Source organism: Vidua chalybeata, chromosome 3 (genome assembly GCF_026979565.1).
Source record: "Vidua chalybeata isolate OUT-0048 chromosome 3, bVidCha1 merged haplotype, whole genome shotgun sequence".
Lineage (NCBI taxonomy): Eukaryota > Metazoa > Chordata > Aves > Passeriformes > Viduidae > Vidua > Vidua chalybeata.
This window is the reverse complement of record NC_071532.1, coordinates 78,896,500-78,968,588: the sequence shown is the minus strand read 5'-3', so window position 1 is coordinate 78,968,588 and position 72,089 is coordinate 78,896,500. Positions and strand designations below refer to the sequence as shown.

At 41.9% G+C, this 72,089-nt stretch overlaps 1 protein-coding gene across 1 annotated transcript; it reads right to left on the bottom strand.

The window, feature by feature from the left end:
- Positions 1-39,125: 39,125 nt before the first annotated feature.
- TBX18 (T-box transcription factor 18) lies at positions 39,126-60,158 on the bottom strand. The gene is made up of 8 exons (XM_053939758.1): positions 59,882-60,158; positions 58,956-59,139; positions 57,324-57,425; positions 54,171-54,342; positions 47,622-47,789; positions 46,368-46,432; positions 42,636-42,730; positions 39,126-40,117 (listed from the first exon to the last, which is right to left on the bottom strand). Exons 1-8 carry the CDS (start codon positions 60,156-60,158, stop codon positions 39,393-39,395), a joined length of 1,788 nt encoding a protein of 595 aa, XP_053795733.1. The 3' UTR covers positions 39,126-39,392.
- Between the last annotated feature and the right edge of the window lie 11,931 nt (positions 60,159-72,089).

The window sequence follows — 72,089 nt, the reverse complement described above, 5'->3', positions numbered from 1 at the left end:
AAGGGGATGCAAGACATCTCAATGAATCAAAATAATTATACATGTGCTCTTCAAATTTCATGCTGTTGTAGTCAGATTTGCAAATCAGCTTAAAAGAAAATAAATAGCCCATCTCATTTAGTGTATAAATACAAAGTTATAATGCTGCTGTAATAAACCTCTCTACCCAAAATGTGTATATCCATTTAGTTCTACAGATCAATAGCTTAGTCTCACATAGTTTTCAGAAGATTTAGTAGTGCTTTCTACTCAAAAACATGGTCCCTCCACACAGCTCAAGTGAACAAAGTGAGATATGGGCTACTCCATGGGATTTGCTGTTGAGCAAAACTTCTGGCATCTCCCAGATCAACCCTCCCCTTACACATTGCTTCATGCTGTTGTAAATAAAACCCATGCTGCAAACCACCCCAAAGAGATTTTGTATATTCTGATGTTCACGCAGCAGATCTGATTCATTTCTCACTCAGCAAGAGGTGCTAGAAACTTACATTCCCTCTGTATCAAAACAGTTGACTCCACATGGAAAAGAGACACTGCTCCACCCCCCTCAGCAACCTAAAGCCAGAAACAAACCACTGGTGAGAGGCAAAGCCTTAGCTGAAGCAAACTCATATTGTATTTTTTTGTTTGCTGCACAGATTAGAGGCACTCAAAGCATTAATAAGAACATAATTATGGAAAACTTGCCAAATTAATCATTCATCATACATTTTCAGACCAGGACAGGTCTGTCAGAAGATGTACTTATGCTTGAAACTTGTTAGGCAAAGTCATCCATTATGGTTATACACAGCTGGAGAAACTAGTGAGTTTGAGGAATTTTAACATAAGGTAATATCAAAATCTGTTACATCAACAAAACCTTACTTTTCAGCTAAAAGCAAAGCCCAGTCAAAACTGGTGCATAATTAAGCCAAATGAGTTATTTAAACACATCTAAATGAAGTAAAAACATTAAGTTCTGCATATATCTATATTGTATCGACATGCATGGTTGTTTTGGTAAGGACAACATAAATTGCTTGGTTAAACCAAGCTAATTTCACTGGTTTAGATTTTTTTGTTGTTAAACCCATGTTTGCCTGATTTATTACCACGAAAGAACATGATTCTGTATTTGGGAGAGGTCCTTACATAGTTCAGAGTTTTTTGGGAGTGTCATGCAAGTGATGCAAACTTCCACATCAGAGTTTATTAAAAGTCAAAAAGCCAATTGTTTAAATCAAAGCAACACAAAAACAATCCTATACAAAGGGGACTTGAAGCACACCTTGCTGAAACTTTGGAAACTATAGAGAAATAATTTAAAGCAGCTAAAATGAAAAGAAAACAGTGAAATTAACTATTAGGACTGTGATAAACTCTGGTTATTTCCCTTTGGCATTTTCGAGATCATGAATCTATCTATCTATGGCATGGAGGATGTCTGGGTTTAAAATATGCCTTGTTTTTCTGTGTCTAGTCCATGCTTTTTGCATGAAAAGTATGCATTGTCTTTGTAAGTGTGGGGCAGTGATGGAAAGACAAGTCAGAGGGAGGTAAAACGGCAAAAGAGAGTTATGGGAGGTTTTGTTGGTGGGGTTTTTTTTAAACTTACTGCTTGTTTTTCTACCAAGTCTCACTGACTTGTTAACTGCTTAGGTTGCCTCAAGGGTGTCATCAATTAATTGAACTCTGGCCTTCAGGAATTTGATTGATAGGCAGGTGATTGAAACACAGACCATCTCACTATTAATGACCTTTCCTAGAATGCTGGATATTACTCAGCACCCCAGAAAAACTGCAGTGGTGATAGAAGGGTGGGTTTGATGTCTGGAGGTGTCGGTGTCATGCTTGCACTATGCTCTGAAATCTTTATATTGAGGGCAGCAGTAGGAAACAGCAGTAAGGCACACAGAAAATTCTCTTCTTTGAAGAGAGCCTGTCTCTCCCTGCAAAGAGAGTAGCTGTATGGCTTGTAAAACTCTGAACTGCATATGATTCCTATCAGGACTTTAATATTCCCAACTAATTTTTGGCAAGGCTTAAAGCCCCTTAAAATTTTGGCTAGGCAATAATAAGTCAGTCACTGAATAATCCCAGTAGGTGGGATTATCATCTTCTCCTTGCTACCCCTTCACAGTAAAGATGTTTACCTTGTAAAGTCCATGGTCAGGCAGATGTATCATTGTTCATATTGCAACAACACTAAGGAGGCCACAGTGGTTCTGAATGAGACTGAAAAGTACAGATCCTCCAGAATCCACCTTTCTGCTCTCACCAAACCACCTGAAATTGTATTGTCAGATACCCTGTCACCTCTGGAGACGCACAAAAATAATACCATAAGTCAAATAGAAAAGTTTTTAAAGTGACAGTTGGACACCATTTTTTTTTCATCTCATATATGTCTTAAGAGTTTTAAAAGTCGTACAACAAAGATTGACTAGACAAGCAGAAAGAGTTGAAGGACGCTCTTTCTAGGTCATGATTTCTTTAGAAATTTAGTATCTACAATTTTAAGAGAGCCATATCCAGTAAGTATTTGTATTTTGAATTGTATCACTTTACCTCCAAATGCCAAGTGGCCTGTAGTGGAAGATCAACCTCTACACATCTCTGCAAACCCTGGGCAACCTGAGCAAGAAAACACTGTTCCACACACTTTTAAATCGCTGTTCCTGCTACTCTCTGTACACATCCCAGCTGTCTTACCTGTCCTGCACCTCAAAAAGGTTATGAAGATGCATATAAAAGAAATATTCCTTTTCTTCTGTGTGCACAGCAATCTCAACATCAGGGGTCATAAATTAAATATCATTTTATTAGCTACTAAAATAAACGCAATAGATTCACCAGTCTATATTTTAAATTGTTAGAATGGTCCCAGGCATGGTTTCAGCTAGTTCCCTGTAGCAGTGGGAGTCAGCATGAGGTAAAGATCATCCCCTGCAAGATGTCAGCAATGTGGCTGTGGGTGCTCTGTGACAGCTGACCTCACAGCCAGGGAATGATCCCTTATAATTCAATTGCTCATGTAGATACAGCCAGTGAGGGCAATCTTGACACAAGGCCAACCATGACCAGAGATGGGTGGGGTAGAATATACTACTCCAAAAGAATGTGTTTTTCTAAGCAAGAAATGCAGGAAAATTCCTATGTATAACCCCATCTAAATAAGCCCTTCACACCCCTATATGCTCCTGTGTATTAGCAAGCTCTACCATTCCTATGCTCCCTGTTCTAATGCTGAACAAACAGCAGATATCCAAAATTCTACGAAAATGAGAAAATCATGACACAGCACATTTATTTAAAAAGTAAATACTTCCATTACTTCTTATACGATTTCAAGCATTTATATTGTTACAAGTTTGAGACTAAAAAGATTGTAAGGTAGCATTGCTTCTTAACTTCCCACCTTATTTATATTATTCTTCAAGCCCAGTCAAGAATCTGTCATCCTGATTCATGCTGACACAGTGGGGATATTCTCACATTGTTGTTCTCAAATCTGGACTGGATGATGGTGAAGACACTGCAAAAGTAGCTTCTACTTTATATTTTTGTTTTTCATGCTCCAAGAAATAAAGCACTGTGTATGCTGAAACAGCAATGGCACAAATTGTAGCTTATAATCATTAATCCTGTGATTTTAATTATTTAAGCAACTGGACATGAGCCACAAGCAACCAGGAAGGATGTTTTTTCCCCTGAAAGAAAGTACTTTTATAACAGATAAACACTGCCTTGAGCTCAAATTTTCACACACAGAGCAGTAAATTGAATTACATTGTGCTAGAGAGCTGACTGGATTTCCTAATTATTTCCAGACTTGTTAACTTTGGGAAAAATGGGAGAATGAGAAGAGTGCATGGGGATGCAGTGGGGCAGGTCATTCCTGGAGAGCAGTGGAAGGGGCCCACACATATACATAACATTGCTGAATTTCCCAGGGAAACACTTTCTTCCTATTGCTACTGAAACAAGGAGTGGAAATCCCTGAGTTCCAGGGTCCCAAGACCTGTCCCCTTAAAAGGCAGAAAAGAAACTGCCCTTTTCCTTATCCCTGTGGAATGATTTGGAAAGAAACTTTTTTTTCCTTTTCCCTTTCTCCTTCACTAGCTTTTGTAGAAAGGGCTTTTTATGAAAATTATCAATCCCCAAATCCCCATAGCTGAAAAGGACTTTGACATGCAAACCCCTTATGTCTAGGACAGGAGCAATGCATTTCTCATCACAGATTCGCCACACAGGGAAATTTTTGTCTTACAAAAATTACTGATATGAACCTTTGATTTTATGGTTGAATGTTCTTGATGTGAATGAGAGGTCAGCAGTCTTCTCCCCCTCATTGTTTTTTCTGCATACAAGGACTTTCTGGAGGTTTATGATGTCACCTTTAACCCAAGTTATAAATACACAACACTGAGATCATAGGACACATTAATTTCCTGCTCTGACATTACGCAAATTTAAAAATCTGCGTGAGACATACACATATAAACAAAAATTCATTCCTAATTTAAGTCCATTTGCTTCTGAGTCCACACTATTATGTTGGCAAAGAGAGAACATTTATTATCAATTAACACAGCAAAACCAGAAGACAATGTTCATGTAAAATCCTTCTCTTAATATCCATGTGATTACTCAAAACAAGATGGACTCTAAATTCTCCAGATGGATTGAAACACACACATAAAGGCTGCAAATACTTGGCATTTTTTTTAGGTTGGAATAGCCCTGCTGCCTTCAAGTAAACTGCCTGTATATGCAAAGTTAGGCACAAGAACTGGGGAAAAAAATCTTCAGGGAACCCCAGAACACATGGTTTTGGTCATACCAAATCTATTTCCAGGTTTGAGTGGGGAATGTTTAACAGCTCTGTCTGCGAAAATATTTTTCCTAGTTTGATTTTTGTAGAAAATAAAGACATAATAATTTTTCTGACTGTATGCAATGTTTCCTATCATTTCCTTGCATGCACCTGAGATTTTCTTTGGTTTAAATGAAATATTTTAATCAATATAGTTTGGTTTTTTTTTTTTTCCCTTTGAGAAAAAAATACTAGATATTAGCAAGAATACAATTTCCCATTTGTTTACACAGCCTTAATCATTACATCCTAAGTGCTTGCCGGATTGGAGCCCACCTAAGCTAATTAAATGATCCAAGTGTCATTATGTCTTGACTTCTCACTTCCCAGTCAGGGTGCCCAGCAGGTCTGTGGGTCTCTTGATTGTTCATATGCTCTGAAACTGAGGGAGAGTACTGTTAGTCCAAATTTTATACTGATTATGGTTTCCTGATTACAGTTAAGAAGCTTTGTACTTTCTGAAAACCAGCCCTAAAAAAATGTTTGCTTTAAGAATACTCATATCTGCTCCAGATGCAAAGTTTAAGACATTCGGTTTTCTTTTTCTGCTCTCAGATTCTTCCTTGTTACAAAATAACTCTGCAAAATATGAAAGATATACAGTCACTGCTAAATACTGTTTGTTTTTAACTTCCCTTTTTTACAGTTTCCTCATCTTTGTTTAGAAGTATTCATTCACTTCTTGCGTGCTTTTCTAGTCGGTGCACATTTTTCTAATCTTGAGAGATCACTGAAGCTGATTTAAAACACAAAATAGAAATGGACTCTGATTTTTGTTAAGTGTTTGCTTCTTAGCCTGTCAGCAGATTCCTCTGACATAACAGCTTCCCATTGCATAAGTAACCATTTTATGTTCATGATGAACATCTTGTACTGGCCACAGAAAACCTGCAAGATACCAGGGGAGCAGATTGTCAAATATATTTAAAGGTAAGAAGTCATGTAAAGCAGTCCTAAGTTTAGTCTGTTTTGGAGATAATGTCTTACATTAGATTGATTACATACAGCCTGAAAAGTGTGCTCATGCATCTACTCTTGCTGTGTGTTGAAAGATAAAAATCCCATTTGCTGTATTTTATATTGGTGGTCTTTCACACTGGTAATGGAGATCTGTATGTTCCTTGTAAATCACATATATAATGACTGCCAGATAACAAACCCACTTAACTGCTGAATGAAGTGTTTCTTAGCTGGAAACTGAGCTGTGCCATGTTCGTGATCTAGCAGCTTACAGCACAAAGCACTGGGTGAGTCATTGGTTTGCATCCCCATTAAAACAGCACATGCAGAACTCTCTGTAGTATGATGCTGTAGTCGTGATCCAACAGCACTTGTTAGCCAAGCCTCTGCACTGTACTTCAGCTGAATTTGTTTGTTTGGTCATGTTCCTCTATCACCACCCTCAGCATGGTAACCACGTACTCTGTGTACATCCAAGGCAAGTTATAACACTTGCTTTGAGTTCAGAGAAAAGCACAAGATGCCTTCCCTCTCAGAGTTTCCTGTTCAGTAGGCAGGGTTGCCATCAAACCAAGAGTGTAGCCACTTCTGAGCCCACACTTGTTACTGCTCACTGTCCAAGGAGTAGTCATTAAATGGCAGTAATAGGACTCCCAGGGCTTCTCTGAAAAGTCTCCTCCTGCCAGCTTCCCTCTGGTCTCCTTCACAAACTTTTTTGGTACCTAAAGACTCTGACCTAGCAGGTGGTAAAACACTGGAACAGATAGAGTCCTCATCCACAGAAATATTCAGGGATAGGCTGGATAGGGCTCTCAGCAATCTGATCTAATTGAAGACATCCCTGATCATTCCAAAGGGATTGGATTAGGTGACCTTTAGAGGTCTCTTCCAATTTACACTGTTCCATAATTCTATGTGATTTTATGACTCTGTAAGACCTAGGTTTTAATATCAGGTATGTTTGGAAAATTAATGTGCTCCAAATTATTTTTTTTTCCTTCTGAGACCTGATTTATTATTTTAACCAAGAAATATTTAACCCTGCTCCATCTACAATGCTCACACCTAGGCTCCCATCCTTCCTGAAGCCCTCACACCACTCTTGCTGGTCAGGGAGCTGGTAGTCCCCAGCAGAGAGATGGTTGTCACTACATAGTCTGCTGCAACAGGCTTTCCAGGTGATCAAGGTTCAGAAAATGCCCAGAGCCCAGAGCAACACTCTGTCCTTTCCTAGAGAACTGCATGTCCCTTTCTAAGCAGACAAAGAATGCCCCTAAAAAAAATTCCTGTTCATGAAGCGCCATCCTCCTTTCCCCTAGGTGCTCTGGGGGCCATTCCCTCACCAAGTGGTTTCTCAGCCATACATGGCTTCTCCTCTTCTTCTTCATGAACCTGCTGGTCCCAGTAAGAGGCATAAACACGGCCGTCTCCTCAGAGAGGCTCACATTCAGCCACATCCCCAGAGGGGCCAGATGTGGCTGTGTCCCCAGCAAGGCCCATGTGGCCACCTCCACGTGGACAAACAGACACATCTGTCTCCCCAGCGTGGCCTGCACAGGCGGCCGGGGTGCCTCTGCACCCGTGCTGTGTGCAGCAGCGCGGCTCGGCGCAGGGCACGGCAACAATCTGGCAGAATTTACAGCCAGCCCCAGGCTGCAGGTCCGCGCTCTTCACGGGCTTATTCGAGACTTTGCTCAACGCGTCGCACGTGGGCCTGCGCGGGCCTTGGCCGCGGTGCCTTACGTAACGTGCAGCCATCCATCTGCTGCCTCCCTGGAAAGGCTTACTCACATATCTGCCCAGCACTGCTACCCAGAGGCTGCCTATTAAAAACAGAGTTGTAACTTATTGACATGACAAAAAAACAGTAAAATCTCTCTGAACCTCCCTTTTTTTCAAGCCTATTGCCATCACGGGGAGGAGGGTACTCCAGGCAGCCAGGGTAATAAAGCCTGTCTAAATGGGTTTCTTTGTACATCTTTGTCTGCTGACAGTACTGCTCAGAATGAAAGCAGGGACTTAGCCAGGCCTATCCACGGTCCCTCACAAAGGGGATCCAAGACAGGGGCTTTCATCTGAGGCGCTCCTGCACTGCAGGACCACGTTGAGAAAGCCCACGGCTGGGTGGGGCCGTTGGCGCTGCCCTCTGCTGCTCCTCTATGCTCCCCCCGTCACCAAACTCCTAACACAAAATGGACAAATATTTATTTGCCTTAGATCCTATGGCAGGAGTGTTTAGGCCCAGAAGGTGATAGACATGCAAGTTTGTGTTTTTAAAACACCAAGGAGTTTACAGAACAAATACAGCTCCTCATCTTAAGCTGAATATTTTTAAACAAGGTTGTCATATCGTCACATTTGCCAGCACTTTGCGGCTAAGGCAGCACTGGGGAAAAATGGCTATAATGCTGTCCCAATAATGGGAACAGCTTAATGTAAACAGAGTTTTTTGTCAGTGTTACACCAAGAACTGCAATAATAAATAGAGCTAGGAGGTAGTCCCACACTTCAAATAATTTGTGGAAACCAACTTCCACAAACTCAGCCCATTTCATATTTGTGCAGTTGCTGACCATAAGGATGGCAATAACCCTTGCTGTGTCTTGGACAAGCGCCGTGCTAATCACTCCTCACATCATCTCCAGCCTCAGGAACTGAGATCACTTGACACTGCACAAGTGTCCAAACTAATGAATTTCTTCAGCTTTCAGGACAGCCCATTCAGTTTGACTGGCAGGTCAGCACAGCAACTGGCTGCCTGGGTGGCAAAGAGGAGCTTATTTCTATACCTTCTGGAAGTACCATTACCCAGACAAAACATGGTCATTTCAGATTTTTATGCAAAGATAAAATCATAGAGATATACCAAACTAGGGTTCCATTCAGCAGCACTTTAAAGCTTTAAATTGGAACATCAGAACTAAAGGACAGAAAATCAACACTACTACAAAAATCAGACTGTTAAAATTAATAATACTTTCTCTGAAGATGTCTGATTACTCATTTATTTTCTCATGTTGACAACAGGTTTCACCATTTACTCTGAAAGCACAAGTATGACCATGATATTTAAAACCAAAAATCCCACAAGTAATAGTGCTTAGTGTAGAAAGAATCAGCATGTTCAGTAAACTTTCTCTAATTTACTTAGGATTTTCACACTGGATATTGTTTCACAAGGATGTGTGAGAATTTCTTCTCCACTTAACTGCCATTCTTGAAAACAGCATAAGCCAAATAATTTTCTGGTGAAATTTGGCTTCTTTGACTGCAGCCAGGAATAGCTGCTTTGCTAGCTTTGGAACCAGTCACAAAGTAACAAAAAGTTATGTTGCAAAATCCACAGGAAGGATTTTTTTTCAAGTTTTCACTCCAACGCGATTTCCTCTCTAAGATTTCTCATCTTTGACAAGGGTTATATATATTCCCTGTTTTTACTGCCCAGAAAAGTATGCACAAGCATGGCAGATTTCAGGGATTTCTTGCAGGTCATGTCCATACACATGGAGGTCACCTGCGGTTTTGCAAGAGCCCATACTCCTGGTGCCTGGCAGTGCCACACATGTCCCCAAAAACACCATCTCTGAAAATCACATGTTGTTTCACAGTGATTTTGGGCAGCAAAGTGAGACCCATTTTGCAAAGAAACTATATAGTTTGTTTCTTTATAAAGAAACTATATAGTTATATTTAAAATGGAAAAAAGCCACATGACAGATGTTGTCCACAGTGCATGCTTATTCCTGACCTCACATCTAGCCTGCCTTTTTCTCCTACTTTGCTTCTATTATGTGCTAATGACCAATTTAAACAGTGTCATTTTGTAGCAGCATCTAATACAAACAACAGTGAGTTACAAGCTTTTGGCACATTCCTGAGACAGGTCTCAAAGATTTGGACAATGCAGACCCGTTTGAGACCCCAGCCCAAGCACAAAAAATCCAGGAAAGTAATATTATCTTGCCATGTGTCACTTAGGAACTAAAAATGAATATCCCAAAGAGTTTGATTCCTGGCACTTAGTAGATGGTAAATATTATTATTATTTTTAAACCAATGTTATTATTGGAAATACATTAATAATTTGAAAATAAGATTAGTGTTGAAAAGACTTCTTTGGTTTTGGCATTTTGTAACCTTTAGATCTGGGTAGACTATTCCTGGACAAGAATTTCAGCTGGAATTTTATTTTCATTTTTTACTCTATTTACTCTGTGATCTATTCCAGTATACACAGTGCAGCGCTGACTTTGCCTTGGGATATCATCTATTTTTTTTTTATTTATTTAAATGGTTTCAGAGAAATAAATTTATTAAGCTCCAACTACAGAAATAAATTAGGCTCATATACCATTCTTTGAGACGCTCATACATACTGCCATCATATTCAACAGATCCGTGGAAATGGTGTAACAAATGCCTGGATAATTCCATGGATTACCCTGTATTTCTTGGATGTAAATGGTTTAAAAAACATTCTTTGTTGTTGTTGTTGTTTTTCTTTTGGTTTTGGGGTGGTTTTTTTTAATTTTTTTTAAACTAGGGTGAGTTTGAGATACCAGATCAACACTTCATAAAACATCCCTATGCAGCTTTATGGTCAGTTCCTAGTTCTTTATGTGAGAAGTATCTCATTCTTGATGAGCCACAACAGCAATCAACTACAGAGAAATGAGAACTAATTTGAGGGTGTATCACTGGCTTTTATACAATTTTTTACAAAAAAATTTCACACAATAACCTGTAAGATGCAATGGATCCCTGGTCTGCATGGCAAAAGTAGGTAAGACACCTGCAAACAAAACCAAGCAGAATAGAACGTGCTATATACATACATGGTCGTGTATTAACCAGAGTCTGGAACTACATAAAGAGCACACAGAAAATTAATCTGCCATTGCCAGGATGTTCAGAAGAAGGAAGAATTACTAGGAAGAAGCCAGTGATCCCTCTTTCTTCCAATCTTAAGGAGATGGGAGCAGATAAACACTCTGATAAGGAGTCACGGGCATGAAATCCTGCAGCAAGTATCTTCAGTGGAGTGGCCACTTTCCCAACAACTGAAATGAGAAGGAGGCATTTGGACAGGAGGAAGCAGATCCAATGTGTACCACCCAGCAGTCCCCACAGCTGTTGGCAACCTCAGAAGTGCATTGCCCTTAACAACCTTTTTCCAATACTGACTTAAAATAACATACTTAGCTTGCATCAGGCCTATAATGTGCTGGGTGTGTTCTAAAAATAGGACCACATGGGCCGTGCCCCAGGCAGCTCAATATCTAAGATGTCAACCCCTAGATTAAGGGGGGGGGGGGGGAAGAGGGATAAAACCTTTTAAAAAATAGTATCAGCTACTTTGGCATGTTATCTAACCACTATTATCTGGGAATTTCTTGTTCAGAGGCATGTTCAGTGTGAGAGAGAGCCAAGCTCCAAGCACCCAGAGGGCAGCACAATCAGAGTTTGAACAGCTGCACAATCTACTGCAAGCAGCAATTCATCCTGACATCTCACAGGGACAGAAGTAATTTTGTGGGAGGTCCCTGAAGAGCTGCACTGTCTGTCCTTCTTGCCCCAGTCTAGCCCCAGATACTCAAGCAGCATCTCCATATGGCCAGCAATGTGCATAGGCCCTTGCTGGGTAGGGGACTCAGGGTTCTTCTCTCCCCTCTCCTTCAAAGATTTATAAATTGCAACCAGAGTCAAGCAGATTAAGGTCCAAAATCTCCATTCCTGTCATTCAGAAGCTGTTCACATTTATACAGCACCTCCCTATTTGTGATTAAGATGCTTTCCTGGGAAATGGAAATTTGAGCTCATCAACACTGAGCAGGGCACTGATACCTCCCATTCAAATCTCTGCCTCATGGCCAAGGGCTGTAATACTGGAACATACCAAAAGATAGGCAGGGCTGGCAGATGCTGCCTGTTTTGGCAGGTGCTGGGTGTAGGGAACTGTCCGTGTGGGTGGATGCCAGGTGTGCAGGTGGTCATCAGTGACTCCTTGCAGCCCCCAGCCAGGTGCCTACTCACTGAAGGGAGGGGCTTGTAACCACTGAGCATTGCAACCTCTCTCTCCCACTGCACAATGCTGGAAATTTCTGTACCTGACTATGGAGACTGAATTCCTCTCTAAAATCTGACACCTAATCCATAAGCATCTAAATACTTTATCTCATCTAGTTCTTAAATAGAATCAAAGAATCATGGAATCATAGATGGATTTGAGTCTGAAGGGACATTTAAAGGTCATCTGGTCCAACATCCCTCCAATGAGCAGAAACTTCTTCAACTAGATCAAGTTGCTCAGACCCCCATCCAATCAAATGGGACAAAAGCTTTTCAGGATTGACTGAAGTTATTGCAAAGTGCAAGCACATATTGCAAAAAAAAAAAAAAAAAAAAAAAAATCCAATTCTATTTATACCTCAGTTCAGGAATTCCTGTCAAACACTGCTCCTGTCCTGCAGTGGAAGGTGCTCTGTGCCTGTAAGTGCCCAGTGCTGACTCTTGTTGTGCAGAGCTCAGGCTGGGTACCTGGATCCAGGCAATGGAGCACACGCTCCTGCCAGTGCACCTGAGCCTCATAGGATCACAATTTCCATAGGCATGGGTGATGCTGTACAAAGCTGCCAATTTTAGAGGAACCTGCATGATATAGCCAACTTCATAACTTATTTCTGAATATATCTACCTAACTCACTTTTCTTCAGACCTCTCTTGATAGGAAAACCATATTCTGCAAAGTAAATCTTGCTCAACTGTTTTTAAGGCTAATCATTTCCAGTCTGAAGCAAATGGGGAATATTTGAGAGTTTTAAGTGTTGCTTTTTTAAAGAGAACAATTAAAAAGTTGCCAAGACTACATGGAAATAATCTGTGGGTAGCTAGAAGTGTTTTTGTTCTTACCATTATTATGATTATTATTACTGAAAATCTGAGAAAATAAAACAGAAAATTAAAACAGGGCCATGCAGTAGAGAAAGGTATAATATACTATAACCAGTGCTTTCAAATTTCTGGAGTCTTCTTGTCTTCAGAAACAGCAGATGAACTCCAAGTATAAAATTTCAGGTTTTTAAGGAGAAGGATTAAAGGATTAATAGAACTAAAAAAAGTGATGCCTCATAAACATGCCATGGGATGAAGTCTGTCAGTCTCCATGTAGGTTGTTTTTTTTTTTTTTGCTTGGCTGGTAGCATGAATGACAATGAAATGCATTGTGAATTTATGATTTGTAGATTCAGCTGATAGACATGCCTGGGTCTTTTTTTTTCTTACCCTTTCCTAGGTTTCCATCCTCATGGGGATGGGTGTTAAATGTTTCAAATGTTATGAAATTTTACACACACTGGTGGTTAATAAATTTTAGAAGTTGTGAAGCTGAACAGTGTTGTATTCCTAGGTTCTCTTAAAAGCCTCATCTACCCCCTACAGTCACTGATGTTGTGGTAGGGATCCAAAGGAAAACAATATGAGTTCTGATGTGTGCTACTTAAAAAGAGTGTATCCATACTGGCATATTAACATGCAAATTCTATATGTGGGCCTGCCAAAAAATATAAGTGTTACATCCAATATATATAAATACAGTCTACTTCTCTGAAGAGGCATCATTTTAATCAAAAGTATATTTGGAGCATTTCTCACTAAGAATTTATGCTCCTCTTTTCAGTGTTTATATTAATATGAAACAGAGTGCCAAGTTTTAATAAAAAGGCAGTTATCTTCTTTTGCTAATGGATTAAACACAGGACATTTGAATTTCAGTGTTGCATCCAAGAGCATAGGCGGCCCAAGTGTTTTTGTCCTATTTCAATGTCCAGTTATAACACCACGTAGACAGAAATACACATTTCTGTCCATACATAAAACTGCTGGTGTTCACAGAGGGGATCAGGAGGAGGTAAAGAGTTTGTTAACTTCTGTCCATGTCACAGGGAGGCACCTCTTCAGAGTACCTATCAAGAAATATGTCTACCTCTCAGAGTTGACAGTTCCTCACTATTTCAAGGAGGTCTGAAGGTTTAACAGCAAAGCAAAACATAACTTGATGCTTGTGCTTATCAAATTTTTATTTTGACTCATACGAAACAAAACTATTTTGCATTTGAATATCCCTACTTTGCCAGTACAGAAGAGGTGATGTGGTTCAATCCTAATTTGTCCATGCAGTTTGCTTTGCTGACTAAAGCAATCACATGGCTCTATGTGAGGTGGAAGGCTGACATGTGGAAAAAACCTGGGATGAATATGATGAGTGAGACATTGTTTTCATGCTGGGATTTGTGCAGATTTAAGAGTCTTCCCAAAATCTGCTGTAATAGTTTCAAGGGAAGGCTTCTGTTGAGCTGTTGGTACTTGCTCCTTTTCATTTAGCACTGGAAAACTGGGGAAGCTTCATGAGATACAGAAAAAAAAATCCCAAACGACTGGGATTGTTGTCACTAGGTGTCAGGGAACAATCCGGGCTTCTGGCTGCTCTGTGGATTTGCTAATTGCACATATCCCCCTTGCACCTCTTATCTTTTATCTGAGCTCTTCCTGAGTTCAGGTGACAGAGTTTTGTCCTTTAATTGGGCAGATCCTGAGGTACAGGGCAGTGCACTAAGCCTTCTTTCATATGACCTGAGAAGCTTGCTTTCTTCCTCCCAACTTTTCCAAGCCAAGTACAAATGGGAAAAACGCATGACCCTCCTTAAAGGTGCTGGACCTGCCATCTGAGCTGACACAAATGCACAGCCATCCATCACAGAGTGTTGTTGGGGAAAGCTTAGCTCCCTGCTGATGCACAAAAAAGCCCATATTGTTTGAGGGTTTAAATAGCTGCTTAATACATTCAAGCTTGGTTTTGCTGTTGTTGTTGGGATCTGTTTGTTCTTTTCAAAAAAAGCTAGGGCTTACTTTCAGAAGAACAAACTCTAACTTTGTGAAGAGCTGCAGACAAACACATTGGGACTGTTGGGACCGTGCTTGGAAGCATGTTCAGGCAGTTTTCCTTGTCTGAGGGACCTTGCTGTACTTTGAAAACAATTCTTTGCATGCATGTGAAAACATATTTATGTGTATCAAAGGGTTTTATGACATAAGGCAAACCGAAACACTTGAAATGGAAACCTGATGGCAATTCCTTTCTATATTTCTTCTTCAAAAGCTGAAAATTTGGCAAATGGACTAAACCCACACTTAGTAATGAGGGAACTATAGCAAATAATTATATATGAAAATGATCCCCTGGTCATGCATGTGCATATACAATGAAAGTTGGGATTTATGTATATGTGTAGCCATTAAATGATAACACTGTAAGTGCTGGGGATTCACAAAAATGGCTATTAAATTATTTTAATTTCTGGTAGAAAAAAGGCAAAGTAGTGCTACCACATCGTAAAACTTTTTAGGAGAACAGCTGATGACCTAAAGAGGATAAAAACTGAATGGCTTACAGGACAAATCACTCTACTCACATAGCTAACTGTAAATTGCGGATTTTTATGATCTGACCTTTGAGTTTAATTATTATGAAGTAAAACTGATTCTACCCAGAAGCTCTTTTAGAAAATGAGGTTAAAATAAAAAAGACGTTTAGGGTGGGTTAATTTTTTGCCTTTGTTCCCCAGCTGATGCTCACAAAGGGCTCCCAGCCCTATCCATCCTCTGAATCATGGTGCTCTCAGGCCAGTCTGAGCTGCTTTTCTCTTCTTCATCAATAGATGTCAATAGCAAGCTTCCTACTCCCAGAGACTTCAGCCATTTCAGGGCTCTCACCACAACATTAAGGGGGAAATAGTGACTCCCTCCCCAGCAAGAGTTCTGCTGTTGTTTCTTTCAGTTTGTCCTTAGAGGCTCGTTCCCAATAGGACCAGGCATACCAGGCATTCTATATTTCACTCTCTGAGACTGAAGCTGAGCCAATGTTTATGAGCTTCAGTCGTCTCATGACCCATAGAATCCCAAATTTTGATGCAGATGCAGTGAATTCAACAGCATTTTGCAGGTTTGCAGGACCATGACTCAAAGTCAGCCCTTTCCTTGATGAGTACTAAAGAAAGCACAAGCAAAAAAGCTGGGCAGGGCACATGTTAATATATTTTTTGTTTTTTCTCTCTTTCTTTGGTTTTGGTTTTTGATTTCCACACATGAAAAGTTCTGTCCAAGAATGTCAGTTACACACAAAATAGCCTTGTAAACAAATGACTACATTCTCCAGCCACATACATTGAAGGTGAATGAAATTTAAATGCATTTTGCTTATCCATTAGTGTAACACTGCAGAGAATCAAAACCTGGTGATGGTGCTTCTAATATCCTCTGTCTTCTTTTCATTTCCTTCCTTCCTTTCTTATGCTGCAAGACAGCAATCCACAAGTGATACTGAGCATAACAAACCCCAAGAAAGAGTCTGGTAGCAAACTCTATCTGAATCTGCTGTGTAACTTGCTCTGCCACTTTCCTCTCAGACCCAGCTAAAAATAAATAACTAGGAAGGTGGTGGCAGCAGCAGCCAAGAGGGCAGAAATGGCAATACACTGTCTCTCTTATATCAGCCAGGGATTTGGATTGCGAGGGCAGGCGCCTACCAGCTAAGTGCACTGCCTGCATTTTCCTGCCGTTCACCTGCCCAAAGAGCACATCACAGATCATGCCAGTTGTTCACAGAGGCACCAGCAAATGTCAGCGTGCTTTGAGTGCAACAGCCAGCAGCCCTGCTGAAGCTAGCACATAGCTGTGGTGGCAGGAGAAGCTAGCACATAACTGTGGTGGCAGGAAGTCTGTGTCATAATCTTCTCCTGAACAGCTTCTTTTTTATTATTATGTTTTGGATGGTAAGTGGAAGAGTGAACTCCAAAGAGTTATGGAGAATTCAGCTACTGATAAATGCTGAAGTAAAAAGAGTTAGTGTCTGGAAATCCAAGGACCTCACATCAGAAAAGCTCTGTGGCATTTCCCAGAACCCTCAGATAAATTTGCTTCCACTGCTTTGCCTTTCAAGAAAAGAATTTCCCAAAATATTTCCAATTTCCTTATCTTTAAGATTTCTTTACAAAGAGGCAAGAAGATGAGGTGTCTAAAAGCAATTGCAGGGGTTTATTCTAATCAGGTATTTAGAACCATATATAAATGACTATTGTCCCCATTTGGTCTTGCAATGCAAAATTTGAAATTATTATAATGGTAAATCTATTGCATATTATTCTGTGATGTTGCTATCTGGCAAAACAGAGTACTTCCAGAAGCGAAAGTAGGTTCTTGGAAACTGTAAACCAGAAGCTTTTAGGGAAAAATTAAAAATAAGATAAAATAAATCAAACCCACATTGGTATCTTGCCAAATGCATCCTTTCATACGAGACACAGTCATTTCTCTGCTAGATTAGGAACTGACTAAAAGCATCAACATTTGGAGTGCAAGAAAGCACCTAAGAACATGTCGCCGGTGGAATAAGAAGAAGCCCTCAAGGAGAACAAGCTCAGACTTTTTACAAATCCCATCTCATCACCTTAATTGTCTTAGGGAGACCCTGCATTCTTCATGAAGGAGGATCAGAGCTTCCACTTCCTATGACTTCAGGAAGTTCATCATTTCAGTTTGATTAAGCTGATGTCTGGGTGTGCAGAGAAGGCTGCCTTTGTGGTGTCTGAACAAGAGGAGATCAGGCACTGTCAGGGTGAGCTGTTCTCGAAAATGGAAAAGAATTTCCACCAACCTGGAATTCTTTATTTGCAACGAGAGTACTCAAGCTGCCACCAAGGGCTTTTGAACACATGGGCTTCAGATTGCTGCTCACACAGCCTGAGACCCCTGAGAATGGGCTCAAAGTGATCCCTCCCCAGAAAACCTATGTAATAGCTGATTCTGCCAGACTGGCTGCCAATCCTCAGTCACAAGTGTGATTCACTTTAGGGGGGCCTACCTTTCTTTACCTATAAAGGGGACACTTTGCTCTTGAGGCCCTAATAATACAGGAGTTTCCTGACTGAATTCTTGCTTGCAAGTCAAAAGCTGGCATTGTGTTCTATATAAATACCCAACCTTCAATTAAAATTTCCTGGAAGAAAACCTTTATCACCTCAGTTATTTCAATTGCCAATTAGGTTTCTGTCTTCCAGATTGGTGTTTTTGAATCATTGAAGGATATTGTATATTTATATCTCTTACCAGAGTTTTATTCCCTATAAGTTGTAATTATGGGCCCTGTAAATTCTTTCTGACAAGCTAGAGAGACAAAATTGTAGGGAAGTCTGAGTTGGCATGTTTTCTGGATCTTAAATAATTATTGTTAGAACTAAGGAGGAAGTAATTACTGGTGGTAAAGTCTTTCTTTTCCTTCTCTCTGTCTCTTTCTTTCTTATAATGAAAAATACTGAAATCTTCAAATTACTTTCTCTACTTAAGACAGAAGGAAAAAGCAAAATAACTTTTTTTTCTCCCAGCAACAACCTGAAGAAAATAGTATTGGATTATTTTTCTCTACAACAAAAGACATTTGCAGCTGAAAAAAAAAAATACAAATGTCTCGCACTGATTAAAGTAAAATTAATAGGTGGTCAGTAAGGGTTTCCTAAACACTTTTGAGTTTTTCTGTGATTGACAGCACATTCAGAAATATTGGACAGAGATTCTGCTGCAACGCGACTTTGACCAGGAAAAGTTCAAGTACAGCCATCACAGTGGCACAAGGCCGTGCTACTTTTTAAAACTTCCATCCCTGATGCTGATTTCTGCCACATGAGTTCTGTCTTTCACTCCTGTTTTGCATCACACTCTTCCTTTGCAGGCACTTTGGCCAACAAGCATCCCCTGACTTGAAGAAGTTCTGCAGGGATGGTTCTGTCTGCCTGCCAGCTGAGGACTCCTTATCATCACAGCCTGTCAAAGATCCCCTTGTGTTTAGCAACAGTTGCTCTTGCTGCTCTTCTTTCTGCTTGGTAGCATTGTTATCTCCTTTGCAAGAACAGTATTCATGTCTGTCATTTCAACGACTCTGAATTTCTTATTTCTGTTGGAATGGATGGCAGTGCTGCTATTCCTGTTTGTTGTACACCCTCCTAGACTGACATAATGACTCATTCTAATGTGCTCTGTGATTGCCAGGTCAAGTTCTTTTCATGCAGGGGAGAGGCTTGTAGAAAGATTGGATAAGGAATATTGCCCAACTAATGCCCTAATGTAGCTTTCCATGATGTGACTGAACAGTATATGTCAAAAGTTTAACATATAAGATGATTTTAGTAAAAAAAACAGTAAAAAAAACAGCAAATGAAAAGAAACAGAATTTTTCACAGTGGCTCATGGAAATATTCCTGTGGCTTTCCCAACAGCAGCATTGGAAACACTGTGGTGATTTGATGCCGAAGAGAAATATGAAGGTGAGTTTGTTGAGCATGGAAGGAAGGATTCACACCAGTCACCCCTGGTTTTCCATGTAAAATTCAAATGGCCAAGGAAACATTTGTGACCATCCAACTATTTTATGATTGTAATCATTATTCAGCTGAAGTTATGCAAGAATTGACCAGAAACACTTGAGTTTTTTTTAGCTTGGGGAGGCAGGGATCATTTTTACTTTTCCTAATTAAAGATTCATTTTTCCACCAAAGTGTAGACAAGCTAACACAGATCTTGAGTCATAAATACAGGAATCTAAATGTAGTTTGGCTAGTCCATATCAGAGGTCCATCCAGATGAGTATCCTGTCTCCAAGAGTGTCTGTAGCAGATGTCTAGGGGAGGCAGCAAGAACTGTGCAGGTCTGCAATAATATTTCCTCAAAATACAACCTCAGTCTCACAGTAGCTGCAGCTTAGGGAGTATTCCAGTCTGGAACTGCTTTTTTGTCTACTGTTTTCAACTCAACCACCAGTTAGCATCCAAATTATTCAGTTACAAGGTGTTCCACAGCTTACCACTGACTTCTGGAAGAAATAGACCCTTCTTTTCTTTCACAGCCATTAGTTCCATAGAAGGTCTCATTGTTCTGTTTTGGCTGCTTTTGTGTTGTAAGAGACAGTGGATATCTATTTCCTATTTGTCTTCTATAGCAGAAGCATGATTTTAGAGAGCAGTCCTGTATCTCTTGTCAGGTGTCTCATGCTCTCCTCAGTCACTCCTTTACAGAAGCTGTGCCCTGCTTTGACAGCTTTCTTTGCCAGCTCTTCTTTGCCAGCCTTTCCCCAGCTCTGTTACACCCTTGTGGATGCACAGAGGCCAGGGCTGTATGCACTGCTCCAGACAGCACCACCACAAGCTCCTTGGCAGCATAGTCATAAGTAATTTTTGCCCTCTGTTTGCAGCCAGAGCCTAACAATTATTTATTTTTTCACGGTTTCTGCAAATTGAGATGGTGTCTCCATGGAAGTGTGTATTGTAAGATCTCATTTGTGCAAGGCTATTGAAACAGACCTGGAAACTCACCACTGAGCACTGAACAGGTAAAACTAGCATGGCTTTTTCTTTAATGCATTATTTTACATTTACCTACGTCAAATATCTTCTGTTTACTCAGTTACTTTATCTTGTCAGGTCCTTCTTCAACCATGAAGAGGCCCTTGTCCTTACCACCCTAAATAACTTACTATCATCAGTGTGCCTTGTCACCTCATTATTCACTCCTTTTTCCATATCACTTATGAACATGTTGAACAGCACAGGCCAGTACACAGATCCTGCAGGATTTCACTCTTGACTTCTCTCCACCTTTCATTCCTAACCTTTTCTTTCCTGTCTTTTAATCAGATAGAGACATGTCAGAGTTTTGGTTCTCATCCCATGGCAGCTTAGTTTTTGTAGCAGGCATTAGTGAGGAAACCTTGCTGAAAGCTTTCTGGATTTTCAAGAAGGAGAATACAGATTCACCTTCCCTGATCTGTGTGCTTCAAAGAACTAATATGGAAGCTTGTAACTGCAAGCACTGAATATGTGGAACAAAACCTTAGACATTTTTTTAAAAATTGAGATCACTCTACACATAATTCTCCTTGCAGCAATCAGCTCTGCCATGTCTGCCATGTCCACTTAGCTGACAGAAGACAGTGATGCTTATTTAGCCTCAGCAATATCCTTTCTGCTAATCCAAACAGCATTACAAGATGGACTGTTGTTTTAAGCTGTGACATTTTTTGCTCCACAGTTTGATTTTGTATAAGGCAATTGATAGCACAATTGATCCAAGGCCAAGAAGTGTGTGGTTTGGTTGTTTGAATGATATCTCCTGGCAAATAATCATCTTTTCTGCTCGTTATTTTGAACCTAAAACATACCCTGAATAAAAATCCTCACTGAAATCTGCTTTGAAAATACACATACTACATTACGAGCATTTACTAGGCTAAAATATTTTTGACATGTATATACACTCAGAAGGTTATTAAAAAGCATTCAGCTTGATATTATTTGAAATGAGGGAAACACTGAGGTATGGATATCAGGAGTTTTAATCAAAATTCCATTGGGACTTCAATTTGGGATTAAAGCTATACAAAATATTTGCATCTGAAGCAAAATCCACCAATATTTGGATTTTCATCAGTTCTGCTTGGATGAAAAACTGTCAGGCTCTGCAGTTTTGGCAGTCAAAAATTGCTTTTCCTAAATGTTAACTGTGTTTCCCACCCATTGGAAAAATTGCAGAAGACCCAGGGGGTCTTCTAGCTTGTATAAAGCCAAGTGCCAAAGAAAAGAACTTCCTCAGGGGTTCCTTGTTTCTCCTCAGGGGTAGTCTGTCACCTCCAAGCCTATGGCTCATTTTCATGGAGGAATAATTCCTCATGGCAATTTTCCATGATTCTGCCTTGGAACAGGGCAAGTCCCAGCAGCCACGGATGCTGCAGTCTTACAACTTTGTTTAAACATCTGCTTAGATTAAGAAAATATTAGCACAATACTGGGCACAGTGGTCTTTCCATAAAAGGGCTGTAAAATGTCTCTACTCACAAATATTGTTTTCCCCAATGTGCAAGGGAGGGAACCAATGGCAGGTGTAAAGCTTCAGTGTGTGCATATATTTTTCCAAAATCCCTTGAGGAAAATGTCACAGCTTGTGTCATAGCTTCAGAGATGCAAGAACCTAATTCCTGATGGTGACTGTGCTGAAACTTTATTGCATGACAGAAATACTGACTCATTCTCCCCTCTCAGCTTAGAATTCTCACGTATAAATCTACCAGCAAAGTCATCAACTTTTATGTTGTTTTATTAGCTCAAGATATCTTTTTTTACTATAACAATAAATTCTTTAGTGGAGAGTATTAAGAAATTAACAGGGGAAAATCCAGCCACTTTTCCTCTTTCTGTTTTTCTTCTTTCTAAGACCAACATTGTTAATACACACTTTATGTTTCTAGATATTTAGAATGCACATCCCAATTATAAATAAAGTTTAGAAATTAATTTTTAATTCAGCACTGATCCCTTCAGCAAATGTAAATGAACAATGATATGAAACTTGCTCATGCTGACCATGCGCTGTGACTACTACTGCAAGATCTTTTTTCTCTTCATTGACACCTTGGGGTCTGTGACTGACTAAAATAGGAATCATTGCTGCCTCCTGCCTGAGAAGATGACTCCTGAAAGTGTAGAACTGTTTCCAAGATAACTATTCAGGAGCCTGGAGCAGCTATGTGTGCATTAGCACCCCTCCTTCTCTGGAAACCTTCTCACTGGCATGAATACACTCACATGGGAAAGGAGGGAGGGCACAGAAGGAAACCACACCAAACTATCTAAAGAGATGCTTCTGGTTAGTGCATGGGTCAGTTATTGCACACCAATCTCTGCCCTGCAATTTCAGTAGAAGAATAAAGTAGTGGTGTTATGCAGTGAATGAAAACACATAAAGAAATAAATATATAGATCCTTCCCATATACACAGATCAAGGCAAACCCAAAGTTGTTGCACTGAATTGAGCAAGATTTCATTTTTGCCAATATATAGTCCTCATTCCCTTTTTCTTTTCTTTTTTTTTCTTTTAGGGGCTACTCAGCCATGTGAAGTTTTTGTGTGGAAATTTAAACCTTATTGTCCCCTGCATTTTAACTATAAGACTATCCCTCCTGCTAAAAATAAGTTGACTCCAGCCTGAGCAAAGTATTGGACTGAGTTTTGTGTTAGTAATGAGATCTTGTAGCCTGTAAAGTTTTAAGTTTCATTGTGAAACTTTCACTCTTTTCTAACTTCATAATTCCTTGAAAGCCTAATTTTAAAATATTTTTCTTTATCAGTTTATGTGTCTGTGTATGTATGTGTACATGCCCATAAGTACTCATATAAAATAACAAGTTATATATGTAAACTTTATATATATAGAATATGAAGGCAAGATGGTGTGGTTATTGGTATGAAATAGAAATGACAACATTACTCATGACTGATAAAACCATGAATGCTTTTCTCAAATGAGTGTGAGTACAATGTTTCAGCCAAGCAAAGCTGGTACGAGATTAAGATTAAGATTAAGTACGTTATAATTAGATATATAAGTGGGAGCTGTAACTGGAAATTTCACTTCAGTCTTAACTGTAACAGTCACAACTGCAGCAATGTATTTATTTTAGCATAGATAAATAAATATACAGGGCTAGTTTACTGCTATTGAGTTACACTGAGTAAAGTAACAGCTATCCACTCTATTATTTACATAACTGCACAATTTTGTATCAGTATAGTTCAATTTTATGCTAAAAAAGGCAGGAAAGAGAGGAACAATCGGCCCACACATAATTCTTAGTTATAGCAAGCCTCTTTGAGGTCTTTGACAAAGGAAAGGGATTTTAACTTTGTGAAATTACTGATATCTGCTCTCAGGGTTCTGTGAAAAGGCACAGTGTAGCAGCTCTTGTGTTGCCAGTGCTCTTTTACAGTGCTGGAAGAATTAGGCCACACCTGATGTTCAAACACTAAGGTTTTAGGTTTCTGAAGAGACAGTTGTGCATGTCCAGCACAAGTGCAAAATGTTCCCAAGTGCCACTTCAGGAGGAGAAATACAAGTAGCTCATGTTCAGCCCAGCAAAGTTTAGAGGGTGTTGCTTCAGGCACAGGTATAAATGTCATTCTGCCTAATGGATAGCACCTTGCAAAGCATTGATAGAAAAGCACTTCCTTTTCCAAAGAAACCACAGGACTGGAATGAACAAATCTTAGACAAACGACAAGCAGTTGCTGTGTGCAAGGGCTGGGCTGCTGTGTGTTATATATTATGCCTGTGTATATGCAAGGAGATCCAGAGGAAGTCAGAATCATTAGCACAGAGATTTTAGATAAAGCTCATCCCACCTGATTACAGACATCTTGTTACATCTGAGCTGGGTTTCTGTAACTGCCTTTTATAATTCTGGGAGAGTTATCAGTGCTTGTAGAAAGTAATTTATCCGACCTGCTTTATATATCTTCTTTGGGGGAAAGGAGGAATGGAAACCTAGAAGTTTCAACTTTCTGCTGTGAGCTATAAAGTAGTAACTAGACAACCACCCATGTGTTGTAGCCACGTATAAAACCTGTGTACATGCACAGACCCCCAGCTTTACAAATGGTGGCTGCTCACTTTGTGTTTCCCCAGCTGCTGGTAAAGCTTCCATGGTACAAAATGACATGACCCCAGCATGGCATATTCATGCATGCATGATCTATTCACATTTCACTCTATTTCAACATTGTTTTATTCTTATTCCAGCTTTGCCCCTCCCCACAGCCCAAATTCTGCCCCTGGAGGTATCCTAAATGATGCAGGAAAGATAACAACAGTTGTGAGGTGTTCCTTAACCTTGCTTGTTCAGAGAATCACTTTTGTGTCTCACTTTGATCTGCAGCTTAGGCATCCTGTTAACTAAAAGGGGCAAGAGCAGCAAGAGCAAAGGTGGTTTCTGCTCACAAATTTTACTTGAGAAAAATGTTCCCTTCCACTCTAACAACTTCTCCTTTCACACTTGCCTCTTTTTGGATTCTTAGTTAAACACAGATAAATGTTTCTGTATTCTAAATCTGAACTTTTGCAAGCATCATGATAGACAATCATATCCTTACAAAAAAACACAGCATGGTTCTAATTATTTTTTCAAACATCAGTATCTCAAGGCTTCAAAATATTTTTCTTTAGAAATGATAATCATCAAAAAAAAAAAATCTCTGTATTCACTGAAGTCTGTCTAATTGTTTGCAAAGATTGTAAATCACCACCAGTTAGAAATCTGGTTTTTTTAAACATCCTTTGTTTCCTTTTTTGCCACTTTTTCTTTGTGGGGGAAGGTATATGGAAGTAATGAACAGTATGTTAGAGAAAAAAAAAGCAAAAAGACTGACAGTTTTTTGGGCAAGTTTCAGCTTGATGTGATTTCAAGTGGCAAAGATTTAGAAACCCTCCCAAATCATAGCTGACAGGGAGAGACAAAGCAGTATCTGCTGAAATGCATTCACTTTCCCAGAACTTAGATGCTTCACATTTCAAAAGATTGCAAAGTGCAGTGTTATGCAAAAACTTGCTATTTTACCTTTTGGAATAAGACAGCAGTGCTGGCAGCTAATAATATACCACATCAAATATACTTTTTTTTTAATAGGAAACCCTTATAACATAGCTTGGTCTTAACACCTGGTGTATAGAAACAGCCAACCCGAGAACAACAAGATCTTAAGAACATGTGGACAAAATCTGCTCATGTGCTGGCATTTTAATTATGCTTGCCCTGACCCTTTTCCCATGTTCTGTAAAACAGACCAACAGAATGGGGGATGGAAGAACCCACCTCAGTAGCACCACCTCAGCTAAAACAGATGAGCACCATGTTCAGAATACTATTAGCAAATAGAGTTCGGAATACTATTAGCAAAGAGAAACAAAAAATATAATGGAAATGAAAAAGGAAGTTGAAGCTGATATTCAAAATAATTGTGTAAAGAGCTGTCACACAGTTCCTCTTAATAGCTTCAAGGACACCGTCCTCTGGCTTTTAAGCAGGGTCACAGGCAGTGTTTCATGCTTTTATGGAGTCAGACCATTTCTCTTCCCATCCTCCATGCAGAAGGCGAGCAGGGTGAAATGGACTACAGGGATTACAGATGCTTGTGATCGAACACACCACTGAATCAGGGGAAGCGCCCTCCGAGGCCATGAATTCCAGCCCCCAGGTTCAAGCCTCAAAAGAGCCTGGGAGGAATTATTCCATTTGGAGTGTGAATGGAAGAGCCGAAGTTCAACACAGACAGGACCCTGTCGACAGCCAGGGCACCTCCCCGGGCATGAGCACTATGTGAGGAACCCTGCTAGTGCACGCCAGCAACGGGTTGGAGTCACTTTTCTAATGGGGAAATTGTACTGCGTGCAAAATGCTATCACATTGCAAATTCTCCAGCTGAAGTTGCCAGTTTTTCTTAGAGCTCAAGCACTCCAATAGTCAAAGCTTAATCTTACCACTAATAGCACTGCTTTGTCTTGTTGTATTTTCCAAAAACTAATTAAAACAAACTGCTAGCAAGTCCACCTGGGACATGTTTTTGCCTCAGAGTCCTGTCATTTAGCAGCTGAATAAGGTTATGCAGATTGCATATAGGACTATGAAAATCAATAACCAAAGAAACAGCACAGGGAAGGCTTATTTCCTCCAACAGTAACACTTGAGCTAGTAGTGATGATGGACTGAGCAGAGCGTGGATTCCCTGCCCTCAGCCTCCAAACAGCAAGAAAAGAAGCAAGTTAGCCAGTGATCCAAGCCACAGCTGTCCATAACACCTTGTGCAGGGCAGTAAAGAAGGGGTAAATGCCTGAGCAGTGCTGGGAAGTTGTTGGGGTACCTATAGGCTCCTCAGGGATGATGTGAGGCTCTTTCACAAGGACAGGCTATTGCAGACTATTGCAATGACAATGTGCTTCCAGAGAAGTGCCGCTGTAATACACACTCTGTCTCTGCTCCCCACCTCGTGTCAGCAGGAGCAAGGCAGCACCTACAGCCCTGATCCTCAGGGAAAGCAGTTACCTGCCCTTACCACTCTGCTGCACCTCACTTGGAGTGTGAATTCACAGCTGCTCCAGTATTAACATAAAGCCCATAAGCCTGAGCAGAGGAAGGAAGCTGAAGTGGCAGGGACTATGACAGATGTTGCAAAACATCGACTTATTCATAACAGAAAGGCAGGCAATCTTTTGAAAGCTTTTTTTTTCTTTTCCCTCCCCCCCATTTTTTTAATGTGCAGACTTCAAAGCAATGAATTGTGGCATCTGTAACAGCTACCAAACCGTGCCAGTTGAAGCCAGTGGAGCACAGTCTACAGTGATAGAATGCAAGTCATGCAATTATTTGAGTTTGCAGTCCTGGTTTTTGAAAAAACATATGGTCTGCAGCAAGGAAGCCAGGATATTTTTAAAGAACTCCTACAGGGTTTCAAACTTTGATTTTACAGAGGTGTGGGAAAAGAAGCAGACTGATATTTAAATACATGTGTTGTCGTTTTGCTTATTGAAGAGAGCTGTGCCGTGCTTTTACATATGCAGGGTGTATCCTGAGTTTCTAAGACACAGGCAGCAACATCTAGGTATTTCACACATTTCCTCCTTTTTGTTAACATTCAGGGAAACAGGATGCAGTATTAGACCCGTAGTGGACAGCAAGTGGCGTGAACAGCTTTTTAGAAAGTCTAACATATCAATGTGAGAAAATTCTTCTTAATTACCACAATGAAACTGTCCATCCAAGCATTGTTAGTCACTGACTATATACTGAAAACTGTTGTCAATACAAAGTGAGGATCCATGAGATCCCATCAGAACTTACAGGCATAAAGCCTGGTGACAAAATGGTGTCAAACACTCTGGTTGAAACATCTGTCAGGTCAAAATGGATGATGAGTATCTGTGCAGTGTCCTTGCCTGCTCACACTGAGGGCTGCCAGAGCTGAAAGGTGAGCCTAGCCAAGCTGTGATACCATGAACTCCAGTTTGCATGTATTGATGATTTATATGGGCAAATGTCCCTTCAGTCTCCTCATTCCCTCCCAACCATGAAGTCTTCTTAGTCTGTACTCCACCTTTTAAAAGACCTGAACCTCCAAATCAGGCTTCTGTGTCAGCACCTGTCTCCAGGACACTTTCTTTCAGCTTTGACACCTATATTTGCTATAACAGAAAGAAAGCTATTAGCTGCTCTGTGGCTTTATCTTACAGTGAGCTACCTACAGTCCTTCAAAAGCCCTTATCACTCTTAGATGTTGAAAAGCTAATCCTGGACATAAAGTAAGCCTTATATAAAGCATAAAAAAATCAACACTAGGCACCACCACAACCATGGTATAGGATGTTTCTGTTTATTACATGAGTTATAACTCCGTTTCCAACATCACTTTTTTTATTGTCTGCCTTTTAAATATATTTTAAGTATCTATTGCCCAAGGCTAAGCTCCCAGGAAGTGTGGGACACCTTTTCTAGCTTTCAACACCAGAAAGTATCCCTGTCACATCTGGTTTAAACCTACACCTGACACAAATCAGAGCCCTGACTAGTAACTCCTGCAACAGGTCCAGATTATTTGACTGAGCTGCAGCTGCAGCAAAGCCCTTTGACCTCAAATACAAGGAAAGATATTAAACTTGTTCTGAAAAGTTGACTAGGTTAGCTTCAGAGAGTGAGACCTTAAGTACATATTTTTCATGAAGAGGAAAGAAACAACAGTTAGCTCAGAAAACTGAACTTGTTTCTTATCAGCAGCCAGGTGCTGGTGCTTTATGGGACTACCCAAACTCTTTACCACACGGTTGTGTAAGCTTTCACCAATCTTCTGTACTTACTACTCTCTATCTCCAGAGTCAGTATCTTCCTACATGCATCATACTGGTCACTCAATTCTCTCTGGTTTAGCAGCAGTCATCCTCTATGAAGCTTCTGCAATCTTCTACTCCATGCCCATGGTCTGAGTAATTCAGAAAAGAGTCATGCAGGATGGGAGACCCAGCAAAGCAGTTTTCTTTTGAGAGGCTAAGGGCCCAACCACTCTGCTTTCTGTTACACACTTGCTCAGAGATTCTGATTCTGCTTCAAATTTTCTTCTGGTCTCCCTGGAATATTTTCACAAGGGAATGTTGAAAGAGTTAAATGCATATTGCTTGGCTACAGGATCACTGAAGAAGATTATGATAATGCCTGCTAATATATGAGGTACATAAAAAAAATCTATGCAAGAATAATGCTGTTTAGACTCATGGAGAATGTGTAACTATCAAGAATGGGATGGTAATTATTGAAGCACACAATGCAGGAGTGTTTCCTAGCAGGAAGATCTATGGCTTATGAAATCATCCCTAAAAGAAAGTTATCAGCAGCCAGGTCTCAGTCAACTGTAAAGCAAACAGAGAATGTTATTACTGACACAGAAATGACTTCTATCTGATTTTGCCTTGGTCCCCAGGAGCCTTCAGTGTTCACAGGGTTTGTACAGAACTGACAGATATTTGTAAAGTCACTCCCTTATTCATAGTGAATCACTAGTTTTCAACTGTGCTCCCATTCTAAACAACTTTCTTCCTAACAATCAAAGCCTTAACTCACACTCCTGTGCAAGGGGTCCTCTTGCCTAATGGCATGTATTTGGATGTAGTTGGTAAGTCTCATCCTCTGCAAATTGCTGCAGAGCAGGAATGGAAAAGAATGCCCTCAGAAGTGGTTAAAGTACGTTCCAAACCATTTTGATGTGTTTGGATTCTTGGATCTGGTCTTAAGGCTCTGTGTCTGCTTATAGGATAGAAGCTGAAGTTTTCCATTTTGCAGCTTTGGAAAAGACCTGCAAAAGAAGTAATTTATATTTGATTTGGTTTTATGCATCCTACAGTGTAAGTGAGGAACCTTCTTCACCAGTCATTATGTGCTTAGGAGAGATTTTTGCCCCTCTGGAGAAAGAAGCCACTCAGATGAGGTAGCTTAATGAATCCTTTTTGCATTACATACATTTTGCATGTGGGTAGACAACCTGCATGTAGCAGATCTTGTGCTTATGCAAACGCCCAAGTACCAAAACCCCAGCAAGTACAGTAACAAAAACAACTAAAACACAGTCTTTCCAGCTGCAAATTTGGTGTGCAGAAGCACACATGTAGGAGTGCAAATCAACCCCTCATGGCTCCTTTCAACTTCCTTTGAAGTCAGTAGCAAAATTCCCATTGAGTTCAATAAGAGCAAGAGGCAGCTCTTGAACTAGTAAAAAGTCCTCATGAGGTTTTATAAGCTCTTTGTACAAAACTTTATTCTAGTTGGATACAAAATACATTTTGACCCCATACCCATGCACCAGATTGTGTGGCTGGTCGAGAATAATGTGACACCTCCACTCTGCCCAGGCTGTGACTGTCACTCAAGCATTGGCTGTGCAGATGTCTGAGGGATTCCAGGTTACCTAAGCAAGTTTTACTTTTCGGAGAAGAGCCACTAAAGAGAGGATGACAGCTCAAGTAGCTCATGTCCAGCTATTCAGGAGCAAGTTAGGTCAAGGCCATTTCTGGCCACTGATCCAGCCTCCCTCATGACAACGGACACATGACAAATGTCCCAGCTAATTCTGCTCAGTTTTGTGGTAGTCTTGGACACAGATCATCACAGAGTATTAATACCAAGACTAGAAAACCTGGCACAGGAAAGGAATTGCATTAGAGCAGTTCCCTTTCACTCTTTTCTGATCCTGTCCAGAGAGTGGTGATGGGCAGCTATTCCTCTGCTTGAGGGTGCTCAGCTGTGAATTCTCTAAGGGATCACTCATGTTGCTTCAGCTGTTCTACATTTATATGAAGTCTCTGCAAATTTGTGAGGCAATTTGGGAAAATTATTATACTTGGTACTTTGTCTGGTCTCCAGCTGACTCAAAAACCATGGTCACTGGGCTTAACCAGTACTGACAGAAGTAATGTTTTAGCCAAAAGCCAGCTGGCAGAAAGTCTGCCCCAAAAATATGGAAAAGATGGTGATTGGCAAATATAAACACTCGTGGCCCTGGCAGCAGTAGAAGCTTCAAGGTGGTGAATTATACCTCTGTTATCTCTCAGTCTGGTGGCACCCAGATTAGGAGAACCATGTAGACCAATTAGGAGAAACTCTGGAGATTCCAGGCAGCTCCATTAAAACTGCTGCTCAGAGACTCTGTAGCAGCTCTAGAGAAAATAATCCACTTCTGCACAAATGCTAGGGTCATGAAGATGAAATGCACGAGCAAGTCAGCTCAGTCCAGACTATGTAGCCCCATGCTTCGGCCCTAAAAATAAAAAATTATCACAATTCATATTTTCATCTTGAAAACATGAGCATTATCTGCCTCATGGGAACTTCTCTACAACGTATGCAGTGGGGTAGAGACCAGCAAGAAATGGCTGCTTTATGGTTGAGTCATCTACAAAAAGATGAATGTTCTGTTGTTTACAATATTTACATGAAACCAAATTTTCTTGGATTTTTGGAAACTTCCCGATTAAATTGTACCCATATACTGGAAGAACTACTTCAGGAAGACAGACACTATCACGTCAGGTACTGAAGTCCTTTGACTATCTGGAACAAAGGCAAACGTTTTGTGGAAAAGTACACATTAGTAGGTTGAATTCATTAAATGCTAGTAATTTTAGCTCAGGTTAAAACATCTGAGCCCTCAATGGGTTCAAGGGCACAGTATTAATTAACAAAGAAAGCTTCTAATCGAATTTGGCCTTGGGAAATTCTCTTATATATTCTTTCTGGGTGATGTGATTGTTTTTGGGGAGCTTATCTCCTATCTTGCTGGGAACAACTATCCACTTTAATAAAGTGCCTAAAATAATGTAATAAACACACAGCTTATATCAATAGCATCATATTTCCCCACACAGTATTTGTGTGTGGTTTAATTAGATGGAAGGATTACAGGAAAAGTTTGTGTCATAATGATTCTTTAAAGCGAAACCATAGATCAAAGTTCATAGCTGCCAAATATACAACTTTCAAAACAAGCTCAAGTGCTGCTATTAATCATGGCTGCTGGGGGATTTGATGACAAAGATTAAACTGCTGTAAAGGATACTGCTGTGCATCAGATTCTTGCAACTGTCATCAAATAGTCTGCCAACTATTAACAGGTCAGAAGAGTTGTCCAGCATTTACCATGGGTGGCTCTGTCACTGCAGTTGGTGAGGCTGTCTATGCCATGGTGACAACCAGTGACACCCTCCCAGACAGACTTTTGTGGGTTGTTATTTTTTATAGTGTGGCTGAAGCCTTAAGGTCTGCCCGTAGAGCAAACAAGACGGAAACTGCATGACCTCAGCTTCAAAGCACTGTATCCTCACAGGAACATCCCTTGTGTGGAATATTTTCTCTCTTATTTTACACGTGGAGCACCTTCTTCTAACTGCATGTTAAGAGTGCCCACCTGTGGAGCTGAGGTGTTGTAAATTCACTCCTAGTTTATTTCTCAGCAACCACTCTGCATAGATAAGCCCTCAGAGAGTACCTCAAGGAGCAGCTTTCATCCCATTTGCAATTACACCAACAATCTCTCCTTCCACACTTGATCATGTAATATCCCTGTGGGAAGCTACAGCTCTCATTTACGCAGAAACATAATATGAAGGAAGCATGCAAAGCATACTTTGCAGGGTGGGAGCCAACAACCTGTGACCCACCAGCCAGAGCTCCGTGGTGGGTCATCGATGGCCATTAGGTGGCATGTAGAGAGTTGTTAACCTACAGACCTACAAAATGCTGCTGTCGCTGCCCATATGTAACAGTGTGCTTGAGAAAGGGGCCTGAGAAGGCTCTGCTGAGGCTGAAACTGGTATCACCGTCTCGCACCGAGCTGCTGGTGGAACAGATGTGAATGACAGTGTGACGCAACAAGCAACTGGAGATTCAAATCCAAAACCACAGTCTTCAAAGTTGAGGGACTTACAGATCTGAATCCAAACTTCACAGCTGCAGCCAGCTATAAAACAAACTTATCCATATAATGGGTTTAATTCAAATTATATCTAAATATCTGTCATCTCTGGGAAACTTTGGAGACACATCTGGCTGGAAATTTTTCAGCATCATCTCATCTTTGCTAATAGCATCTTTAAAAAAACCAAAAAAAAAACCCAAAAAAAAACCCCAAAACCAAACCAAACAAGAATGCAAGAATGTTAAGACTTAAAATGGATGGCATTCAAACTTAGATTAAGTAGTTCAGCTTACCAAAAGCTTTCATTCTACCCAACACTTCACAGATCACTCCTTAATCTAACTGTTCTGTCCTCTACTGAATGCAAGGATGTGACACCAGACAAAGCATTTTTAGACATTCATTGATGTCTAAAGGGTCCTTATACATAGACCAGTCTTCATTTGCCTTAATTTAAATTTTGTTTTCCAAGGCTCCTCTCTTTCCACAAAAAAATTAGTGTGGGACTGGAACCTTCAGTGCTATAGCCCATAGATATTTAGACCACTTCTCACCCACACCAAATGTTCAGGAAATTAATATACCCAGTTACAGCAAAGTGAAATAAATGCCTGCTTAGATAATTGCTTTTATACTCACTGTAAAATGCTTTTTAGTTACCACCACAAGGATAACTGGATTGCATGGGCCTGGCCTGCAATGAGTTCACCCAAGACCTGGTCTCTTAACACAGCTTCGGGGTCTGCTTAGCACTCGTGAGGCTACACTTCTGCACAGGATTGCTAGAACCACATAAATGGCATTTGCTTGCACGTCCTTGTGTGACACTGACAACACCCTGCCTGAGCATGCTGCAGGTAATCCATAGTGCTCGCTGCATCAGCGAGGCCTTCATCACACACCAACACCAAATGTCTGGGGGACATATCAAAGGGCCTTTGCAGATGTCTGTGGAAGCATTAGTATCCATGTTGCACTTCAAAGAATACAAAGACTATCTGAGAACACTTCCCTGAATTGGGATCCATTTTTCTGCTTTTCTGGTTTCTGCCATCTTACATTTAAACATGGCATCTGGTTTTCTTCTTACTGAGAACCATATACCAAGTATAGCAACCAGGAAAGGGTGGGGAGGCGTTTTCCTTTGGGTTACTGAAGAACATTGCCTGAGGAATGGAAACACTGCTTTGATTGTGATACAACCTCTACTTTTATTACTTTTCTCTGCAAAATACAATAAAAACATTGTGGGGAAATATATAGTCAATTATCTGCAGCGGAAAGGATACACCATCCATCGGCAGGGCTTCTGGGGGATGGAGCTACGAGCTGCAACTTTGTCTTGTCTTTCAGTCTATGCCTCAAAAACTGCAGAATCACAAATGTAAAAACAAAATACAAGAATGTGAAATGCAAAAAGCCAGTTATCCATCTGAAAGACATCACAAATGAACAGAAAAATGGCCAAGACCATTATGACTACAGCTGCTGTGTGGGTAAAGCACTCTAGAACAGAAAGGGGGATGTCTTAGGGACTGGAAATGTGGTATCCATAAAGCTCAAGTCAGTGGCAACATTACCACTGGCCACAGTGGGTCCAGGTTTCCTTCAATGTGGTCTAAATTTATTCTTGGCTCTCTATTATAGCATCTAAATAAAACCAGTGGTGTGCAAATGAACATAAGGGTGTGGATTAGTCCAAGTGGCAGCAGCATTGACAAAGGCCAAGTCTGTGCTGGGTTATGTTTAACATTCACTGCCATGGGCCAGCTTTCAGGTAGACTAAGGATTTTCACACCACACTTTGCCCTTCCTGCCTAGCCTTTGATGTCAGTTCTCAGTTTAGGCTACAGCCTCCTGTGAGAGGTGCGCTGAGATATGCTTGGATAGAACAGTACATTGTGGGTGTCACCACAGCACCTGTGACATTCCAGAAGTGTGAGGTGGCACTGCAGGCTCCAAATGTGTGATCTCCACGTCTCCTGCCACTCCCTGCTGCAAAACTGGAACCCAGGTGCTTGTCTTGAAACCTGGGTGCTACCTCCAACATTTAGAAAGGCCTCAAAGAAAAAAATTGGAAATTTATCCATCTTCTCTGGAAGTTTCATGTTCATTCTGCAGTAGTGGAAGATGTGAGATATTAATATATCCCCAATACACCCCTGAAAGTGACACACAAATGAAATTCAGTGGAGTGTTTCTATATGCCCACAGTATTTGAGCAGATTTACTGATGCTTCTTAGAAACATTTACTTTTTGGACTTCAAATTCTAAAATTGAGGCACAAGATTCAGATTCTCATTTTGTTGTAATTGCTCTGTTTGGGCACCAGCTAACTGAGATGGTTTTATGGCCAATTCAACACTGCTTTTCAAGAGTAAGTGGTGAATACATAGGATTTCAAGAGTAAGTGGTGACTGCAAAGGACTTCTTTTTTGAGGTAACAAACATCTTTTCAGTTTGAACACAACAGTGCTGACAAAAAGCATTTAAAGCAACTTGAATTCTCTAGAAATGTTATTTCCTAATGATGAAAGTCATCACCTCTTAGAAGTGTGTGTCACCTTGTCAAATCAGTGTTTTGAATCAACCATGTAATTGAGGAATATGATGGAATAGAAGGCAAAAATTAATTTTCCTGTAGTTTTGCATATACCAAATTGACATATCTACAACTTTGTGTTAGATACAAGGCAAAATATTGAATCTTGAGGATCACATTAATGAAGAGCTCAACGGACAAATTAACAGTTTTTGTCATCTGAAGTGCAGAGTAAACCCCGAAAAAGCACTAACTCATTATGATGAATTGCAACCTTTTAAAGCATACTTCTATACAGGTTAATTAGATATATTATCTGTACAAGAAAAATATACCCATATAACTTGTGAGCTACTTCTGAGGACGATTTATATTTTTTTTTCTGTTGAACTGCTTAAGGTACAGGCTTACTAGCATTAATGAAAAAATGTCCATGACTTTCAAGTTGCTCCAGTTGTCTCTCTGCTGAAGCAGAAATGAGCCCTCTTAGAGTCTGATGATGCTATAGAAAAAAATAAAATAAAATCATAATAAAAAAAGGCCTGTTCTCTTATTAAAAACAGAAGCTTTCATTCTCCCTGGAGGCCTGATATTTATGATCAAGCATTTCATGCCTACTTCTCTTGTCCTAATTCTGGTCATTTGCAACAATGCTGGTGTTAAGTGACTATGAAACCCTAGTCTCTGAAGTAATCAGATTTTCAGGCCCTGTGCCCTACGTCACATGGAATCGTTTACTGCAGTACAATAGGAAATAAGGCCACTATGCCTCACAGTATTCCTGGAGGGAGAAATGCTGCTCATTGCTGAGTAACAGTATACCCACACGATTATTGGTTGTAAATTCTGCCTTCAAAATCAATGGCTTTTTGCATTTAGAACTAGCAGAACCAAAGGGCAAATTACCAAGGAAATACAGGGAGAGAAAATGTGCAGAGCACCAAGCCCCTGCTCAAGTAACTGGTCACATGGAAGTGCTAACTTCTCAGATCCAGTTGATACAGGACAGCTGAACTGGTCTTGGCAGCTGAGTTTATATGGGCTGTGAGAAGTACCAAAGTTTCCATTGCTGGCTAAAGACCCTGGCAAGCAGCTCAGTCCATTTTCCCCACATAAAAACCTCACAGCTTTGCTTTCAGCCCAGTATCTCCTTATACACAGCATTTCTTGGGACAATTCTTTTGCATAGAAATAACAAGAGGGGTTCAACGGCAGGTGGTTAAAGAATTGTGGACTTGTTGTATTAAGTCTCTGAAATTCACAGCTTACCTTCGAGTCACTGCCTTTGGTCTTGCTGAAGCTGTAGTGAAAAAAATAGGCCCAAGCCTCTCAGTTTTCCAAATGTAGTAAAAAGTGTTTGAATACACATTTTAATATATTTTCTGTGGCATTTTTGTAAAATACAGATATATAATTATAGATATAATGCATATATAGCATTTACTGTATTGATAAAAAGCTAGTCTTTTCACAATGACAAACCGGTATTTACAATATTGTTCAAATTTTAAGGAACAAAGAAAACAATAGTGTGTGATTATATGACAAGAATAATTTGAAGAAAAAAAAGAGACCAGTTCTAAAAAATTCCCAGATAATAAAGTACATAGTCTTGACAGGAGCACCACCATATCCATGCACAACCCTTTTTTTTTTCACTCTCCCTATAGGAACATGCATGATTTAGCTCTTCCATATTTCTACCTAGTCACAGCTGATATGTTGATATGGCTACTTATGCTCTTTCAAGTACAAATTAATTGTACCATCTTTCTACTTAAGTATTTTTCCAACTGCAAAATTTCTAAGTTTTGCCTAGAGCAGGAATAATTATACGCGAGTTACCTCTTAATTTAAACCAATAGAGCTGTGATAATTTGCATAGCTGAAAATCTTCCCATCTACACACCTTAGACCCATTTCACAAACCAATAGCATGAGTTTGAATAGCGTTTTTAGCATTGCAGGCCTTTTCTAGGAAATTTGCCTCAAAGGACACTGCACTGCCAAGACCAGCAACAGAGCTGAAGTACACAAATTTACTTTGTTCTCTTCACATATGAGCACTACCCAGCCATTCATCTGTAACATACTGTCCACAGCACAGCAAATGTAAAGATGATCTTTATCTTCAGTGTACTGTCACCCTTTTTTCAGAGGAAAAGAAGTGCTATTATCACATTTTTCAGAAGAAAAAATCTGATAGAGACTGAGTGAACTTAGGTTTACTCAGAAAGGTCACTTAGAAAGTTTAAGAAGGAAGCCCGCATCACCTCATTTGCATTGCCTTCTCTTTCTAAATTTGAAAGAGAACTTTATACTTATCTTTAACAGAAATGAGTACATAACCAATAAAAATAAAGCATTCTTCAGGCACAGGTTTAAAGACTGCTGTTCTATTCCCAGATAAGAAGAGGTAGCAAGAGGGCTGTTTCTGCATGTATTATCTCCATCCCACTGAAGAAGTATTAGTTGAAATGAGTCTTTTTTGAAGTGAGAGTGGGTAAGCCCACTATTTGCCTGAAAAGATACAGGAACACTTGAGACACATGAAAATTCACCTTCACCAAAAAAAAAAAAAAATCCAACAAACATAAACCTGAAAGAGCTTAATCTCTTTCAATGCTGACTGAGGAAGCATTTTCAAGCACATCTGTACCCATCTTCGAATGCCTTTACATCACCTACACAATATAAGTGAGGATTAGCAAAATATTGAAGATGAACTGTTCTCTCAAGCACTAAAATTTGTTTCACAACCCCTGTGGTTCAGCTCTGACAGACAGGCAGATGAGAGGCAGCTTTTGCAGGACTGATACACACCTGGGCTGTGCAGGTGCAGGTGCAGATGAGGGCAGAAATTTCACCCTGGTAAATGCCTCCCTGTTGTCCTTGTCACTCTGGAGAACTCTGGTCAGGAGCAGACAGTGATCTACATTCTTACAAGTGCCATTTAGAAACCAGAGGTGGGAATGGAGGAAACCTCTCCTATTCCAGGACAAAACCAGAGCAACAGGAAGGCAGCTATGACAGCATTCTGCTTCCAGAAACACTTTTGGGCAAACTGGGTCATCTGCCTAATTGATACAGGTGATGTATTTGTGAAATACTGAGGCTGCAGAACCTTTTCCCCTTCTTTAAAAAAAAAAAAAAAAAAACCAACCAAGCAAACACAGAAGAAAAAAACCCAAAACATGTCACACACACAAAACAGGTAAAACCAATAACGGAATTTCTCATCCTGCTCACTTTTTTTTTTTTTCCTATATCAAACTGAATTTTCCTTTAAAAAAGTAAAAATACAAAAACAAAGATACATTAGAATATCCTACTGTCCAGTAAATGTCTTATAGGCAATATTTATGGAGGAAAAATGCATCAAGCCCTACCTTTGTCAAAAATTAAGCACCCCAATGTTCATTTCATACAAAGGAATGCTGCTTCTAGTGCTGTTGGTTTGAATTATTCCTATCACCACAATTTGAATACGCATTATTTGTCTTCAAATATATAATCATAAATCTAGACTAATGCTGAAAAAAACGAATCCTAGTGAGAATGCTGTGCCGTTGATAAGCTAAAAACAGCATATCATGAGAAGGCAAACTAATCTTTCTGTTTACTTTGTAAATAATCCATTAGCTAAACTTCTATTTTAGGCTGGATGCTTGATGCCTAACACTAAGAAGTCCAAATATCCTTTGTATCCCTTATAACAGAAGAAACTTGTAAAACCTTTTGGTGCATCAGCTTATTGTATGAATGTTTTAAAGAAACTCACTAGAGTACTGTAGGAAATATAAGTGGGCTTTTTTGTGTTGTTTAATACTCCAAGTGTCACTTCATTCTTTACAGGGGTTAGAACAGAGGAGGGGGAAAGGGGAGGAAGTCTTACTTAATTTGTTGCATATGTCCCAACGTGTTATACAACTAAGTGTATTATACCAGAAAACTAAAGCAGTCTGCACCGCAGCAAACTCTGTGTAACTCAAAATAGGAAAATAATCTGGCCACAAGCAAGTCAAAATTTCAGTGAAACTTCCTCTCATATTATATATACATACACTTTACAAGCTACATCGAGTGTCCTTTCATATTCCAAAAGAAATACATTGTAGACACCAAACATACTGTACTTTTACTTAAAGGCTTCATCAAACCATATGTGCAGACACTTGAGAAGACGAGAGTGTCAAGCTTCCTAGGGTCCTAGAGTCAAAGAAATTCTGCTGCCCCCCACTGCTAAGTAAGTGCACTCCTTCCACGGGGGGCAACATCTGCCGATCCGTCATGGTTCCACTTGGCGAGGACCCCAAGAAACTTCCTTGGGAAGAAACGATTTTCTCAGGACTGGCAGCCAGTTTAGGGGATGTGGAAAAGTTATATCCATAGAGTGCACAGGGACTGTGCAGTCTAAACGTGTTGTAGGAGCCTTGGTGGGTTTGATTAGTGGTGAAGGCATTGCTGGATGGGGAAGGCATGATGTACTGGAGCTGTGGAGACATCCCTGAAATCTGCATGGATAAGCCAGTCTGCGGGCAGCTGAATGCATCCCCATCATTGCCACTCATGGACATATTCACAGTCGTGCTACTCGACACACCGACATAGGAGGGAGTCCTTGGGGGAGCGAAGGTCTCGCTGCTCTGGTTGGTGAGCCGGTTGTAGGTTTCAGCCAGGGAAGTGCTGTATCTGTTCAGGGTCAGGCCTGAGCGGGCACAGGCTGTGTAGTCAGCTGGAGCAAGGGTGCAGAGCTGGCTGGTGTTGGGGCTGAGGTGGAAGGCTGGAGATGAGCAAGGGGAGCCCGGTAAAAGGTGAGGGTGGGTAGATGGCACTCCACTGCCAGATCCCTGGAGTAAAGTAGAGGAACCTGCATTTCCTGGAAGAGAATATTACAGTGTAAGAAGCACATTGGGAAAGGTCCACTGCCTAGGTGAAAGATCAAGACCTTTCTCTTTTACAATAACCCTTGAGATGAAATCCAACTCAAATTAATTAAAAACTTTTACATACATGTGCAGGAGAATGTGTGAGCAAACCACATGCATGTTTCTAAACAAATAACTTGACCAAGAAAGGGAATTGAAGCTATGTTTGTACAACCATCACTCAGTATTTAGAGCCCAAAAGGTTAACTGCTTCTTATATGACATGGAAGGAAATTGCATGGCAGTCAAGATGTAGCCAAGTGAGTACCACATAACAGGAAGCCTTCTTCAAAAGTATGATTTTTGGCTTGTCTACGTTCTTGCTACAGTCCAGAATGTGTTTCAAGTACTCTGTGCCTCACTGTCACTGTCAGAGCACCACCTGAGGAACCAGCTCCTTAGCTCAGAGGCTCTCACAGATAACAGCTTCAGGAAAGTTCCCAACTTCAGAACAAAAAAACTGACTTCAAACCAAAAAATTCTGAGAACAACCAAAAAATTCAGAACAACTTCAGGAAACGTGTGGGTTGAACACTGCACATAGCTGCTTCATTTCTTGAATGGGTAGGTTTGCAGCAAACTGTTTGCAAATTGTTCATTTGCTGATATCAGAACTCTTTATATTACAAATACCACTGCTGAATGCTCCTGAAAGCACACTACTTGCTACAGGTGAAGCCTTTTTTCAGGTCTGAAAGTTTCCCAGCGGCAAGGAAGACTTCCTTTCCTTAAAAGATTGCATCTTCCTGAAAACTAAGCATGGAAAAATTAACTGGGGCCTTTTACAGTCTCCCAGGCAGAAGACACTTAACAAGAAAGACCTCCTGTTTATGAATCACATTACCAATCAAACAGCTTCATGCTGCAAAGAGAGAAGTTCTGTCAATAAGTTAACAGATCATCGTAATAGGTGAGCTAGTAAAAAGAAAAATACATTATTAAAGAACACTGCCTGCTGCTGCTTCTCTGTTAACAGGACACCACAAGCACAAGGCACCACTAGACACTGCCACATTACAGTGTAAGTGTCCGGTATAAGACACAGGTTTTTTTTAATCTCCATCAATGCCTCCACTACCTGAAGATGGGCACTTTCAGTATCAACAAACAGGACAAATTTCTAAGGGGGTCTTTTGCAAAGTCTCTATGTCCAAGGCATAGATGACTAAAGACTTTGCAAGGATCCCAGTTTCTATCCCCAGAATATCAAGAGTAACAAGAGTAATTTCAACAATCTTCTCACCCTCAGGCAACAGCAGAAAGGGAAGTGGGAAGTTCACGGCAGCCGTTCCCCTGCTCCCAAACAATGCTCCTACACACAAACAGCCAATAAAGCTGGTCTGTCTCCTAAATGTTGCCATTCAGTCTTACACAGTCTGATAAGGTATTTCAGGTCTCATTCTATCTTCTCATTAAAGGCCTTTTTGATGAGATCATCCCTCACTCCCATGCTACGCCCAAAATTCTCCCAACACTGGGATCCAATGCATCTATGACTTGGCACAAAACCTCCTTTTAGCTGCCAATATCAAGGACTGATACTCAAGATTTCTCAAAGGAGTGAACCAAAACGCTGACAAAAGTGACTCCTCTGAATTTCTCTGTGTTCTGGATTTTTGCTCTGAAGATGTTTAACAACTTTGCAATCAATACATTATCAAGAAATCAGACTGGATGTTTGTAAATTTGGCAGCAGAAAATGCAAAGAATTGGGAGCAATATGTCTGATTTAGCTGGAAAAGGCTGAGAAGTTTTCTATGTGCATTGGTGTATATTCTAGAAATAAAAGAACTCAGAAAAGAGTACAGGTCCAAATGAGCCATTTATATATTTTTCTCATTCATGACAAAACCTGCACAATGGAGAAAGTAGAAACAAAGAGGTTTCTAAAAAAAAGTAAAGAACAGGAAAAAGCAAAACTGAGAGGAGATCCATTTCTTTAAACTCTAGGATGCAGATAAAGTTTGTTGCCCCATTTACTGAACAATTTTCAGGTCTTTAAGAATCAAGGTGGTGTTCTAAGAAGAAAACAAATTAAGCTTCCTCCTATTTACTCATTACTTAAGAGAACATTTCTTCTCTCATTTTTTTTTCTCTTAAAAACACAAGTAATTCCTACACTGCAGTTTGGATGTGTACAATAGAAGCCATCTGTAAGTGATCTCTACCTTCTGTATCTAGCCAGAGCATAACACTAAGGAATAGGTTATTCAATCCTTAAATAACTGGCATTCTCCTCCACGTGTCATCTGATTTTTCATTACAATCTAACATTTTTATTGCCATGGTGGTTGAGTTAGCATTAGTTTTCTAACTCAGAATAACTCTGATGAGGGGGGATAGCTGCACTGTGATTAGTTGGTTGTTTTTGTCTTGTGAGTGACACACTTACCTAGACTTTCATAAGGTGTGAGGAGCAAAGCTTCAACTTTCATTTTTGTTTTGAAAGAACACAAAGACACTCTTTACCTTGTTTGGGTATCCCAGGTATGTCTTCAAATGTAAGTGTCCTCAGTGAAGGTCTCCAGAAGGCGTAAGACTCTACCAGAGCTTCCAGTCCCATTCTATTTAGAACAAAAGAATTATGGTGTCATGAAAGCAAGCTGTATTTTACTGCACGTCTCTGGATACTCTAACTCAGAAACATATAAAAATTAGCAAACATTTCAGGATTATTTTCAAGTTGATTTTGCTTTTTAGAAAAGAGCCTTACAGCCTATCCATGAGACCACAGGGACCTGCAACCACTGGGCTAACAGCACACAAAGTGTTTTCCAATTCCACAAGCCTGGCTCTCTATTTCAATATTTTGGGCCTTTTGGGAGGGCTGTTTGAGTGGGAAGATTTGGCTAAAATGATTTTAAATGTTTTGCTAGTATGATATTTCTTAAAGAGATCATCCCTGTGGCAGTTAAAACTTTAACTGCCAGAGGGATGATCTGCTATTTCTTCCTAGAACAAAGGTGGTCCACTGACAACTTCTATTAAAACAGGATTCCCAGTCATTACTGATGAGCTGGAAAATCACACTTACAATATGAGCAAGGCAAGGATGTACAGCTATTTTGCTACTAAAATCATGTATAAAACAATGCTGTTTTGCTAAACAAAATGCCTTTAGAAACTAAAAGTCTTTGCTCATTTTCTTGCAACAGTGTCCTGAGAAAACAGACGTAACTGTGTAGACAATGGTGGCAGACACTATTTAGAAGAATCTGATTCCTGAAGATAAAGGCCCATTCATTTTCTGACAATTATTTATAAATAATACACCTCAGAGGTATATAAACTTAGAGGTATAATTTTGGTGTTATTTTTGGCTGCTGGGCCCCAGAGGCCTGTTGAGTGTCAGCATCGGGCACACACCAAATGCAAGTGCTTGCCTTTGAGCAGCAGTGCTTTGTAAACTTAAATGATGCAAATACCCCAGTCTGAAGCTACTGACATGTTCTGATCCTACTCCTTCCAGCAGGAACACAAATGTCTGTCAGGAAACACTTACAAAGCGCTTATTAGCTGAACCTGGACTAAAAAGATAGCCTTCATTTTCTGCAGTAAGGGTGAATTTTCATTTCTAGTTAAAGTAGAGATAAAAGCCACCTCCTGGAGGAGTGTAGCCAAGGTGATAATTTATACAAGATGCTTTTGAACAATTTCCACATTTTATCACCACCCTAATTTGCGCTATCAAATGCCCAAGTTTATTTAATTGAACAGTTATGTTTTTCCCAAAGTATTTAAAGGGAGAGATTCTGGTCCTTTCCTGAGTAGAAGTTTTATAGGGTCAAACTTAAGGCCCAACTGAAGAATGAAACTGTTCTCAGCACCTTAATTCTGTTGCACTTTGCAAATGCACAGGAAATGTTTTTAAAAGGTGAAGCTACTGATTTCTGTAACATGGCCTGTGGGACTGAACGGGAATGACCTAGAGGGGCATATTTTTAATTCAACAGAATTACTGCATGCAGCAGTGCAGTGTGAGATAGCTGCATTAAAATAATACTGAAAAGCTGGGTATAATTTTACCACAGTATTTTTTTAAACTTGTTGCAGACTAAAATGCCTCAATGATAAACACACCAGCTAGAACAATGAGGATAACAGAACCTTAACATTTAATTTCAGTGTTTAGTAACAGAGCAAAATACTAATCCACTGAGTATACCAATAGAAATTTTCCTTGATAATTAAAATTCTGAGTTGAATTCCCAAACATACTTATCCAGTAATGCAGACTATAAAAGGAAACAGCAACACTGACTTCAGTAAAACAATGTCAATTTGCAACAAACAAGCATTTGCAGAGTCAATTCTGTAATGAGTGTGTTTGCAGAGTAAAAGCACTCGGACCTCATCTAAAGGCTGCTCCAATTTAGAGATTTTCCATTTTAGAGATTCTCCATTTTAGAGATGCTGGCTCTTCCTTCAGGACTTGCCTTCTTAATCCATTTCCATAAAAAATAACTTTGAATCAAAATATCCTGTTTTTTTCCCTAATGCTTGAACCAGACTATTCCTAGCAGCCAAAAAAAAAAAAAAAAAAAACAAAAAAAAAAAACCTAGTCCCATAACTGTATTTGTGTAGCTGCAGATGCAGTACACTTACATCATCCTCAGTTAATTCCAGAGTTGTCCCCCCACATTAAAACATGTTCAATTGTTTCTGAACAATTATTTCCTTTCTGTCTAAAAGGGTATCTTCCCTTGTTTCATGTAACATTATGGAAGAAATTCTAAGTCCACCTAAATCTGCATGTTTCAGAGGATCAGGGTTTCTTAGGAGGTTCCACAGTACTTATTTTATAGTTCTGCAAACAGCAAGCACAGCAGAGACACTGCCTATGAGAGACAGAGAGCTTTCAAACAGGGCACGTATGGCAACCCTTTTCTTCCTAAAGTACACACAGCATGTTTTGCTTCTTCAGTCACTGCATTTACCTGGAAGCTACTGTTCACTTACTTTCTAACCAGAAGGCTACAAAAGAGGGCAAAACTCTATTTATGTCAGTGGCCACAGAACATGGATACTTATTTCTTGACAGAAGACAAAATCTCAGACATACTGAAAAATACTTACAGTGAATGCCTGCAAATCTTTACAACTACATCATCCCTTCTATAATTATTCATTTTCCAAAAACTACTCTCATTTGCTGTCCAGTTTCAGGTTTTATGTAACTCAGGTTTTATGTAAAACAGGCTTTAATGCTGTAGCTTCTGCTAACAGAGAAGCTCAATAAAACAACTATCAAAAAGAAACTCTCTGATCATTCCTACCAGCACAGTCTGCTCCCTTCTCTGCAAGTCCTGGTCATAAATATAGCAGCTGCAGACACCAAACACAATGTGGTAGCTGGAACTGATGTATACTATACACGACAATGAAATACTGCTCTTTTTTTTAAGCTGAAATGGTTTAACATACAATTCAAAACAGGCTTAAGTAGCTTGCATTAAACAGTCATCGGAAAAAATACCTCATTGGCACTGGCAGCCCAGACCAGACCTAAGTCTCCACCTTGCACTACACAGATTTCCCACTGCTACTTTCAAAGATTCACGAATCAAGAGAGAATAAGCAATTATCAGTCCATCTGCCACAGAAGAGGTGGAAAACAGTCTCATTTCAAGGTCTTCTGGCCTGCTAGAAAAGGTATTCACCTAAGGATTTAAAACTCCTTAGACTAAACAGACACTTGAACACAGGTCTCCCACCTCCTAGGCAAGTGTACTAAACATAAGGTTACTGCACAAACCAGTTTCTCCCCTCAAAGAGGAAACAAGTCATTAACCCACACTATGTGTCACTTACATGCAAGAGAACCTGAGCTTGTAGTTTGACAATGGCATCTGCAACTTGTCTCCAGCCAGGAGAAAGAGGAGATTTCAAGCACAGCCTGAAATCATGGACCTGAGTATACATTAAGTCCATCTGCAGCCTTCATGGTGTGTCACTGCTTCTACTGAAAGGAAACTTGAGTACACGAGTCAAGCCGAGTGCCAGTCTCCTCTTGACCTAGATGGTCAGAGGTGTAGCAATGGCAATTCACAACAGAGAACATTACTGGGAAGTCTGAGTGGTCCCTCAAGGAGTCTGAGTTCTCAGATTAGTTTGTCTGTAAGCACAAGTGTTTGCCTTTAACAGCCTTTACAAACTGATCGTGTCAGCAGGAACAAGCCCAGCTCCTTCCCAACACCTACCTGTTACGGCCCGAATCTCTAAAGCCTTTGGCGAAAGGATTCCTATCAATCTTCAGACGAGTTATCTGTGAATATTATAAAACTCAGATAAGTAGCTCAGAAAACAACTCCACTGACAGAAAAAAAAAAAGCTGACAGAGGAAACATCTTCATATTTGTATGGTTTAAGATGCTTGTCCTGAAATAGCAAAATAAGGACCAATCTTCTGATCATTATTTTTGCACATGCCTGGAGAAGCTAATAGGTATTTAAAGCTGCCAAATGGCAGTAGGAAGTACTGTGAAAAAACTTAAGGCAAATGTCATTCTTCATTTAAGAGAGTACACTGTCTAACTGCAATAAAATTTAAATTAAATTTTATTTCTGTACTGGTAAAGAAGGAAATGTGAAAAGAGAGATTATCCCGAAGTTATTATCCTCCATGAAAAAAAACCCAAACCAAACCAAGCAACCAACCAAAAACCCAGCAAAACACACCACACCTGAAATAACCATAATTCATTTTAATAAATAAAATAAAATTGGGAAAATTTCCAAATACTCATATTTCAGTATTTACATGGCTCTCCTGCTCCTCTCTTTGTAAAGTTATCAATGCACATGTAATTTCAGAAAATACAGTTGCCATAATTTATATGGAATTAATAAAATGTCACAACAGTAATTATGGTGTCATTATGTATGCTAAAATTTAAACAAAAGGTAGAAAAAGCCGAGTGATATAACCTGCAGTTCACTTTTGACTTTTAATCCGTGTGGACCCAGATAAATTGTCCTTAATAATATAGGCTGAATGCAGTTAATAAAAACAACTGCAACTTTCTTCAGAACTCAGCTTCTCTGTTAAGGTCCTGGGAGTATTAAAAGCACTGGAGTCAAGAACAAAAGTTCTTTAAAAAGTCTCTCCTGACACGTATCTACATTTAAAGGTACAGAAACACCTTTAAAAATTAGACTGCTCTTTGCCTTGCTCTTCAATGCTGTGTTCATAATCAAGACACCATTAAGCATGCTAATTGGACTGTGTGACCTCCATAACAAGAAAGATTTTTTACATGCAGCATCTCTGAAGGTTCAGCTATAGCCTCCAGGCACTACAGCAATACTAACAGTGAAAGTCACTTTTAGTAAAAAACGGGTTTAGCTAATTCTATTTCAATAAGGGACATCATGACAGTATCTGTTTTTCTCCTCTTACATCTCTAGACTGCTCTGAAAAGCCTGTAAAGTGCTAACCAGAAAGCCCAAATTACCTGTTGATTTTGGTATGCTGTGACAGTAGTGAAGACTGTCTCAGGGAAGGAGAAGGCTTTCACCCCTTCTCCCGAAGGGATGGGCTTGACAGGGGACAGATCATCACCGCAGTCTTTTCGGATGACGTGGACACGAGGCTGATATTTATGCATAGAGTGAAGGATAATCTATGCAGTCATGCAAGGAAAAAGATAACATTTGTTAGAAAGGACACCCTGCTGTTTCAGGACTAATAGCTTTTTGGAACAGATTATGGTATGTGTTTACCATGCCACTTACTGGAAATCAAATGTTTTCTTTAACCTCTGAAGGTTCTTGTTACAGTAGTCTAATCCCTATGCATCTATGTTATTGCCAACTCTAAGCATTTAAAAAATACGACTCAGGAGCTCCAAATTCAGAGACTGGCTCAATTGAAACTGGCTCAAAAAAAGGCAGAAAAAGGAAAAAAAAACAAAAAGAGAAGTCAGGAGTGAAGTCCAGGTCCCACTGGAATTATGAAAGTTTTGTCACTTTTTTCCACTGAAGTCTAGATTCGACCTAGCAGGATTAACGGCAGCAGAAATTTGCCTTTTGTTTTTGGAACCTTCAGAATGAGCTGTTGGAGCAATTTTTTTTCCTTATATCCCAAAGGCTGGAAAAAAATCTTGATTGGAACACAAGCTGAGACTCTCACACTCTGAAGAAGCATAAACTTAAAAGTAAAATTATAACAAAATCCAAAACTCTAAAGCGTTAATAACAATCGATCTATAAAACAGACAATGAATTTCAATTTAAAAACCCTCTGAGCATATAAAAACTCAGTCAAAAATAAATCATAAAAGAGAAGTGGATGAACTCATTCTGCATAAAATTACACACACAAATACCTCTTGGTACTGCAGCCCAATTTTAAAGAAGATTTAAAGTACAGAATTTTTCCTCTATTTTACTCCACTTCAGCTAACCAGTATTAAAATAAAAGATTTCAAGAAAAAAAAAATTGAAGTTCTGCTATTATTGTTGGAAGCCCTAAGAAATTAGTAACTTGATAAACAAATAGTCCTATGGCTATTGGCCTGTGGAACCACTAATCAACATTCTGGGGAAGCTTTTTAATTTCCTGCTCCTTGAGTAGGCTCAGAATGTGCGTGTGCTCAAGCACTCAACAGAGCCCCTATGTCAGACACATGGAAGTTCAATTCACCCGAATTATATAGAGGACATTACATTTGTTTGGATAAACTAGAGTTTGGCTAATTTAATACACTTGGTCCTGGCCAGATTACATGACCCTGTTTTGGTATGGCAAGTTTCTGGATAATCAGGGGTTTTATTAGCCTTTAAGTAAGGTTTTGACAATGACATCACAGGCTGCAATTAATTTGCTCAGGGAGTGCCCTATGGATGTTCTCATATGAAGTTCTTTTTCGAGTTTCTGAAATCTTGAGCAGAACAAGACATTTCATTGTGCAAAAGTGTTTTCTCTTTTGCAACAATCCTTTCAGTTCTCCAACAGCAAAGATCTACAAAATGAAAATGCAGAGAGGACAGCACATTCCCCACCCTTTTTTCCTGTGAACACCCAGTGGTACCAGGGGAGATACTGGTGCAACAGAAAAAGAAATGATCAAGAAAAGACGTTGCACAGCTCAAATCTGCTGCTGTTCTGTGCCTTGCCATTTGTCTGGGTGCCACTGAGCATGCCATGTTCTCTCCCACACGGATCACTTGACCCCATCAGCTCTGTGGTGCAAACCACTGCGGGCCCACACATGAACGATAACCCTGGCAGCTACAAAGAGCTCTGCTCACACATCAGAACAAGTGATATCAAAGCAGCACAAAGATGAACACCTCCCACTGCTTATCTGGGTGGCTATTACAGCTAAACTGATCCATGTCATCTCCTAAGAACAACCTGTCTGGCCTCTGTCCTGTACTGAAATTTCCTGTGCTGACACATTGTTTTTTTGGCAATTAGCAAATCCATAGCAATATTTTTTTTTTCTGGATTTTGTATCATGTCTTCTAACAATGGGGTCTTTGTTCATGATCTGAAGGACTCCGAACTCTAAATAATGCATAACTGCAAAGCCCTTGTGAATTAAAGTGCAACATAGGAAGACAGAACATAAAAGGAGAGGGAGATGTAACATCCACTCCAAAAACAATCTAGCTCTAGTATTCAAAGCATCACCTAAAGCTACTGTGAAGAAAAAGCTAAGGAAAAGGAGAATCCAGCTTTTCATTTCACAGCGCTTGCACATTTAAAAGCACCAATGGGATCTAACAGTTTATCTGCAGTAACAGCAACTTTCCCTTCATGCCTTTAAAATCCAACACCAAAAAACCCCAAACAGAAATCCCACTGTGTTCCCAAATATGAACTGGCATTGCATTCAACTCACAGCCGAAGAGCCTGCCTCTCTCTCCAAAGTCCTCACAGAACAAGATGAAAACATTTCATGCGGGAATAAACCTCTCTCACAAAAAGTAAAATTAAACTTTGGCCACAGCAGTTGTCAAGAAATCATGATCAGATGGAAGACACCACAGCAGGGAGCCCACAGGTAGGAGGCAGAGCAAAGGCCACCAGAACGCTGCAGCCACACAAAGCTGGGATTACCTTTGCAATGGCTTTTGAGAGCTGCTGCCACAATAAGGCCTCAGAGCTGGCCCTGAGCATGAGCACCACCACGGCACAACCATCTCATCCAGAGCAAATGAGAGCCAGATACTCCTTCACAGGGGAGATGCCAATCCTCCAGCAACTTGGCTCCACAGTCACCTCCCCACTACCAACACAGCCTTTGCTGCTGTTTTTGCCAAAAATCCTCCTTTATCCTCCCTCCAAAGCACAAACACTCGGGCTCTCTGCAGTTAGGGAAATGTGTGGGGCTGAGGAGCACGGATTCCCTCTGTACTAAGATGAAAACTACAAGTGCAAATACTGATGTTTCACAGCTTTTCTTTGTGACAAGAACATATAAATGCCCATTGACTGTAAGCAGAGCTCGCTACTTGGAGCCAAGTCTGGGCAGAGTTACAATCCGCCTCTGCTTCCAGCCTCGCCCCACTTTCAAATGGGGAAAAAAACCCACCCCAACCACCAAGGAACAATTAACACACTAACAGCCTCATTTTCACTAAAAGTTAAAAGATGTTCCTCTGCATCAAAAAATACTCAGTTGAAAACCATGGAAAATAGCATAAAAAATGTTGACTTTTCCCCTCCACTGAAATTCAGTTTAAAAACTGCATTGAAATAGAAAAATTAGCCAGCTCTAACCAGCCAGAGGGAGAGACTGCTTTTACAATGCAGCACTCACCCCACAGATGAGAGAGGGATGAGAGGCATTAACAAAGAGCATCCAGACCATGAACTTTTCAGTGACAATTGCAAAATCCAGGTTTACTTTTCCTTAGCATCACAACTTAGATGAAACACACAGAAGCCACAGTGTGTATCTTTAATGACTCTATAGGAGCACAGTATTTCCAAAGCAGGGAATTCACTCTTTTTGAGATCTCCTTTTGAGATCAGAAACACACAAGGAAAAACATGTTTGTACAAATTTTGCTTCATCTCCACAGACTGCAAGTGGAACCCACGTATCAGAGAGTGTCCTATGTGCAGATATATACTTCAAAAATCTCTGAGCTGAGCAGCACTATAAAATTGCACGGTCACAAAGTCCTGCTTGAAATGCAGATGAAAATAGCAGCAGGCAGCACGGAATCTGGAAAGTGCTCGAGCAGTGAGTCTCTTAGAGATGGCCACTCTCCTTTCACAGAATGTTAATCCCAGGGCAACACGATGCAAGGGGAATAAACTGGCTGCCACCAGCTACTGTCACAACATGCATCCTGTGGAGGAATTCTACCTTCGTGCCTACTTGCAAATACTGTCTCTATTCCCATGAACATGGACCACTTCTCTCAGAGATTCTGAGAGTTAATACTCTAGAATAGGTACAAGAGCTCTAGACTGACATCATGCAAGCTCCTTACCTCAAAGCCTTCAAGATCAAAACCTACCCGCAGGATTTTATCACAAAAACTCTGCAAAAGCTTACACCTTCGAACAGCACAGGAAGCTTGAAGGAACGATTTCAACAGGGATTAAATTGCCAGAAGCAGAAAGCAGGGAAAGCATTCCCAAAGAACAACAGCTAAAGGTCAGTGCTGCTTAGTGGAAACCCCACTGAGGTTTCTCTGAACCACTCTGCCTACACACAAGAGGAAAATAACCTACTTTCTAATAACCTAAATATACCCCACGTCCATACAGGGGTGGGAGAGTCAGAACTTCTGATATAAGAACAAATATTGGAGGGTTTCTACACCCTTGACTCCTAGCTCTTCTAATTTGCCATCCGTCCCCTGGTACCCTCCTGAGAAAAATGGTTTCTTCCTGCTTATGAGAAACAATTGTTTTTTTTTATATTCATCACAAAATATGATTATTCGTTTTCCATTATTGCTAGAGGCATTCAGAGGCTACATAGCTTTTTCAATACAGCATTCCACACTACCATAGCTTTAAAAGAAAAAATGTACCCATTGGAAGAGATACTTTTCTGCTTTCTGCTTTTGCCTTTTCTGGTAATTATGAATGACATGTTTGCAATTTTCCAGATTTGAGAAATATGAAATTATTTTACAGTCATCCTTCTTTTGTCCTTTTATTTTAATACTTAAATTTCCATTTTGGGGAGGAGGGGCACTGCCATAGCTCTGAATCAGTTAAATGTGTCTCAAATCACTGTACTTGAGCTTTGCTTCACTCGTTTCCAAGCTAAAATACTTAACTAAAGACCAGAAAATTTATATCCCCCCATATTACAAATAATGATGTGCTGTGTTACACTACACAGGTTTCAGTTCAGAATAAACACAAAGCTAAAATCTGGGATGGAAAAATAGAATAACACAATTCTCTGCATAGCTGAGATTTTATCACAGGGCAGTTTGCAACTGCAAGTGCACGGTGGACAATACCCACAGATCTTCCCTCTGCACCCACCAAGTACAAAAACCAACTCACTGCTGGAAAAGCAACATTTCATCCATTTGCATCTGCTTCACTTCCAGAGCCCTTACAATAGACTCAGGATTCATGGAAAACAAGTCCCACTTGAGAGGAATCACAAATACACGAACACGGGGGGAACTAAGGGAACTTCATGTGCTAGCCTTAACTCAAATGGACACTGCCAAATAAGACTCCATAACTGTAATTCTGGAAAGAAGCAATATAAAACCTCTTTTGTACTATCCTAAGAAAAGCACTGCTAACTTAAGAGGCGTGAATACCCCCACATTTCTTTTAAGGAAGAACAAAATAAAATAAGGAAAATTATTGCAAAAATGGAAGTATTTTTATCCTTGTTATCACATTTGTTAGGTCAGCCACGCTCCTGTATTCCTGCCTCTGTTCATTGCATTTGCAAACACAAAGAAGGAGGAAAAATCTCAGACTACCTATTAGCAAAATACCTGGCTCAATGTCACAGAGTTACAACCATACTGAAAGATGAGTGTGGTATCTTTGTGCTCTGTGCCAAGTATATTTTCTTTCACTCCTTTCCTTGAAGGAGAAAGTATCCTGGTTAATAAATTGGGTTAAACTAAGGACAATGGAATCCACATCCTTTCTCAAAACTTTCCTCTGACATCTTAAAACTCTACCACTTGGAACTTGATGCTCCTTCTGAAAGGATGCCAACATTTGTCATTTATTACAAGGGTTTGTAAAATCAAAGACTTCACCCTGACTAAAAACAATCCTCATTTTTTAATTATTTCTTAAGGTGTCAAGTAAAACTATTTTAGGGATTGCTGGAATGATACTGGCTTACATCTGTCATGTTTCAACAGTTTTGAAGAGAAAAGGAAATATTAACATAACACATTTTGTCACATTAGATAATGTCATAACTAAACAATTTAGAACTTGCAAACAGAACACTCATACTGCATACGTCTTCGCCAGCTTTTCCAGAAGTAATGAGCCTCAGCTGTGAAAGGGTCTTGCTTCATAAGGTATGCAATAAATCATCATCGGAGCAAACCCAGCTCCCATGTTGTTCGTTTTTGACTGCAATTATTAACACCTCACGGGATTTCACACAAACGTTTAGGTTAAGAAAATACTTAAGTGTATTTTTAGTCACATGAAGTTATTACACACTATTAATGTTTCTCCTAGCCACTTGTGAATTTAAGGGTCCTTTTCGATCGTAGGAGAAGTTGCGAGCAACACGCTCGGTGGGAAATACTGAGAGCAATTCTGCCCCTCTTCTATTAGGCAATTTAGCCTTGTAAAGATTTCCTTTGCAGAAGGAGCTCTCTATTTGAGGGGGGAGTAAAACAGCAGGCTCTAATAAGCAGTTAATTATCGGAGCAGAAAGCAAGAAGCTTTTAGATGTGGACAGCAAAGTTCCAAAACAACTCTGAAAAGTCAAGCCTATTTCTGGCACCCCGAAGCTGTACGTCAGAGCCTCTCAGCGTTGAGCAATGTGCCTACACATGATGCCACCAAAGAAAGAGCAAGTACTCACATGCCCTTGATCATCCAGCTCGTTATTGGTAAGCTTCAGTTTGTCAAAGCTGATCACTTGTCTCATCCACGTCTCCCCCGAAGCGGGTGAATCAGGATGAATATAAACACGAGGTGGCACGGGGGAGTCAGCATTACCAGCCACCATCCACTTGGAACTATGATAAACATATCTGTAAAAAGAAAACAAATACCTTTAACCACAAGCACCAGAACAACTTATTAGACCCATTCAGCATTAATAAATTAGGGTCCATGCATACAGCAAAAACCCATCAATTAACAAAACATGAAAGGACACAATTTTGCATAAATAAAAATAATTCCTTTTTGTTTGTTTCAAAACATCATCCTGGCACCTGCAAAAATAAGGTTAAAATCCATGCTCTGACCCAACTTTACTCTTCCTCAAATCAGTCACAATCTCAACACCAGGTTTCAAAATGAGCTTTAAGGTGGTATCACTTCATTGACTGCTACAGCTCTGCTCTGAAAAGGCATCAGCAAATAGGGAAGAATCTGGTCCTTCTTTTATCAAATTGAGTAGTAATTCCATATTTGGAAGATTTATCACGTTGAATCTAATATAAGACTCTATAAATAAAGCTATTGAAGGGAAAGAACATTATGATTGAGAAAAACAATGAAAGTGTGTGAAACTATGCTCTTGATATTTCAGTAGACCACATTAATAGGCTTGAATAGTATTGCAAAAAAGTTAAAAAATGAAAATATGGAGTCTGTATTTCATTTGATAGGCCAATGTTAACAAGATGATTTTATAACAAAAATTGTGCCTGCTTTGGTTAAAAGCCTATTTTGAAGGCAGGCACTTCACAAAGCAATTTAAAAATATTAATTGAAAGGGTTTTTTTTCAAGTACAGTAAAAATCCAGTAATTCAGCTGTATTTTTAAATGAAAACAAGAAAGACTTTATCAAATCATATCTTTGCACAATTCAGTTCCTTATTAGAAAAAGACAAGCAACACAAAACAGAAAACAAAATGATCCAATGCAGGAATTGCTCCATACAATTCAGATCAAGCTACATAGCTAAGATTTAGAATGCTGGTGAAATTCTCTCCTGGAGACAAATTCTCCACCTCAGATCAGTGTTGGAACATTTTTTATTTATTTTATATTTCTTGGTTTTTACTAAATAAATGCTTTCCCTAGAAAAGTAAATAAAGTTATAAATACACATAAACACAAATTTAGTAATAAACTGCTACAGCTTAAGTTTCCATATATTTGTAAGGTCAAATTTTGCTAGAAATCCAGACCTAGATGTAATTTTCTTCGTTTGCATTAGTTTTGCTATCTGCTCTGTCAGCTAAAGACTAGGCTGCCTGTGACTGCTCTCATTTCTATGAAATATAAAGATCTGCAAGACAGTGTGTGAAGCTGCACAAACAGCCAGAGTTGAAATAACAGACATCAACAAAAAGATGTACAGAATAGAATGAGAAAAGACACCAGGTGAGACATGTAAAACATTTAAGATTTAATGGAAAGCCTAAAGGTATAGTTACTAATACATGAATACAAAAAAAATCCTGTTTGCCAACTAAGAAAATACTGCTTTTCATCAAACTCTTGTTAAGTTACTTCAGTTATCTGGGCACCATGTACCACACTGTGAAGACAGTGCAGGTCAGTATGACTGTAATTATTTTAAATGAAATGAGGTATAAATAATTCATACTCAGTATAGCCGCTTTTAATTTTTAGTATTAACATTTTAATTAATTTGGAATTATTACCTTGCTTTTTCTATGAATTGTTCAGACCTTCTAGGAATTAGATGTTTAGATTGTTAAATAAATACACACAACAACAACAACAAAACAAAAAAAAAAAAAAAAAAAAAAAAAAAAAAAAAAAAAAAAAAAAGCTTCCATTCCAACTACACTGCATGGGTACCAGGAAAAAGAAGCATTTTTTCCTCTATGGTAGAAACAGAAAAGACTCCCCTGACTGTATATGCTGGGCATTGTCAGCCCTGGTATCTGGTGCCTCTCGTTGAAAAACTCAAAATCTAAAATGGTCCTAAAAAAGGTCTTATACACCACACAAGAAAATGGCAAAATAGCAGTCAATGAGGTAAGTACAGGAAAAACACAGGGCAGCATTTGCTTAGGAAACAAGGCAGCATTCCTGCAGAACCAACCTTTTAATCATGGGCTGAAATATTCCTAGCTCTAGAATTAATTCTGCAGCGGTTTGCCCTACATTATGCTAAGTACAGGTTAAAACAATCAAACCCGCAATTGGTAAAGACCTGATCCTGTCTCCTCTGAACTACTCTGGCCAGGCTTCCCCCCTGGCTACTCTGGAGCATGGGATTGCATCTGTAAAGCACGACCTTGGAAACGGCTTCAACTCACAACAGGAACTGCTGCGGGCTCAGTCTCTCAGTCTTGCAATCATTTCTACAGGACAAGTGGCTTCTGCTGAGCCCAACCAGCTCCCTCAAAATACAGCTACTCTCAAAACAGTGAGAGCTTCAGCACAAAATTTCTACTCCTAAATATTCAAAGAACAACCTCTTTTGTTCCTCACATCATTCTCCGAACAACAATGCCATTAATTCTTTAAATAACAGTAATTAGAAACATTCCATTCTTTTCGTTTAAGCAACCAAATATCTCAGTGATAAACAGTTTCTAAATTAAATTCTATAAGCAATTTGAAGCATGACTTACTTATAAGATAGCTTGTAAGTATTTAAATCAGATATCCATGCTATTAATGTTATTAATTAATGTTAATACCATTTGGCACTAAAAAATGTACATTTTCATATTTATTTGTTAATAGGAAATAATTCCCACTGACAGGAGGAGGAATAAAATATAATAACATTTCCTGACCGCACTAGAGCTGCACTCTGAAAGCCAAACCTAAGCATCTGCCCACAGTACAAACACAGTGTGAGGCAAATGTATCATAAAGAGCTTCAACACAAGTTTTAGTTGCCTTTGCATACTTGGTACAATATGGTCTTTTAAAATACACTGGGATGAAAATAAGAACCTTCAAGGAGAGTTAAATACGATCTTCTGCTAATTTATGTTGTGTTAATATTTTCTTCCAACAGCCAAGCACCTTATAGCTTACATCATATGTTTTTTGCCTTAAAGTCACCATACCTGTATCTTTTGTTATCCACTGGCACAATATCCATAGCAATGTAATACTGCTGATGTGGGTCTAAACCTGAGATCTTCACTCTCATTGCAGGAAACATCCGCCTGAACATTGGAAAGAGAGAGGTCATTTTTAATACGAAACAGACTCGGGAATGGTTGTTTAGGAAAAGTAACCGCTTCGTGGGATTTTTCTAGTTCTTCCTTTTAGCCTACAGAGTCCTTTTGGACGATTATAGTTACATAGCCATGAAATAGCCCATTCAATATGTCAAAACAGATTTCTAAAGTGCATTTACTCGAACAATGCTTTGTATGTTTGGGGATACGCTTTGGGAGTACAGCTATTACCACATCATTTCAGCTTTATTGTTAGACAGTAAATCATTTGGTTTGAGACTTTACTTTAGCAGTACACACATTTAAAACCCATTTGAGATATTAGGAAGAAATGTATTCCTGGAGATGTGCAAACATCACCTCCACCCAGGAAGCCTAAGGCTTACAGAAAGGCAAATTGCCACTAAAGTTTCAAGTGACAGCAGAAAAATGGTGTATCATTGCTGTAGCAGCGAATGAGAAAGCTAAATCTACGGTGATACAATTGTAACACCGCAAGGATGCAGTTATAAAAGCCAATGTGCCATGCTCTAACCCAACAATATGGTCTTTATTGACACGGGACTTCCTGTCTGTAACTTACTAAAGGTGAAGTGCGAGAGCTACTCTGTCTCTGAAAGGTATAGTAAAACTTCTTTATTGAAAGCAGAAACGAATCTATGAGCAAATTTCTGAAAGAAAAATAAAACAAAAACGACGAAAAACCAAACGTTCAAGATCTAGATCCTTCTGTGGAGAAACGGATTAATTAACCAATAGGTGGTTTGAACATAAAACTGCCCTTAGCTCTTAGCTTGGCATGCTTTTTTGTCAGAAAACGTCATTTATGAACCAAAAAAAAAAAAAAAAAAAAAAAAAAAAAAAGACAAGTCCTGACTGCAAGCTAATAAAATACTCTTCTGTATTTTATAAACCTGAAAGTTATTCCAGTTTACTTAGTATTTGCTGCTGTGCAAAATATATATATATATATTAAAAACCAATCTATTAAAAGTCGTTACTGGGAACAAAAATCCTATCTCTGCCATTTCTGAATAAACAGGAAGGTAAAAACTTGACTGTGGCTAACTAGTTTTTGCTGTTATTTCAGTGCACCTGTAAGATAAAACAGAAATTCCCCGACTGGACTCCTTTAAGACAAATGCAGCTTTGTGCTGTTTAAGACTGCGTTTCAATCATTAATAAAGCCTCTCTGAAAATGCAGACGGTAGCATATGGATTCAATAAAATATGTTTTTGTAATTTCTAATAAGTTCAAATAGTTTTATACTTCCCAGGTTTTTACCATGTGTATCCCCCTGAAAAGGGGAAAAGCTTCCCCCCAGAAGGGCACGGGGCTCCCAGACCTCGCCCTAATGAACAGGAAACCCGAAACGCCACATGCTCCCGTGCCCATCTAACATTATCGCCATCTACCTGCCTCGTAAATCTGGAGGGTTCCCCCGGTTTTGGCCCGCTTTGATGTGCCCGCCCGCCCCGGGAGCGCGCGGGTGGCGGCCCCGCCGTGCCCGTTACCTTCCCGCCTTGGTGATGATCATCTCCGTGCCGATCTCGTGGAAGCGCTTCCAGAGCTCGGCGCCCTGCAGGTCCACCCGCGGCGCCTGCGGCGTGGGCAGCGGCGAGCCGGGCCGCGAGCCCTTGGGGGAGCCGCCGGGGGAGGCGGGCGGGGAGCCCGCCAGGAAGCCCTCCTCGCAGCCGCCTGCGGAGAGAGCGGAGGGAGCGATAGCGGCCGGGGCAGCGCGGACTTCGCGATCGAGGGCTACCTCAGCCCCGGCCGACCAGCCAGCCCGGCGGCAGCGACGGCCTGCGCCGGCCCGGCCCGGCCCGCAGCCTTGGCTCCCGGGACGGGGCAACCGGACCGCGGCAGCACGGCCGGGCTGCCAGGGACCAGCTGCCCCCATCGCCGCGCCGCGCCCGGGCCGAGGCGGGCGGCAGCCCGTCCGGGGAGCGAGGACGGCGGCGCATTTCGTTTGGCCACGACGTTCTGCCCCGCAGCGTGAAACTGCGCTCCCCTCCACACACAGCAAATTGCACACACACATATATGTAGGTGTTGTGTGCGTGTGTATATATATATATATGCACGCATAATTATATACACAGTTGCACATGCACTTTCAGCAGTACACATACGCATATGTGTCATATAAGCGCTTTTGCCTTTCCTCCGAAACAGGGCTCGGGACAGCCCCCCGCCGCCGCCCCACCGCGCTGCAGCACCGACAGCCCCGCCGGCAGCCGCCCTACCCCGTGCCGGCGTCCGAGGGGCGCCGCGGATCCTCACCGCCAGGCCAGCGGGAAGGGTGGAGGGTGCCCACGCAGCGTGGAAGACAGAAGGGATAACGGGGAATCAAAGCGCCGGTCGCGGCGGGGAAAGGAGATGCCGAGCCCAGCCGAGGAGCGGGGCCGGGGGCAGCGGCGGGGCGCGGGGCGGCACTCACCGGCGGGGGCGCGGGCGGCGCAGCCCAGGTCCATGTCGCCGCAGGTCCTGCCGGCGGCGGCGGCGGGAGAGCTCTTGGCGCAGCAGCCGCTGCCGCCTTCGTCCTCCGCCGCTTCGTCCTCGCCGCCCAGCTTCCTCCGCTTGGGCAGCCGCGGCGGCGGCGGCGGCTGCTGCTGCTGCTGCTGCTGCTTCTCGGCCCCGATGAGAGCCTCCACGGAGAAGGCGTGAGCCTTAAGGCTCATGGTGGTGCCTGGCGAGGACCGCCGCTTGTCGGCCATGCCCGCCACCCTACAGCCCGCGCATCCAGGCGCCCCGCGGCCGCCGGCACCGGCACCCGCGCCCGGCCCGCCGCGCCGGCCGCCCTCCCGTCCTCCCGACCGCGCAGGCAAGGGGCTGGGGCTTTTCCTCGCCTTTCTTTTTAAATCCGAGTTATCAGCCAAGTTGGGTTTTTTTTTTTTTTTTTGGGGGGGGGGGGATTGTTTTGAGTTTTTTTAAAGTGAAAAAAAAATTCTATTCCTTTCTGCAGATGCGTTCCTTCTCTCCCCCTCCTCCTCCTCCTCCTCCTCCTCCACGTTCTGCCCCGTCTGATGGGCCAGGCAGGGCTGACATGGGTAACAAACGCTCTGCGGACACAAATTAGGGCTTGTAATTGAAATTTGTTGCCTTGATCTGTCAGCACTTCCAGGCAGGAGACCTGTGGGAAGAACTCGCTCATTAGTGTCACTGCGGCGGCGGGGGCCGGGCGGAGCCGCGGGGCGGGGGCGGTGCGGCTCGGCCGCCCGCAGCCCAATCAGCGCCGCCCCGGCCCCGCCGCCCCGGCCCCGCCGCCCTTCCAGGGGGCCCCGCCGCCGCGGCCGGGGGGAGCGCCCCGCCGTCCCCGCGCCCGCCTCCGCCCAGGCCCCAACAGCCCCGAGCCCCCGGCCCGCGGCAGATGCACCCGCAATGAACGCTAAAGGGACACCCCCGCCCCCAGCCGTACCTCCCCTCAAAACGCAGAGGGAAGGGGGGGGCTGCCCTGGAGCGCAGCGTTTTGGCCGGGAAAACCGTTCGGACGTTAAAAAATGACGTTGTGCCCTGTTTTGCTGTAAGGAATTAGGAATTATTGCTGTTACTGTTGCGTTTGGAGATTCATCGCGTTGTATTCAAGCTCTGGCTGCAGTGAGGTTCCAGCGTAGCATCCGCAACCTCGGCTAAACCCAACCCATTAGCGCTGAGGCTGCAATAAAACGAGAACTAAACCGAACCTTGTATGAACATCGATGCATCCAGCCGCAGCAACTTTAGTAATAATCATATTCAGGTGCATAAAATAGTCACAGGGAAAATCCTCTTTCGTATCTTTCCAGTGAGTAAAATTGCTAAAGTTTTGGAACCAGATATTCTTTTCTTTGCATATCCAGGGAAATGAAAAAGCTAGTGATATTTTTGTTGTGTTTTTTTTTTTTTTTTTCCTTCTCTCGCTGGGACATTTTTCCTTTTTTTTTTTTTAATTTTTTTTTTTTAATCCTCAGATTAAAATGGAGTGTTGTGCTCCCTTGAAAGAAACAGAATAGAAGCCCTCCAACTGTAAAAAAAATCAGTGGGGCAAATTTCACTGTTTAGGGGACTAGGATCTCATACTGTTTTGGGCAACGGAGAGAAGTGACGTGGTTCGCCTGTGTCACAGTCTTGGAGGTCCTGTTCGGGCCGTCGAGTGGCACAGCTGAGATTTCTGATCGTAATCTGAAACGGAAATAGCTGCCATTTAGGAGACGTAACCGTTTCCACTATCGCATGTTACCTACACGTAAAATGCAAATTTATCGCTAATTTCAATAGCTGTTTCGTCAGAGACTGTGAGGAATGGGCTGATTAATAAATATACCCTAGAGATAAATTATCCCTTCGAATAAGGTTATCAGCGTTAAAATTGTAAAAGTACTTTCCAGACGTGAAAAATTAGGTATGTGACAGAAAGATAATTAATTAAAGAAAAAAAAAAATAAGACATAAACGAAACCGCCGTAGGAACACTAACTCTTTCCACATTGGAAGAGATGGCAACTTGTCTGAGAAAAATTCGTCACTACGAAAAAATTGCCCTGCAGTTGCTGCCGCTCTGAATTGATAGGAGAAAATGCTTAGTGCCTGTCACCGACGAACAGTGCTGTGGAGTTAGTTTATCTTTACATTAAATCTGGGACATATTAGCTGTTCCGTGGTCTAAAGTCTGTCTGCTCTGCCTTTCCAGCCTTGGTTGAATCTGAAGGAAATCAGATGTGCGGGAGTGATCGAAACGTGCTAAGATAGAGGATCTTGCAGGAGTTTAAACGCCGTCGCGGTGGAGATGAGATCGATAGAGGAGAGGAAGGAAGGAAATGGATGCTATCTGTCCGAGGGCGCTCCCGCAGCCTCCTCTCCCGCCCGCCCATCTCCGACGGTACCTTCCGCCACCCCGCTCGGCGCTCCCGCCGCCCGCGGCCGCCGGGCCACACACGCCACCGCCACCGGTGCGACGCTCCGGCGAGGCCCGCGGGAGCAGGTACCAACCCCCGCCGCCGCGGCCCGGGAGGAGCGCGGAGGAGTGCGGGAGGAGGAGGGCGAGCTCCGCGGCGGCGGGGCCCGGGTGCGAGCGACGCGGGGCGCGGGGGCTTCAGGGCGAGGCTGAGCTACTGGAGAAGCTCGGCGCGGACGCGGAGTGCGGGGCCGGTCCCGAGCGGCCGCCGGGACCTGCCGGCGTAGAGGCGAGTTGCTCCGCTCCTCTGCCGGGCTCTCCGCGGCGCAGCGCCGGCGGAGGGCGGCTGCAGCGCGCAGGCAGGGACGGGGACGAAGCGGCGGTGATGCCGCGGAGGTCCCGCAGAAGCCTCTGGGCACGGGGTTATTGATCCTGCCCGTTTTTTTATTTTTTTCCTTCCCTCTAGAGCCAGTCGCCGCGCGTTCCCGCCGAGGAGACCCTGACCCCTTGCTCCGCACCGCTCCGCATCTCTCCGCGCCGCACAGCGGGGTGCGCGCAGCCTGCCCGCTCTACGGCGGATGGACAGATCGCCCGGATTGTTTTTATTTTTAGAGGAATGCCCCTTGTTGTTGATTTTTTTTACTCCACCCTAGATTTCTGTAGGTTGCTATGTGGCATGTTGTTTTCATTTCTTGACTTTTTGAAATAACTATTTGGATTTAAATTTATCGAACAACCTGTTATCCATATGTCTGTCCGATTAATTTTTTTATGGGATGATGAAAGAGAGAAGAATCTCTATATATAGTGATCTGCTAATGGAATAATATATATATCCAAAACACCTTTCTGGGTTTACTTTTATTTCCGAACTTTAAAATGCAGTCTGGGTTTTTAGGCAATTGGTGAGGCAGTGCTTATTTGATGTAGGAGAGTAACATATTTAGACTTCAGGGAAAAAAATATATTGTTTTCCACTAGAAAGGTATTTTCCTATCCTCCCTTCCAAAATCTTGAGGGGCACTTACAGGAAGGTTATGGCCATGTTCTGCCATTCACAGTGTGATTTTTGCAAATCTTTTCGAACATTGAAGCCGGACGCCACCAGAGAGTAAAATATCCATAGGGTCCTTTTCCCTTCAAAGACATGATTTTCTGTAACTACCCAGCAGGGATCCATAGAATCGGTCACTAAGGAAAACATATTTATATCATTAGCCTCTTCTTCCCTCCGCCCCCCAAAGTGAGCCTAATCGTCTTCACTAAGGAGACGTGGCGTGTAAAACTGACAGCAAGGAGCTGACGGCGCCTAGTCAGTCAAACATTATCAACCCCAGAAAAAATTATAGGAGCAGGTTAGATAGTCTGTAAACCCTTTTTCTGTACATCCCAAGTGCACCTTCGCCCTCGTCCCTCTCCCTTGCCCTTGCTTGCGGCTGAGCGTGTGTCGAGGGCCAATTAGCACTTACAGCTCTTCTATAACAGGGTGAACAGCAAGCCTAGAACGACTGTCCCAGCGATACTGATGACCCTCAAAAGGGTTGAGAGAAGGTTAAGCATGGCTTAAATTTAAAAGAGGCAGGAAAGTCCCCTGGAGCGCTCACGTCCCGCTCTACCGGAGATTCTCCGGCCGGGCTGCTTTCGCCGCTGCCAGGTGGGCTGCAGCCCGAAGGAAGAGGTGGCACTAGGGAGCCGGCAGGAGCGGTCGTCTTGAGCGGCGGCGGGGAGCTCTTTATTGGTTTCCGATGAGAACATCCCGGCCCCTGCTCCCACTTGTGTGTGTCACCTTCCTCGGGCGCAAAACGAGCGCGGCTCCCAGCGCGGGGCGCAGGCGATCCCGGCTGATCCCACACAGGGGCCAGGCTCGCGGTGCCCCGGCAGCCGTGGGCAACCCCCTGATATTGGTCCCGGGGTCTGTCCCGAACACACCGCCTCGTGCGCCCGCCCGGGCTTTAGCTTTGCGGCCGAGCCGGAACGAGAGGGAGCCGGGTCGGTTTCCCCGCGCTTGAGACTCCCCGGGTTCAAACTACGTAACTCGACTGACGGGTCCCAAAACAAGCGGATGACGAGGCCTCTCTGTACCCAGCCTCCAGGACCACAGAGCATGCAGCATCCCGTTCCGTGCTCCTAGCTCAGGAGCCGAGAAAAGGGAACAGGGCTGGGGAAGAGAGGGGAAGCCCCCGCGCTTTCAGCGCGCACAGAGCCCTTTGTCGCCTGGAGTGACCCAGCTTTAGCCTGAACCGCGGGGAGCCTCGTTGCGGTTGTCGCCGGTCGAGCCGAAGCCAAGCCCAACCTGCCAGGAGCGTGGCCACGGCGGCCCTCAAACAACCGCCGCGAGTGGGGTTAGGGGAGGGCTCATCGATACGCCGTGGCAAGTTTTGTTCCCGCTTCAGCACCGCGGGACGGCCGCACACCGAAGGAGGCGAACGGCTCCGGGCCAGCCCGCCGTAGCCGCCGACGGGGAGCGCGGTCCGCCGGTCGGAGCGGGTCATCCCCCAAGCGGCGGGCACCGGCCCGTCCCCGTGCGCCCGCCGAGCCCCTCGGCCCGGTCATCCTCACCGGGCGCTACCCCCACAGCCTCAGGTCTCGTTTTAAAACTTAGGGGGGAAAAAAATAGTCGCTCCCCTGCTGCGGTGTATAAATAAGATCAGCGTACGGAAATAAACGCTCAGCCAACCGACCGGCTTTCCGGACGGATGAAAATGCTGAGGAAGTACATTGGAGCATTCAAAGCACAGTTTTAAGGCATCCGTGTTAAAATTATAAACATTCTGATGACCGCGTTTTATAGCGCTTATATTACTATCTCAATTCCTAATTACACAGCCTGGTATGAATAGTTTTAAGGAAATCTCCAGCCTTTAATATGCCGCTCCCACTTATATTTATTGTTCGTTTCAGACAAACGATTTTTAAAAATAGCCTTTTCAGTACTTCAGTCACAAAATAAGCATTTGTAAACGCTAAATGAGGGTAGAAGAAACCTCTGGCTTTACTTTTTTATTGCTTTCTTATAAATTTAACTCATATTTTCATTATTGTCTCAGGGAAAAAAAATGAAAACGTGCATGGAATAAAATTAAATCAGGTAGCTTTAAATCACTGTAGTTTGGCGTAGAGTCACTAATTGGAAATATTTAGGTTTGCGAAGCTGGGATTTCAGCAGTAAAAAGATACAGTATATCCCCTTTTATCATAACGTGGGTCTACGAGAACATTTATATCATACCATTGTAAGAAATGATGTGTAGTTAAACAACATTTTTAAAGCAAGGTTTGTGTCTTTTTATGGCAACCCTCGGTCTTTAGTCAGGGCTAGTTCTCATATTACATGAAATGTACTTTAAGAAGTACTACCTGCTCCAGCTGTCCAGGAAAAACTGAATTATGGAACTAGGAAACATATGGCAGTTGCATATTGCACGAGTAAGGTACATATGAAAGTTATAAATTTCTTTTTTAAGTAACCATTGTAAACGCATTTTTATAGGTTTCACAGTATGTATTACATCTGTAATTTTAATTTTTGCAATATACCTTTTTAAAGATATCTATGTTTTCTGTACTCTGGGGGAGGAAATGCAAAGCGACGTTTACACGTTAAAAAAAAATGCTGCATGCAAAACAAACAAGACAGGTAAATAAACGGGGAAGCAGAGCTTCCTCACAATGGAAAGGACACTATGCCATCTATTGGCAAAGCAGTTATTTACAAAGCCAATGGTACCAAGCGAGTATTTTCTGTTCTTTCAATGGTGTGGAGTGTCCCAGTTGTAGCTTTCGTGTATTATAACAAATAAATAAAGACATGTCCACGGATGTCCAGGGAATTTAAAAAAAAAAATTAAAAAGAAGAAGAAGAAAAAACAAAAGGAAGAAAGCAAGACAGTTCGTGAATTTATACCTCACAATTTAGGTCATTAACTCACAGGGGATTTTGCAGCTAATTGCGAGCTCCCTTCTTGCAGCGCCCGAACATGCGAGATTTAACTTTTTCGATTGCTTTATTACTGAACCGTATCAGAGAAGGCTTTTTTTTATTTTTTCCTTGTCTTGTGTTTCCCCCTGTGTTTTTAATGGAAGGTTACCTAAGGACTTTACGGCCACGAAACGGCCGGGCAGGCTGCTTCGGAAGCTGACCTTACGGTCTCTGCTCCGTCCGAGCGCTATGCGGGTGTGACTACAGGATCGGGCCTCCTTCTCCGCGCCTCTCAGGGCTCCCCCGAAAGGCGAGCCTGACCTGCGAGGCGCTCTAAGGCTCTGTCGGACACGGGCGAGGGGCAGCGGAGGGGCAGGAGGTGCGAGGAGCAGCCCCCGCCCTGCGGGTCCCGCGGGCTGCGCTTGTTCTCGGCGACAGAAAAGCTTATCCCGTAGGAGAGAGCTCCTAGTGCTTTTCCTGTTTCCAGGGAGGCGAGGGAGGAGATATTTTCTCCATTAGATATAAATAAACCGAAATAATCGGACAGATGTGAAGGGAAGAGTCAATTTTTCCTGCTCCAAGCGTAGACCAATTTCTGAACGAAAGTCCCTGTCTCTCCGTCTTGAACTGGCTTTCTTCCTTCTTCCCTCACTTGCTTAGGACTCGACTTTTCCCCTGCCATGACTAGCCCACTGCTGCTCGGTGGAAAACACGAGAGCCCTTTGTTTTAACTTTCAACGTTGTAATCTCTCTTTCCCTGTGCCGCAGAACCCAGTTTGGCCCTTCTCTCCTAGATGTGTGAGTCGGGAGGCGGGCAGGGAGAGAGAAATTCCTGGAAGCACCTGTATTTCTCAGCTCGAAAGGTTAATCTTTCTCCACACAGAAAAAAAAAAAAATCCTTAAAATATAAAAAGACACAATACTCTCCGTCTAAAAACCAGACCCCAGAGGACAGGAAAATATAAAATCCAGACCCTGCACTCATATCCTTTTACTGCTCTTCTCGGTGTGAACGTGTGAGTAGATGGTGTTTTACAAAGTTGTCTGAATTTCATGAAAGGCCGTTCCTGTGTTTATATGCGAAGGGAATTGCACTGTCTCGCTGACTGAAGCGCACCTTCGCCGACTGTTCTTTACCCGAGCAGTGGGACGCGGCGCTGGGAGCCCGAAGGCTTCGCCCCGCAGCCTCACGCCCGGATTTTCGGATCAGCCCTGCGCGTCTCTCGCTGCCGAGGGGGGGCAAACACGCTCATTCTGGGGGCAGCACTCGCTTTATGCTTTTTTTTTCCTCCCCTGCAAACATCCCCGAAGCCCAGGCGAGCCGCGAGCTGGCGGCGGCCCACGTCTGGGACGGTGATGGGATGGGGGGCACCACGCACTCCGGGACCCTCCGGGACCCGCCGCGGATCCCTGCAGCCCCGTGTCCGTACTGGAACATCACCACGGCCCGCAGCCGCGCTCCCTCGGTTCTATGTGCTCGCTTTTTTGGGATCAGTCTGCTTGGGAACGGGGCCGTCGCGCCCCGGCGCCCGGCCGGGACACCAAAGACGCAGCGAGCGAGCGCGTTATCGGGGAGCTGTCGGAGAAAGATGCAGGCGGGTAGGCTGTAGCGTTAGAAAGGCATCGATGTAGGAAAACTGAGCTACATCTGGGCAGCGATTTTTGAAGAAGGCATCAAACAGGCTTCTCTGCCGTGCAGCCCACGCAAGCCGGCTCCCCACGCCGCCCCCGTCGCCCGCTGCAGCAGCCGAGCCCCTGAGCATGGCCCGATTCACCCTGCCACATGAACGAAGGGATTTGGCTCGTCAAAATTAAATTCCTTCGCAATCAGCCAGACCAAAATGTTTTCAGAGTAACACCCAGGAGATCATTTCCCCCGAGTTACCTATCTAGTGTTGCATACAAGATATATCTTTTAAATATGTCGTTTTTTCCGATGATGAGCTGAAAGAGACAGTTATTAAGACTGTGCGAGCACTCTGCTCGTAATTACCCAGAGAGCGGGGAGAGAACGAGGCGCTAGCGGAGGACTCAAGAAAAGCGGGGCTTTAAAATCGCTATCCTTTAAAGTTTGCGTGGGTAAAGTCCCTTGGCGCCTTTTTAGCAATAAACAAATGCCTGTGTGTATATCCAGTCACACATACATAGTAATATAAATTTATATGTATGTCCAAACACATATACACACATACATGTATATCGATTGCACTATTCTATATTAAATGTAGACATGCCTTCCAGTCCAGATTCTTTCAGTCATTCATGTCTGTAGATAAATGAAATTATTTAATTATTTCCTTTAGCGTTTTCTTCTTTCATTCTATTCTTTTTTTCTTCTTTTTCGTCTTTTTTTTTCTTTTTCTTCATTTCTCCTTCTTTCTCTTTTCTCAGTGGAAAGTGCACAGTAAGTGTGAAATATACATCATCGCCAGAGGAATTTGTCTTGAAAAGTCCTCTCAGCCCCCTGGTGTTCAAAGGCTAAAGGATGATTATTGATTATTCCACTAGATCAGAGCCCGCATTAAACGCCAGGGGCACGAAACGGACCGGCTGTGAGGGCCCGGCTCCCGGGGCCGCCGCGCTCCCCGCCGCGCTCCGCATCCGCGGAGAACAGGACGAGCCGAACGGCTCGAAGCCCCTTGGGCACGGCCCGTGCCCGCCTGCGCGCCCGCGGAACCCCGCGCGGCTGCTCCGCTCTCGCCAGCCCCGCGCTCGCCGTTTCCTCCCGTCCAGGTGCGGCAGCAAAGCACCCGTCATGTCCTGCAGCAGCGCGACCGTGCCATCGGTGCTCAGCCTGGGAGTACGGGACCGCAGAGACAGGCCTGAGATGTGTCACTGTGTAGATACAAATGCGCACGCACGCATAGAGAGGGCTTCCGCTGGCTGCAAGAGGCCATGTGTTTAGAACGATGGGCGCTTGGACGTGCTTAGGTGTTCTTACCACACTCATGTACCCTGAAATCCACTACCTGTTTCATGCAAAGTTTCACTGAAGGGGCTGAAGGGAATGCTGAGGTGTGGGGCGGAGGCTGAGAAACCCACCGGCAGGAGAGCACAGCGGGAGCCTCGGTGGCAGGGTGTGGTGCAGGACGGAGTGAACGGCTCAGCATCCCACTACAAGCACCCCTCTCCAGGGGATGTGAGGGGCTACGCCACATCCCTCCCCCCTGCCTGACCACAACTGCGTGGGTGACTGGGGTTCTCCCGGGGCTGTAGGTACCCCTGGCCTTTACAGCCCGAGATGCTACATCGGCGCAAACTTCCCCCGGTGCCTTGGAAAGCGACTGCAAGCTCTCCAGAGCCACGGCTTCTTTGCCCAATGAAAAACAGAGAGAGCGTCTTTTGTCCATACACATTGACCAGCAGTGAGAAAAGATAATGCTGAACGTGCTCCATTCATCTGGAGAGTGATGGTGCTGTTTAGGGAGGGGGGTTGTGGATGGCAAATAAAAGAGGAGCTTTGGAAAGCACCGTGACCTTGGGCTTTAATTTATGGCAAATTTTGTCTTGTATATAAACAGAAGATTAAGTATATTGTGGAAAACTTCAAAATGCATTTTAAATTTTATTCTTTTTCTCTTCCTTTGGGCTGCAGACACTTGAATTCATGACAATCGAGAGGATTTTCTGTATGAATAAGAACATCAACAACTCCATTGTGTCCTGTCACAGTATCCTGGTATTGCTATATCCTCTCTGAGGTTCACTTTGAAACTTGGAGGAATGTGATCTGGGAATTAGGTTTTGGACCATTTTGTTTCCATTTTGCAAATGCAAAGATGCTACAGTGAAACACACAGTGGTTTCTATTTCTTCCTCTCTGTAGGCATGTTTAACTCTCATTGACACTGATGTGAGTTATGCACATGTCTAAAGAGGAGAAGGGAGTCTTAGATCTTTTTCTCATCGTTTACATGAGATCAAAAGAAATCAAATAGAGTTAATGAAGGGCCAGATGGTGCTTTATTTGTGCTCTGGAAGAGCACAGTAGAAGAGAATGGAAAGGAATATCTGTAGTTTAACCTGGCAAAGAGGAGGAAAACTTACTATCTCATTTAACGGGCACTGAAGCAAGTATGCCGGATCTTCAGAAGTGGGGAAGGTTTGCTTGTTTTCTCTCTCTTTTGGATGCAGGGCTACGGTTGTTTTTGGAAGGCACTGATTGAAGGGATTCCAGACTCTGAAATAATTCGCATTTTGTCTTTTTTGGAAACACAAATTTCTTTGGACCGGGCAATTCTTCAGGTTTTGCTTTTAAGCCGTAGGATATGGGTGCTCCTCTAGTCCATGGAAAATGTGTAATCTAAGCTGCTATGAGGAGGCAGGGCTGCAGAAGTAGAAGAGCCTTTGATTTGGATCCTCACTGTGAGCAAGAGTTTGGCAGGAGAGGCACAGGATGCAGTAAACTTTACCAACTGTGCACACAGAACAACTCATATCCCAGAGGATGCAGACAGGGCTGGGGCCATCCTGTGCTGTGCCTCTGTGCCATCTCGTAGCCCTTGCACCTGGCTGGTGGGTTCATAGCTCAAGCTGCCCCCAGGATCTTGAGGGAGGAGATTGTAGCACTGGGCATAGCTAATGACAAATTAATTTCACCCTCACTGATGGTAGGATTATCTGAAAAGAGATGAAAAGCTTGTTTCCTCTGTAGAACTTACACTGATTCTGGCAGGCTCTTTCTGATACAGAATACCCCAAAGTGTCTAATTGGTAAATGTGAGGGAAAACAGAAGTTTTACAGAGGATTACCCCTGCCTATGATGATCTTGTAGGGATGAATCTGTGGGGGCAGTAGAGGCCATCTTATTACTTGTTCTCTGTATATCCCATCTTTGTTTTAATGCATAACACACCTATTCAAGGATAACTTAGTACGAGACCACGAGATTTCCCAATAGCTTGATGTCATGTGTTGGCCTTGCATGATATTGTAATGCCAGTTGACCAAAAAAAACGTCACTTTTGTGTTGTTCCCCAAGGCTTCTTTTGTTGACAAAGTAGCTCTCTGAATTTCTTTGCCGTTGAACTGAAGGCCTAGAGGCTTTCCTGTTTTAAAAGCAATGGGAAGAGATGCAACTAACATATGTACATTTGTTTAAGGATGCCAGAAATTTTTTGTGTTTATGCTTTCTTCTCAGAAAATTGTATCAAGAGTACTTTAATAACAGTACAGCCACATCCACTCTTTGCCCCCTGGTACAAACCTAACATTACAGCTGCAGCTGACATTATTTCCACCTGCTTTAAATGTGTTCATGTGCCTCTAATCCTGTGTGCAGCTTCACATTTGTACCCATTTCCTGTATTTTATAGGCACATGTGGTATGTCAAGGTTTGGAAATGTAAGCCCTCATTTTGTGCTGCTAGTTTTCTAACATTCATTTTCCCCGGCTGTACTCCTTGCTTAAAAAAAAAAATCAAAAAAAATCCAAACCAAAACAGAAAAACACCCCAAAATACAACAAAACAAAAAACACCAAACCAAAACAAATTTTTTTCCCTGTTGAGGTTTAAACAAAACTTTGAGAACTTCCTTGCTAGTTTATATATCTAGCACTTTTATTGAGTGAGTGTGCAGTAATTTGGTGGGTTTACTAAGTAACTTGACAGTTAATGGGATACATCTGCAATAGATTCCAAAATAACTGGCTGCTTAGAAATATGGAAAAGACTAGAATTTTCACTCCTTTCTGTTCTTGTAAGAAATTCCTATCTGCTCCAGCTCCACAGAAGTCAAGATTCCATTAAAGATCCACATATGCCAAGAGCTGCTACCAACAATAATAAAACTAATTAGAGCTGATTCTTCCAAACTTTCTATTATATTAGAAAAATATTATGGATTTTAATCTA

What these genes read in the sequence shown, in the direction of transcription:
- TBX18 (XM_053939758.1), bottom strand. Translation starts at nt 60,158, where the DNA reads ATGGCCGACAAGCGGCGGTCCTCGCCAGGCACCACCATGAGCCTTAAG. An exon ending in CGCCGCCCGCGCCCCCGCCG is followed by an intron (nt 59,140 to 59,881) that starts GTGAGTGCCGCC and finishes CTCTCTCCGCAG; the next exon opens with GCGGCTGCGAGGAGGGCTTC. An exon ending in AGAGATTCGGGCCGTAACAG is followed by an intron (nt 42,731 to 46,367) that starts GTAGGTGTTGGG and finishes TGTTCTAAATAG; the next exon opens with AATGGGACTGGAAGCTCTGG.